Source organism: Bubalus kerabau, chromosome 13, assembly GCF_029407905.1.
Source record: "Bubalus kerabau isolate K-KA32 ecotype Philippines breed swamp buffalo chromosome 13, PCC_UOA_SB_1v2, whole genome shotgun sequence".
Classification (NCBI taxonomy): domain Eukaryota; kingdom Metazoa; phylum Chordata; class Mammalia; order Artiodactyla; family Bovidae; genus Bubalus; species Bubalus kerabau.
Window position 1 is genome coordinate 60559517 of NC_073636.1, and position 72089 is coordinate 60631605.

The 72089-nt window shown below is 43.9% G+C and overlaps 2 protein-coding genes across 2 annotated transcripts in view; one reads left to right on the plus strand and one right to left on the minus strand.

Annotated features, from left to right (window-relative positions):
- Positions 1-6423, plus strand: part of TMEM74B (transmembrane protein 74B) — a 9701-nt gene extending 3278 nt beyond the window's left edge. Inside the window, exons 2-3 of the mRNA XM_055544666.1 lie at positions 920-1662; positions 6165-6423. Of these exons, the coding sequence (XP_055400641.1) occupies positions 961-1662 (702 nt within the window). The 5' untranslated portion in view covers positions 920-960 and the 3' untranslated portion in view covers positions 6165-6423. The remainder of the gene's footprint in view (positions 1-919; positions 1663-6164) is intronic.
- A 6710-nt stretch (positions 6424-13133) lies between these two features.
- Positions 13134-53641, minus strand: PSMF1 (proteasome inhibitor subunit 1). The gene is made up of 7 exons (XM_055544667.1): positions 53342-53641; positions 48159-48311; positions 46570-46652; positions 43833-44015; positions 17427-17480; positions 16073-16231; positions 13134-15544 (listed from the first exon to the last, which is right to left on the minus strand). The coding sequence occupies exons 1-7, from the start codon at positions 53468-53470 to the stop codon at positions 15493-15495; spliced, it is 813 nt and encodes a 270-aa protein (XP_055400642.1). The 5' UTR covers positions 53471-53641; the 3' UTR covers positions 13134-15492.
- Positions 53642-72089: the final 18448 nt, after the last annotated feature.

The following is a 72089-nucleotide window of genomic DNA, read 5'->3' on the forward strand; positions in this document are numbered from 1 at the left end:
AGTCATGGCTCTCAAATATGCTCTTCCTTCCTCTTTGCCCTCTCAGCCTCTATGCTTCCCCTGACTATACTGGGTTCCTCTCTGGACCCCTGGCCTCCACTGTCCTCCTTCCCATCCTGACTGTCCTCCATGCAGCAGCCAGAGAGAGCTTTCCAAAACCCAGGGGGATATTAACCCTCCCAGCCCCAACACCTTGCCTTCCTGGCTCTTTGGCTTGGTTTTCAGAGAATTTAGAAAGCTAGTCCCAGCTGACCTCCAAGGCAACCCCTCTTCCTCTCCAAAATGCCCTTGTCCTGTCTTGCTGCTGGGGGATTTCCCACTTATCCTCTGAGATTTGGCTCAAATGCTACTAACTCCTAGAAGCTACCCTAACTTTCTCCTCTTTGTTCTTACAACCACCTTCCTCTCCCCTTCCCCTGCCCCCAGATACCCTCATTTCATCACAACAGTGTCCATTAATTGAATTGGTGGGCCTTACATACCTTATTTTATGAAACAAAATCCTCAAATCAACCCTATGAGGGAAGCATTATGCTTATTCCCACTTAGCAGATCATAAAATTGAGTCTGGAAAGATCACTGCACTTGCCCAAGCTCAAGTGGTGATGCTGGGATTAGAACCTGATATCTACCCTATTTAAATTCCCTCCATCATAATAATAGCTCATTGGCAGCACTTACTGAGAATTTACTATTCTGAGGACTTTATGTGGATGATCTCAATCCTCACATCAGCCCTTTTAAGTAGGAAGTAGTACTATTGCTGTCATTCAATAAATAGGGAAGCTGAGGCCCAGAGAGGACACAGGCATTGCCCAAAACCCACATGCCTAGTAGCAGGCCTTGTGTGATGTCTGGCGCCAGCAGGCTGTCAGTAGTAGAGGTTTGCTAAATTCCACTTTTCTGTTTTCTCTTCTAGCTACCAAGGGGCCAAGGGATGAGCTGGGGTCCGCCTTCCCAATGGCATCTCCCCCTGGTCTGGAACTGAAGACACTGAGCAATGGTCCCCAGGCCCCAAGGAGACCTGCATCTCTGGGTCCAGCAGCCCCACCCAGGGAGGGTGTGGAGAATGCCTGCTTCTCTTCAGAGGAGCATGAGACCCATTTCCAGGACCCTGGGGATACCAGACTAGGCCGCTCCCCCAGCCCTCCTGGGGGCCTTGGCCCCTCACGGCCCCGACCCCAGAGAGACGACGCATCCCTGCATTCAGAAGAGGGGCCAGGCCTGGAGCCCGTGAGCCGCCCTGTGGATTATGGCTTCGTCTCTGCTCTGGTTTTCCTGGTGAGCGGGATACTCCTGGTGGTGACTGCGTACGCCATCCCCCGCGAGGCTCGCGTCAACCCGGACACGGTGTCGGCACGGGAGATGGAACGGCTGGAGATGTACTATGCACGCCTGGGCTCGCACCTGGACAAATGCATCATCGCAGGCTTGGGGCTGCTCACGGTGGGCGGCATGCTCTTGTCCGTGCTGCTGATGGTCTCCCTGTGCAAGGGCGAACTGTACCGCCGGCCCACCTTCGTCCCAGGCAGGGGCTCCAGGAAGACCTACGGCTCTATCAACCTGCGCATGAGACAGCTCCATGGGGACGGGGGCCAGGCCCTGGTGGAGAACGAAGTTGTCCAGGTCTCAGAGACCAGCCATGCTCTCCAGGGGTCTTAAGTAAGAGCCCACTCTTTCTGGCTGCTTCAGCTTCGGAGTGACCAGGCCCCCAAGGCTGGGGTTTTGGACCGAGCTCCACCGAGGGCCCTGTGGAAGGAGTCGTGGGTGCAGGAAGGGGAGCTTGGGGCCTGGTCCAGGCTTCGCTTAGGAGAGCGGCCCCTCCATCTGTTTTGTAGCTTGAGGTTTTGCATAAGGTTTTGTTTGAAGGATGGCTTCTGCTGCTAAATATACAAAAGTCTGGAAACCGCTGCCCTTGGAGGATGAGGTTTCTTGGCATTTCTGTGGATTGAGAGCTGTTTGAAAGGCTGCCCATCCTGTTCCCCGTGCCTTGGGGAATTCCGGGATCTCTGCTGTCCTCATCAGCCACCTATGGGTGTTGGGTGACCTTGGAAGGACCCCTTGCAGCCCTGACCATTGAAGGTGGGAGGTGGCTTCATGATGAGGGGAGAAGTCATCCCTGGGATGACCTCTCCTCTCCAGGCCTCAGTCCCCCTGACTGTGGTGTGAGACGGGTGGCCCTTCCAGTTCTGCCCTAGGAATTCCCGTATGGAACAGGAGCCCGGTATCTGCATGTGGCCAGTCCTTCAGGGGAGGAGAGTGTCAGCAGGTGCTGACCATTCTCCATGCCATTTTCTGACCAGCGTTGCCAATACTTACACAGCCAGCATCTCCCACAGTCCTGCTAAAGGAGCCCTTAAGTCCTCAGGTTAGGCTGGGCTAAATACAGTTTGTGACAGCCTGGTTTTGGTCTTGGGATCGAATTACCTGCAGTGACTAGCAGAAGTTTTACAGTCATGTGCGCAGTTTTCACTAACTCCCTGGACAAGGGGCAGGGGGTCTTTCAAATAAGAAAGGGTGAGGGCTTTGCTATATTTCTGTGGACACAGTGTGGGCCTTCATGACCGCCCCTTCCCCAGTAGTATGTCTCTTAGGCATAACCTTATTCTGGGAACAGGAAAGAAACTTTTTTTTTTAATGTTGAATTTGTAACCTTCCTTTCCCAACCCCCCTAAGCAGTAAAGTGCAGCCCCAATTTATTTGGGGAAGAAATCAGGCACACATTCTGGTGGCCTGGAAATTCTGGCCACATTGATCACCGTTTGTTCTGTTTCTCTTAGTCAAGTGTTTTCTAGGCTCCATCCAGACTCTCTTTAAACTACTGACAAGGAAAGGAAGTGGGTCCTAGTGGGTAAGGAGATAAAGGTGTTTGAGGACTGGGGGAGGGCATTATCCATTCTGAAAGGCTCTAGAGGGCTTTGAGAATATATGCCTTCTAGGTCACTGGTTTGAAGACTCTAATGGGGTCATTTCAGTGAGCCCCCAAACCCCTGCAGGTTCTGTGTACTCCGTCTCAGTTGGCAATGTGGGCCACTGATCCTGATTCTTGGGGGTGGGAGAGTGGGGTGGGCATGAGGCTAGAGCAGCCCTGACTATCTGTAACCTGAGCCCTCAGTCCGGTGAGTTGAACATCTGGACGGTGTAACATTATCGCTTCTATGATGGATCAAATATCTGCTTCTGCTGGCAGGATTTTCCAGGAGCAGGGGGCTGAGGGAGGGCTAGAGAGGACAAAGGCTATGCATCTTGGCCTGTCAGATTCTGTTTCTGCTGTTGAAGAGGTGTAGTTTGAAAAGGACAAAGCCTCGAGATAGTGAAAGATTCACAAGTCAAAGCTCCAAGTGAGGAGTGGATGCACGAAGTGACAGGAGCCACTCTAGGTAGAAGAACTGAACATCCCAAATGATGGGCTCAGGCCTTTCAAATCTATAATGATAATAAAAAAATATCAATCCAAGCTAAATAGATTATTGTGACAGTGGGGGACTCTTTTGGAGACTAAACCTGTTGAGTGGATGCATCCAGGACCATCAATTCCTATCAGTTTAATGCCGTGAATTGTGTTTAGAGGGTGAATCTGTTAGAAGGTTAAATTCCAGGAACCTCAGGTTTTCTCTAAACCAGAGAAGCCTGCTTTGCATCCTAATGTACTCTTGAGAAAAATGTGTAAAATGGATGGAGGCAGTCATTTCTTTGTCGATGAGTTAAGAAAACTTAGGTGATGCCAAAAACATTTCCCCAAGATTGCAGCTGAGATGGCCCAGCCAGTAGATCAAAAACACGGTCAGGAGGGAGCAGGACGTAGGATGCTGAGAACTCTCTTTGGAGGTTTTTTTTGGGTGTAGCTGTGAAGTGGCCCCAGGGGACCCTATGGTGGCTGGAAGGTGCCCACCTGTAGGAACTGCATCTCCTACTTGAGAAGCTACTAGGGTCCCCAAACCTTGCTTTTCCTGGTATATGAGAACAGATACTGATTTTGGAGTCAGTAAAACCTGGGCATCAGGGTCTGCCATTTCCTGGCTGTGTGACCTTGAGCAAGGTATTGTTTCTAAGTATCCTGAGTATTGTCTTTGTGAAGTGGGAGGAATGAAAGTTCATCCTCAGCCTCCTTTCAGAGAGAGGGAGGCTGGGAAAAATCAGAGATAAGCTGCAGGCCTGAGTGTATGAGGTTGTCTCCATGATCACTCTCCTTCCTCACCCTGGTTGGAGATGACTGGATTAGGCCTAAAACTTCAGAGTCAACCCTTCTGACTTTCTTCTCTCACCTCCCACCCTACCGATCAGCAGATCTCATTGGTTCCATCTGTGGAATCTGACTCCTCAGTCACAACTGCCCAGTCCAGGTTGCTCATTTGAGTCCTAATTCCTCTCCTGCCCACCCTCCACCTCAGCTCTTGTTCCACTCTGCACCCAGGAGGATCCTTTTTGTTCAATCTCTCAGTTGTGTCTGACTTTTTGCGACCCCATGGACTGCAGTACTCCAGGCTTCCCTGTCCTTCCCCATCTCCTGGAGTTTGCTCAGACTCATGTCTGTTGAGTCGGTGATGCCATCCAACCATCTCATCCTCTGTCATCCCCTGTCCTCCTGCCTTCAATCTTTCCTAGCATCAGGGTCTTTTCCATTGACTTGGCTCTTTGCATCAGGTGGCCAGAGTATTGGAACTTCAGCTTCAGCGTCAGTCCTTCCAGTGAATATTCAGGGTTGATTTCCTTTAGGATTGACTGGTTTGATCTACTTTGAGGGTCCTATTCAAAGGTTAGTTAGGTCAGGTTGCTCCTGCTCCAAACTGTCATACGGCTCCTCTTACTCTCGGCAGAAGCTACCATTCTCACCAGTCAAGTGTGCATTGACAAGGCCTCTCACTTGTGCAAACTCCTTCCAAGGCCCTAAATCACACTTATTTATAATTCTCATTTTTCCAAAAAGGATGACTCCCTAAATTTCATAGGCTTCAGGTCTATCCCTCATGGTGGCCTATGAAAACGCTACACAGTCTGGCCCCTGTGCTGCTCTGACTTTCTGTCCCATCCTAGCCTCTGCTCACTCCATTGCAGCTAGGCTCACTCCCTGCAGGCACATGCCCACCTCAGGGCCTTTGCACTTGCTGCTCCTTCTGCCTGGAAGGCAACCCTTCCCTGTGGGCCTTTGAGTGAATCCTCCCACCTCTCTGGTGCTCCAGAGAGAGACTGGAAACATTCCCAACCAATCTCCACCTTCTCTGGGGACTGAGGGGATCAGGAAACACATAAGAGGGCTTTCTAAAGTTAAGACAGTGGTGCTGAGTTTAGAGAGTTTTGGAGGGGCAAGAGGAGGGAAAGCAAAGGAGGCATTATGAAGCCACAGGAGGCAGGTTCTGTCTAAAGGATCTGTCTTGGAGGAAAGGGGAGCATCACTAGCACTGACAGAGTCAAGGAGATGCCCTCAGGTTGGGTCTGTTGGTTTCTTCCAAAAGACTGGGCTCCTCCTGATATCCCTGAGGAGATGAGTTTCAGCTAAGGGAAGGAGAAGCATGTTGAGATCTTGCCTGGGTTGGAATGGTAGGGAGCTCCTTGTCAGTGGAGGTATGTTAGCATTTACTGGTCAGGTGTTGGGTGTCTTCAGGGAGAAACATAGTGGAATTTGGGTAGGATTTAGTCTCGAGGCTTCCAACCAACCCCCTCTCCTTGGAAGAGAACCTGTGCCCCAGTGGCCAGAGCCTGGCTAAAGACAGTAGCAATGTTGGTCTTGCTGTATCCTCTTTTCTTTGGTCCCAACACCCTCTCCCCCAGATCAACCCTCTTCCTGGGTTGGGTTGTCCTGGAGCAGATGGGCAGGCCCAAGAGATATGTATGGTACAGAGGGTAGCAGGATTACTGCCTTCCTTCTCCCAGGGGACCAAGCACTTCTGAGCTTTCTCCCTACTCCAGTCTTAGAGAGACTGGGGGGAGAAGCCCTTATGGAGGGAGTTCACTGAGGACCATCCATCACGTAAAGTATAAGGGCACTGGCTCTGGAGTCTGAGTGCCTGGATGCTTGTGTGCATGTGTGCTCAGTCGCTCAGCCTTGTCCAACTCTTGGTGACCCGATGATCTGTAGCCAGGCAAGAATACTGGAGTGGGTTTCCATTTCCTGCTCCAGGAGATCTTCCTGACCCAGGGCTCGAACCATGTCTCCTGCATTGCAGGTGGATTCTTTTACTGCTGAGCCACCGGGGAAGCCTGCCTGGATGCTGAGCCGATGCCTAATACCCCTGAGCCACAGTTTCCTCTTCTGTTAAATGGAAGCACCTTCCCCATAAGGCATGGTAAGCAGTAAATGAGATACCCATAAAGCACTGAGCATAGAGCCTGGCACTTTGTAATTCACTCAATAATGTTTGTTCATTTGCTTGTTCATTCACACCTAATCTGTATTCTTCCCTGGGGGAGGTCCTATGGGCACACGTGGGCCCTGCCCTTGAGCTGGTCACAGATTGTCTGGAGAAACAGGACAGTGCACAGGGAGCTGTGTATGTCTGGCCAGGGGTGGAGAGTGTTGGCACAGAGGAGGGATCTGATTAAGTTGAGATCAAGTCAACTTAATCTCCTGGGTCTGGGGAAGGTTAGTGAGTGGAAGGATCTTCTGGCAGGAAAGCTGGCCCCAGGGGAGCAGGGAGGACAGGGGAAGAAGGTGCCTGCCATGCCAACCTCTTCCTGGGTGGCAGACATCTGAGCCAATAATGACTTAGGGTAAAGGGTACTCAGGAAAGGCCATCTCTCTCCCTTTCCTGGTTCTTCATTTCATCCCATCTCTCCCTATCTTCCTCTTTTTTTTTTTTATTCTTCTGTGTTTACACCTCCTTTCACTACAGCCACTCCTGGGGGTTACACCCACAGGTGTGTTACTACTATTGCTGACTCACCTGCCAGCCATCTGACTCTCCTCTTGCGAGTGTCTTCCCTCCTCTATCAAAGATGAAAGCAGGGGCCCAAATGCCAATGCCCATAGAGTTTGGCAGGTGACAGTCACTAATGAAGCAGGTGGCAATCTACAGCAGTGGCAGGATTAAAGGAGTGTCTGTTTCAGCTGATTGGCTGTTGCCCTGTGGATGGGCTCAGGGTTGTCAGAGCTCCTGATTTTTCAAGAGCAGCTGGACATCTGGACATTTGCATGGGTAAAAAGGATTATCCCACTGCCTGAGAATTCTGACAGGCCAGAACTGAGGACAAAGGAGTGTCCAGTGAGATGCCACCTGCTGGAGTCAGTCATCCACCCCCTCCCTGGCCCAGGGCTTACCAAGTCACTCAGAGAGATGGGGGCACCCTCAAGAAGCAGTCTAGACTGTCTCCCAGTTGGAGGCTCACTGAAATACAGTGCCTGCAGACCACTTGAGTGTTTCTCATCTAAGATCCTTCATTCTTTCACAAAGGACTTACGTACCATTCTGTGCTAGGTTTTGAGGTACAGCACCAAACAGATGAAAGAAGTAAGGACAGTATTCTTGAGTGGTCTTGACAAGTATATTCTGGGGCTCAGAATTAGTGTGAACATGGAGATGAGGCCTGCTTCTGACCTGGAGAATTTCTGATGTGGGAGGCCCATGGGAACAGCCCACACTGGCTTGAAGGGTGGTGGGACTCAGGGAGGAAGAAGGGCAGTCCTGCAATCCCTCCCAGTGTTCTGAGGCTCTTGAAGGTAGGTGGAGAACCCTAGTGTTCCAGGGCTCCAAGAGTTGATGTAGGCAGGTGAGGGGAGGCTGGAGCTGTGGGATGGTGCAGGTGGCTATGCAGCCCAGTATATTACCTCAAGGAGCAGATGGGCTGAGAACCTCTTATGGACTGAGAGAGACCCTCACTACTGAGAGTCCTGGGTAAAGTTCTCAACAGCACCCCCCAGTTTTGCATGTTGTCTACAAAAGACTCCAGCATCAAAAAGCAAAACCCCAGTATGAATTAGAGTAAGAGTACTCCCCACCCCCGACCCCATCACCATGGCTAGTGAAGAGACTCTTCATTTTTCTCCCTCCTCCCACCCTACCACAGAGGAGCAGCGAGTGTTCAAAAGAGGTCAGAGGAGACACCTCTTGGAACTGGATATAAGTTTAAATTGGACTGGACTGAGTTTGAAAATCAAAATGACCATTCAGTTTTTGGTTGGATCCTAGATGCTAAGATGAGAAAGGGGGCTCTGACAGAGGTTAGTTGGATAAAACAAAACACTTCATGTTTCTACATTTCAGTGAACCCGTTATGTATTATACACTTTAGATGATCAAATTTTAAATGAAATATGGTGTTCCTTCTGTGCCAGGCACTCTTCTAAGTCTTTGCATCTGCTAGTTCATTTAAACCTCACAACCATCTTGGAGAGTGGGTGCTATCATTAATTCCCTTTTACAGATGAGTAAGCTGAGGCACAGGCAGGCAAAGTGACTTTCCCAAGGTCACACAACTAGTAAATAGCAGACTCAACTATAATAGTATGCAGGCTGGTCAGGGCATGTTTGCACATCTGGGCTGTAGGCTGCCACTGAGGCTTGTGGTTTAGATGCCAAGTGGGAAGCTCTTGGGGGGATAAGAGGGGACAGTTGGGGCAGCACTAAACTTGGACAGGCCCATGTCCTATTTAAATCATGGAATCTCATAGGTCAGCGGGATCTTTGAGGATCCTTGGAGGATCAAGTCCACCTTTATCCCCATTTTACTACTGGGGTAAACCAAGGGGAGAGGTGGGACTTGCCCAGGGGCCCCATGGCTCAGGCCCCCTCTCTTCTTAGGGTTCTCATGTGAATTTATATCAGACATCAAGAAGCCTAAAGGATGAAGCTGTGCTCCTGTGGTTCTAATCTGGAGGGTGGGCGGGCAGGGCTCCATCTTGTAGGCAGAATACCTAGGTTCATCCTTCCTGGGATGCCTGTCTATCCCAGAGGAGGGCCATCCTGGACTGGGGAGCAGTCGACATTGGCCTACCCTGGCCCAAAGGCTTCGTCTGGCAGCTGCGCCTAGGTGGGCGCTGACCAGGGTGCTGAACCTGCATGGCCCCTTCCTCTTACAGCCTGGCTGAGGGGAGAAAATGAAGAGGGAGGGACAATTTTGGGGGGTCATATTTTTGTCACTCAAAGAGACCAATATGACTGTTGGGGGTAATGTCTGATACACAAGTTTGGGGCTAGGATTTATTTGTAGTCTTTGTGGCAAAGTGGGGGTCACTCAACTGCTCTGGGTATGCTTTTTCATCTGTCCAATGGGGAAAATAGCTCCCAAACCACCAAAGTCAGAAGGCCAGGGTGAGCATCATTTGGGGTCATATGACAGAGCCCTGCATGGAGCCTAAGGCCATGTCTAGGCCAATGAAGCCTCTCAAGAGGTCACCCTGACAGGCTTTGGGGCCTGTTCCTTCCTCTGTGGGATAGGGATTGGGCTGGGTGCTTTCAGATGCTCCCAACCTGGGTGCTTGGGTGCTGTGGCTGTAGGTGGAAGTGCTCAGAGACATGAGATACACTTTGCAATAGGACTGACTTCGGAGTCTCGGGCCATCTTGGGAATTATGCAGCATTGTTCCTGTCTCGTATCAGTCCTGACTTGTTTTCCGGCTTCAGGAATAGATTTTGCCCATGCTCCTCCTCTGGGCAAGATGTGGGGTCTAGGTATAGCAGTTTTACTAAAAAGAGCACCAGTTTTAGAACCAGGCTGTCTTGGGTCCTCATCACAGCTCTGCCACCCCTGAAGGAACAAACCCAGCACCACTTCAACTAAGCTGCTACCAGTGTTTACCTTGGGAATAGCTAGGTGTACTACATGAGACTAGGAGGAGTTTGGCACACTGAGGGCATCAGATAGTTATTCTCGTCATTGAACAGCAGCCCAAGGTTTCCTTCCTCTTGTTCATGAAGTGAAAGTCATTCAGTCATGTCTGACTCTTTGCAACACCATGGACTGTATAGCCCACCAGGCTCCTCTGTCCTTGGAATTTTCCAGGCCAGAATACTGGAGTGGGTAGCCGCTCCCGTCTCCAGGGGATCTTCCCAACCCAGGAATCGAATCCAGGTCTCTTGCATTGCAGGCAGATTCTTTACTATCTGAGCCACCAGGGAAGCCCTCTTGTCCATGAACCCCCAGTCTTATCTACCCATATGGCTTCAGTAATGATAGCTGGTACCCACAGAGCTCCTGCTATCTGTTTGTAAGACACATTATTTGGTTGGGTCCTGTAACAATCCTGAAGGTAGATATGATGCTCATTTTGCAGATACAGTCACACACCAGCAAAGGGAGGGCTGGGAGTCATAACTACTCCTGCTTAATTCTAAGAACCCTGCTTGCCTTCTTAAGCAAATTACTGAAACTTTCCAAACCCTCTTTTTCTGGCCTGGAAAAAATGGGGATAGTATTTCCTTATATTAGATATGACATATGCTATTTTACAAGGGTACACCCGTATTTAAAAACATATGAAACAAACACATTTTGAGTGATATGGGAGAAAGGAAGGGAGAGGTTACAGGGGATAACACAGAAAAGAGTTAAAACGAGGAGGTTCTTGTATTAGTCATAGTATGTCATCAACCAAGACTGACGATTCTTTTCACCTGCTATCCAGGTAAAGGGAGAAGATATAAGGTTTGTACACCAGAGAGTTTCAGACTTTAAAGTGCACACAAACCACTTGGACAACTTGATAAAGTGCAGATTCTCATTTAATAGGCCTGGGTGGGGCCTGAGATTCCACATTTCTAACAAGTTTCTACGTGAATCTGCTGGTTTGAGTAGCAAGGATGTGTATAGCCTTCCCTTCCCTTCTCAGGAATTCTCAAACTGGTCTGTCAGATAAATCACCTGAGGAACTTACAAAAAATGGACTTAAGGGCCCTTCCCTAGTGATCTGGATCCAGGTCTGGGTTGGGGCCCAAGATGTACTGTGTCCTTCAAGCAAGCATTTCAGGAGAGACTGGGAGGCTTGGGCAAGCTGGAGAAGCCTGGCTCTGGTGCTCATCTCTATCAAGGCCCATTCTATAAGGATGTTAATACACAGGAGACTGGCTTGTCAGACCTCTGTCCCAAACGTGCCTTCCTGGGACAGGCAGAAAAAGGGAAAAAGGCCATTTCCCAGGCTCCTTTGCAGCTATGGTTTAAGAGTTGATGTAGGTTCCAACTATCAGATGCATGCAACCAAGCCTTGCACTTGGAACTGAGGTGAGAGGAAGTGGGGGAGGGGGTCAAGGTGGCAGCACAAGGGGCATTTACTTTCTGGCACAGATCCAGGCAGTTGCTGTGTGGCTCTGGAGTTTCCTGATCCCCAGATCAGACAATGATGATGTGATCTTGCTGCTGCCTGCATCCAAACCTTCTTGTTTCAAAAAGCTAAAGTAGTTTCTGTTTCCTACAGCCCACCCTGTCTCTCCTCTTTCAGAACCATGTCACACAACACTCACCTTATGTGGCTAGTATGGAACCTGGCCTTTCCCACGGTCATCCAACGTCCGAGGCTGGGCCTTCCACCTCGTACCTGCCACCTAGCCCTGCCACTAGTGGGGCAAACCTCATGTTCAAACCCATGTCATTGGTGCTGTCTGCACCCTCGTATCCTTGGTCACCTGGGTCTTGCCACTCCTCTATAGCCACCATCCTCACTGCCTGCCATTCCTACTTGTGACCTACCCTCTGGGTGAGGCTCAGGGCTTGGCACAGCTGGAGACTTAGGGTATCCCAAGGACAAACAGGGGCTGGGGGCTTGGATGCCTGCCTTTGAATCTCTCTTTTGGTGCAAAAAGTCAACAGTGGGCCTTAAGAATATAAGTTTTATATCAGACAAAGCTGAGGATATTTATGTGAGGGGTCTTTCATCTCCTTGGTGGCGGGACCTGTCTCATTGGAACTGCCCAAAGCAGACAAGAGCACAAGGTGACAGACAGGAACTGCTCCACAGACTCTAAGTTTTCTTCTGTGGAGAGGTAAGGATCAGTAATAGAATGCCATTAATGAGCAGAAAAGGAAGCTATGAAGGAATCTGGATTTCAAAGAATGAGGTTGTTACAGGGCTTGCTATCCGATTTCTAACTGCATGGCAACAGGTACTAGCCATCCATCACAGGAATAAAAAATCTGTTTTGAACATAATATCTGCTTGGAGTCAGGGTCTTGAGACCAGTGACTTCACCATGGAGGCAGACAGCTCACGATGAGCAGATAAATGCAATGCAATGAAAAACACAGCCAGCTCTAAGAATCAGGAAGGACACAAGGCAAGGAAGAAGAGTTGGGGATGAGGAGACTGCCAGAGATGGTACACGTAGTCTATGTCACTTCAAAAGACAAAGATTCAGAACTAGATGTTTATTTTACTTGTAAGCCAGTGGGTCAATACAAATATTTCAAAACAAGCAAAAGTGGTACCATGAATCTCACCAGACCTGGAAAGGTCATGGTAACTTCCCTACAGATGGGACCTTTCTCCTAAATCACATCCAGCCCTGAAACTTGCCCAAAATTCAAACTTTAACTCCTTTGCATCTCACCAGTCAGTAATCCCAAGGTGGCTATTACCAAAGCACAGTCTGTGATCTCTGTCTTGTTTGACCTCGGTCAGAATTCCATTTTTGTTTTTTTAAAATAGAGGACAAAACCACAAGGAGCTACCACTTCACACCCATTAGGATATCTATACACAAGACTAACAGGTGAGGAGATGGGAGGAACCAGGCCCCTCATACTCTGCTAATGGGAATGTCAATGGCACGGTCACTGTGGGAAACAGTCTGGCAGTTACTCAAAAATTAAACATAGAGTTACCATATGATCCCACAATTCCACTCCAAGAGAATGGAAAACATATGACCAAACAAAAACTTGTACATAAATGTTCATAGCAACCTTATTTTAGTTGGAACAACCTGTCCATCAACTGATAAATGGATAAAGAAAATGTGGAATATTATTCAGCTATTAAAAGAAATGAATTACTGATACACGCTACAGCATGGATGGACCCTGCAAACGTTAACTGAAAGAAACCAAACATGAAAGACCACATATTATGTTATTCCACGTGTAAGAACTGTCCAGAATAGGCATATCTTTAGAGACAGAAAACAGACGAGTGGTTACTTGGGGCTGGGAGAAGGGAATGGAGAGTGACTGTTACTGGGTATGAGGTTTCTTTTTTGGATGATGAAATGTGCAGAACTCAGATATGGTGATGGGTGCACAACACTGTGAATGTACTAAAAACACTGAATTGTACACTTTAAAAAACATGAACTTTATGCATATGTGAACTGTATCTCAATAAAACTGTTATTTTTAAAAAGGAGGAACAGGCTATTAAGTGCTGATATTTATTGTTAAGGCTCTAACACTTCTGGGTTCCACAAAACGTACACCTGAATCACGCCCTCTGGCTGCTTAATGATTACTCATGGCTGGAAGGAGGAAGTGGCCTAGATACACAACATGTACTGGCAGGCTGACTTGGAAGTTCCTGAAGGTCCCATTCACCTCCCCACACATAACAACTAAGCCACAGTCTGCGTTCCTCAGTCCTTGATGCAAGGAGACCCACTCAAAAAATGACTGATTCTGCAGATGAATCACTGAAGTTCCTGTTTTCAGAAAACAGTATTATGCTTATGACTATCCTTTCCACTTTCACTATTAGAAAATCTAAGTGGTGAATTTATTGTTTCAATCTTGTCCTTCCCCTGAATCAGGGTCCTAAAAGTTATTTACTTCCCCTGCTTGTCTGATGTTCCTTTAAATGCTTCTTTTTATAATAAAGGATGCTTTTATGAGCAAATTGCCTCAAGTTCTTTGTAGAAGGTATGATCTAGCTTCCGAACAAAACATCTCACCCATTTGCTGGCTCTTGGGGAAGATGTCCATTGATGACTGCATTTGCAGCTCTGCCTGACCTCTGGGTCTTTTTCCAGAGCAGAGCTGTTCTAAAAGCTTTACACTGGTCCTTCACTAAATCAGTGCTTGAAATGCGGCCTGCCAGAAATGCCCAGGAAGCCCTAGCCTCCCCACCTATAGCCAGGTGACATCTTGGATCGGCCCTGGGCATATATGCCTTGTCTAGTTTACTTGTAACCCACTCTTGGGCACAGCAGACAGGCACTTCCAGGCTATATAGCACATTAGCAGATGCCTTAGGAAGGCTCTGGTAGCCCTATGCCCACAGATAAATACTATCTCCTAATTTAGAGAAAGGAGTCCAAGGAGCTGAAAAAGGCACCACCCATGGCTGAAATGCTAGCGGTGGAGTGAAAGTGACTAGTGCCTTCATCTCTTGCCTCGGAGTCTGGTGCTCTAGGGTGTTTTCTCTACTCCAGCACAGGGGTTCATCACTGAACACGTCTGTCAGGCCTTGGGCTGAAAAGGATCTGGAGAACACCAAAGGTCAGGTGGGCCTGGACACAGGGACAGACTTCCAGAGGCTGGGGCTCCCTGGGGGTGGTATGCCTTCCTGGGTTGTTTCCTGTATCACCAACTCCTCCGTTCACCCGTGTCACACACTGGCTTCCAGAGGCCAGGCTCCCTGCTTGTCCCTATGTCCAGCACTGTGCTGCTATGCGCATGTCGGGGCCTCACGATGGATAGAGGCACAGAGTTGCAGACTCTGTAGGTAAGCACCACACAAAGCCTTGAACCTTCATTCTTTACCTTTTGCCCCAGTTACTAGGGATCATCATGCATAGAAGCCGACACCAGGATGTTTTAGAGCAAGAAAGGCACCTCAGATTTCGCAGGTGGGCACGGTGGCCCTGGGAGGGGAAGGGACTTGCATAGGGTCACTCAGTTAAGTTAGTGGCAAAAAAGAGATTAGCCTTCAGGTCTGCTCTGTTTATTCCTCTGTTCGAAGGCGGCCATTGCCCAGGCATAGACAGACCCAGAGGACAGGCTCAGACAAGCAGAACTGGAACGTCTTGCCCTTTGCAGAGAGATGCAGTCGTTCTGCAATGTGCCTGGCCTTGTGGAAGTCATCCCTGTGGCCTATGGGGGTTCCAGTCACTCATTTTCATCCATGCAGCCAGACCATCTTAGTGATATCAGGAGTGAGAGCAATTCATGAAAGGAAGATGCCTAAGAGTCCTTTAGCCCCTCAAAGATCCAAACTCTCAAGTCTCATACATGGAAGGAGCTGTGCAGTAAAGAAGAGTGGGAGACCGGCAACATGATTTTTGTATTGACATTTGGTTCTTAATAATAACATCCAAAATGGGTTCTGTTCTTATAGCGATGCAGCTGGAACTGCATCGGGTCAAGGGCATATGTTGCCGGAGTCTCCCCTGGGAAGTGCAGAGGAGCTGGTGGTGAGACACACACTGATTTCTCTTTGGGACCTATATGCAGCCAGGTGGAGAACTGCAGCAGGTGCCCTGGCTCTGGTAGGGGGTGGGGAGGCAATCCCAGCCGGCCTGCAAACACATGGACAGAGTCCTTTGCCCCCAGCCCACAAGAAAACGGGTGCTGAAGGGGCCCGCGGTGGCAGCTCCAGGACAGTGGGGGGAAGGCTGGGACGTTACATTCTTGAGGCCTTCACAGGTACATGTCATCGTAGCCCGGTGGGGGCAGATGGTCTGGGTTAGGTCTGGAATGGAAAGAGGGGCTGGTGAGTTGGGGTGATGAAGAGTCAGGGGCACACAGGTAGACAGGGTCCTGAATGGAGGGAGCCTGCCTCCAGAATGATGTGGTGGTTTGTGGAGTTAAAGACCATGTGCTCTAGAGTTGGTCTGAATTCTGATTTTCCCACATTGGACAAGTTCCTTCATCACTCAGGGCCTTGATTTCTGTCTCTGTGAAATATCTATCCACAAGTGCTGACATAAGAATCCACTGAGTTCCTGGCACATACAAGAAGTCCAGTAAATGTGAGTAGCAACCCCTCCTCTGAGTCCTCCTGGAGGGAAGCTGGGGAAGGGAGCCACTGAGGAATGGGAAGCTCATGGAAGGCTTCAGGGAGCAGCAGGCAGGGGCCTGGAGGAGGCTCCACTCTCTTGGCGGCAAGGCCCGGGACTACTGGCAATTCTGCGCTTGGTGTCAGATACCTTTATCCCTGCAATGCTGAGCTGAGCTGCTATCAGGTCCTACCTCTCAGCATCCCCGAGTGAATACCTACCCAGAGGGGCTGGTCCCAATGGGTCCAAAGGGGTCAAAGCGTGCTCCTGGGGGCACAGCGCCTGGAGGAAGCCGGTTTGGGAGTCCCGATGACGGGTCAATAAGTGCTCTTGGGAAGCCGGATCTCAGGGGATCCACAATCATGCCACCTCTCCGACACCTGAGACAAGAAGGAATAATGGGTAAGCAGGTGTGGCAAGCAGATGTTGGAGAAGAAGGTGATGAGAATGTAGGTAAAAATGAATTGGACACCAACTCTGGATGGCTCAAGCAGACATGCGTGGATAGTTGCCTGAGTGCCAGCAGGAAGTGGGCAAGAGCAAGCACATAAAAAAGCACACCTTTTCTGGCCATCATGGCCTGCACTTTCAGCTCTACAAGCTCCAGAACCCCACAACACTGAGATCCCTGCCATGTCCTGCAGCCAAGGAGGGGGGCGCGATTTGATCAAGAACATGTGCCAGAACTTGTCAAGGTGAATGCAGAACCAAAACAAGGCTCTTCCAGGCACAGCTTTAGGTCTAAGGGCTAATGAATTGAGACAATTTATAATACTAGCTTTTATTTGTTTGTTTTTGTGGTTTCCTTGAAGGGTCTCTGGGCATTCTATGACTTGATTGTCCAAGTCTGACTCTTGATAGTACCCATCCCTCATGGAGTTCTAAGGATCTGACCTAATGGCTCAAATGAGGATGAATAAGAAGGTGATGTTACCCCAAACTTTGAGGTCAAAGTTTGTTCGAGCTTAACTTCAGCTCAAGCAAAAGTATTAAGTTAAAAAATTAAGTTAAGCTTAATTGTTCAAGCTTAACTTCAGACTTACTTTCCCCACTGTCTAAAAATGAAACACTCAAGTTGGGGACATGCTTTGCAGCAGAGCTTAAAATCTAGAAGCACTGAGCCTTTGCATAGCTGAGGCTCTAACTCTGTTGGGGACTTCACAAGAACTACCCTAGAGTCTAACAGGGATGAGTGACCCTCCCTTATCAAGTGAGGTCATGACCTCTGAAGAGCCCTCAACTGACCTCAGGTCTGTAACCCACTTGTGTGTTTTTCAGTCTTCACCTGATAGACTCCCCCAGGGGTATTGTTCCACCAGGGCAAGCGGGGCCAGAAAACAACAGCGGAACTGCCCTCTGGGCTTGGTCAGTTGCTCCCCAACATTCAGAGCCCTCTTGCACTGTTCCAGGCACGGCAGAGCAGAACAGTGGCAGTGCTTCCTCAGCCACTCGGCAACAAATGCCTCCTTCACCCCAAAGGAAGACTGATGAAAAGTTCTAAAATTAGAAGATGAGCTGGGGCTGAAAGGCCACAAGACCAAGTTGTGTTGCTGCCAGCTCCCCAGCAGTACTCACCCAAAGGGGTCTAGGTCCTCTCCCCCGACAGCAAACGGGCCCAGGGGATCACACCTGAAACAAACAAGGGACAATTACTGAAAGTCCCAGAGCAGCTTGGCACCTGGGCTCCCAGAGGTCCAAAGCTGATGCCTGGGGGGACACACACATACTCCCAGGCATGGAGGTGGGGAAGTCCCTGCCTAAGACCAGAACACAAGGGGTATTTCAACATGGTCCTTGGCACAGACTAACACTGAAAACATTACATAGCACAGTAACGTGAAAAGAGCTGGACACAAGGCTAGAAACATGGAGGATTCCTAATAATGTAGAAAGATAAAAATATAAACAGTGGGAAACACATACATTTTATTTTATTCAAACCTTTCTCAGGTTCCTAAAGTCTGTACAAAAAATTAAGGACATTTAGACCAGAAAAATACTATTCTAAAATCCCAAACCAAAAGCTCAAATTTAAAAGCTTCCAAGGGTAGAGTGAGATGGGTGCTCATATATAGCTAGAACTCTGTTTCTCAACCTTTTTCTCATTATGGCCTCTGCATGAAATGTTAAAAGCAGATACTGTATATCAGTTTATGCACTGGAAACCACTGGATAGCCACAAAATTTCTAAGGTTTTTTCCACCCCCCAGGAAGAACCAATTTTTGCCCACACTGAGACTGCAGGAGCCAGAAGCATAAATTAGTGCATGCTTTGTGGAAACCAAGTTTATACTAATACATACATACACACACACACACACAATGTAACTGACTCTCAAAAGCCTTTTGTATCTTTACATTTCATGGTCTGATAATTTTATGTCTAGGTATCCATCATAAGGGCTTCCATGTGGCTCAATGGTCAAGAATCTGCTGCCAATGTACGAGGCTGGGGAAGATCCCCTGGAGAAGGAAATGGCAACCCACTCCAGTATTCTTGTCTGGGAAATCCAAGGACAGAGGAGCCTGGTGGGCTACAGGCCATGGGGTCACAAAAGAGTTACACATGACTTAGTGACTCAACAACAACAAATCCTCTTACAGAAATTCAAATATCATCATAAAGACTTTAACCAAGGGAAGTGGATTGGTCACAAATGGGGACCAGTTAGGTAGATCATGCAGCCATGGAAACAAATGTTCTTAGAATGTTTAAAAATGATGTGGAAAATGTTTATGTTCTAGTGTTAACGGTAGAGAAAAGGGGATTATTAATAGCCTAGGAAAAATGTGTGTGTGTATAAATAAAACTAGAAAGAAGTATAACTGAAAATAAAAACAATGACAGTTATACCTGGGTGACATTTCCTCTTTATACTTTCCTACTTTTTCTATAAAGGATCTGGCTATGGATATAATGAAACAAAAAAGATCTGGTATTTGAAAAAGTGTGCTTTGGAATCTACTTGGAGCCCTGGCAAGCAATACAAACCTGACAGTTCTGGGGCATGGCAGACCTCAGAAAAGCTTTGTAAATAGCAGTTAATCGAAGCTTATAGTAAGAAGCCATTAATTAAAGAACTGGGAAAAAATCCAAAAGTAGGTGCTTCTCCAGTCAGTTCTACCAATGAGCTGGAAAAGACATTGTGATTAGGTGGACATGGTTTCCAAGGGAAGCAATTTTTCCTGATCGAGGTTATTGTTTCCAAGCCATGGTTCATGGAGTGGCAGTCAAACTTGCTGGTGGCCTCCCAATAACCTGCCTCACTGGACAGACCAGGCGGTGCAGAGGGCAGGAAGCATTTTAAATGTCTCCACAAACTGCCCCCTTACAGAGCAGCAAACAGGACCAACTATAACAATGACTTGGAGAAATGAGCCTTGATGCCTCCTGAAACATGGAGCCATCTCTATTTTTCTCTCCGAGACCACAGAATGTGAGGAGAGAAGAAATAAAGAACAATAGAGGAAAGAAAAGGCAGTTGCCAGGCCCACCCCAACAATTTGGGTACTTCAAATAGTCATGGCATGTCCCTTAGGCTCATACTCAACATAGTCTAACTGCAACACACGCACCCTTCTGTGAGCTCCTCATATACACACCCAGAACCTATTATAAAATAGGTTCAGTCCTGAATGTGCTGAATGAGGCTCTCAGGATTTTTTATTTTTTTTTAAAAGGTAATTTTTGTACAGTGTCTAGAATCAAGTCCCTAAAACTTCATCTGGTAATCACCTGAAGGGGAATGTGAGCATGCTAAGTCACCTCAGTCACATTTGACTCTTTGCAACCTATGGGCTATAGCCTGCCAGGCTCCTCTGTCCATGGGATTCTCCAGGCAGGAATACTGGAGTGGGTTGCATGCCCTCTTCTATGGGGTCTTCCTGACTCAGGGACTAAACCCACATCTCTTACGTCTTTTGCACTGGCAGGCAGGTTCTTAAAGCTGAGCCACCTGGGAAACCCCTGAAGGAGAATGCTGGTACATTAAATGCTATAGGCACATCTGTCTGGCTGGGCCCACTGGACTGTCTAATGGGATTTGGGGGTGATCTTGACCATACATAATTTCCTCATTCTCTCCTTTGCTCTTAGATAAAAACAACTTGGCTCTCTTGGGCACACAAATCCTGCTGATGCCATTCTTCTGGCTGAGGTGGTCTGGTGATCAGAAAAAACCTCAGGATCCTAGTGGGGGGCTGCCTGGCTGGTTGGCAGGCATCTGTCACAAAATCTTTGAACCTCAGTCTTTAAAAATGTAAAGTCTAAGCAGTAACAGTAACAGGGTCTGCTGTGATGGTGAAACGTCGTATTGGACATGAACAGATTTGTTGACAGGAAAAGCCTGGAAGAATGGAATAACAGCAGCTGCCGATATTTACTGACAGCTTGCTTTGTGTCAGGCACCATGCTAAATTTAGTTTTTAAGATTTAATTTTGTGAATAGGTAATGCCTTCACCAGTTTCAAAATTCAAGACAATACACAGATTGAATTCAAAATTCAAAGGCCACACAGATCCATAATCTTGTGCTGAATGTGTTTTGGAATTCAGAATTTTTCATATTTTAGAAATAGGAGTATACCAAACATATTACTATGTAGCACCCTGTAAACAAAACCCTAAAATTTCTGCAAAATGAATGAAAATTCACATAAAATGAATATATAAGGAACTTCATGCCACTTCAGGTCACGTTTTGCTACCAAAAAAGGTTTGGTGTCAATCTTATGAAAAGAACAAAACAACACTTTTTTTCAGTGCTCTTTTGATTTCAGAGCTATAGATAAAAGACTCTGGACCTGTACAAGTTAAAAAAAAAAAAAACTCCCTCTTAGCCTTATCCTCCAGCCTACCAGGTCTTCCCATAGACAATTACTAACATCAGCTTCTTGTATGTCCTTCCAAAGATACTTTGCATATATGAGCAAATATGCATCTCCTCTACTTTTTAAACAGATGGATGTGCAGAGTTCTTTATATACATTATGTTATTTCATCTTTGTAACAGCCCTCTGAGGCCATATACTTATTTTACAAATGAGGAAACTGAGGCTCAAAGAAGCAAGTGTTCTTACACAAGCCACATAGGTATAAGCGGCCAAGAATGAATTTACACCAGGTTTGCCCAACTTCAAAAGCCATGTTCCTTTAATTGGTATGTTGAGACCATTTACATTTAATGTGATATGTTTAGATTTAGGTCTGCCATTTTACTATTGCTTTTCCAATTGCTCTCTTTTTTCTTTCTTCTGTTTTCTCTCTTCATAATTCAACAGAAGGGGTAGAGAGTGGAAACAGTGACAGATTTTATTTTCTTGGGCTCCAAAATCACTGTGGATGGTGACTGCAGTCATGAAATTAAAAGACACTTGCTCCTGGGAAGGAAAGCTATGAAAACCTAGACAGTGTATTAAAAAGCAGAGACAATACCTTACTTACAAAGATCCATAGAGTTAAAATTATGGTTTTTCCATTAGTCAATGAACAGATGTGAGAGTTGGACCATAAAGGCTAAGCACCAAAGAATTTATGCTTGTGAACTGTGGTGTCGGAGAAGACTCTTGAGAATCCCTTGGACTGCAAGGAGATCAAAACAGTCAATCCTAAAGGAAATCAACCCTGAATATTCACTGGAAAGACGGATACTCAAGTTGAAGCTCCAATACTTTGGCTATCTGATGGGAAGAGCCGACTCTTTGGAAGAAACTCTGATGCTGGGAAAGATTGAAGACGGGGATGACAGAGGATGAAACGGTTGGATGGTATCACTGACTCAATGCACAAGAGTTTGAGCAAACCCCAGGAGATAGTCAAGGACAGGAGATAGTCAAGGACATAGGAGGCTGGCGTGGTGCAGTCCATGGGGTTGCAAAGAGTTGGACACAACTTAGCAACTGAACAACAACAACAACAAATTAAACATATTCTAATTCTCTTGAACTAGAGAACAGCCTATTATAGTTATCTAAATATTTACCATTTTTATTGCTCTTCCTTTATTCCTGATGTTCCAAGTTTCTATTTGATTTCTTTTCCCTTCTGTCTGAAGAACTTTCATTAGCAATTTCTTCTGAGAAAATCTGTTGACTATGAATTCTCTTAGTATCCTTTATACTAAGAATATCTTAAAATCCTTCAGAAGTAAGATGATGTATTTGTTGGATATAGAATTCTGGTTCTGACAATTCTTTTTTTCTCCATATTTTAAGAATAATGATCAACTTATTTCTGGTTTTCTGATGAGAAATCCACAATCATTCAAATTCTTATTCCACTATAAGCAACACATGTTTCTCTCTAGTTGCTTTCATGACTTTTTTTCATTTTTAGCAATGTGATTATGTATGAGCATGGACTTCTTTGGGTTTATCCTGTTTAAGATTTGCTGAGCTTTTAAAATCTGTACGTTTATGTCTTTTGCCAAATCTGAAAAGTTTTTAGCCATTATTTTCTTCAAATAATTTTTCTGTACTACACTCTTTCTCTTCTCCTTCTAAGACTCTCGTGGTCCCAGTGTTAGATCTTTTATAATTGTCCCAGGTTCCTGAAACTGTTTATTTTAAAATATTTTTTCTCTCTGTTGTTTAGATAGGATAATTTCTATTGATCTATTTCAAGGACTTAATATTTCCTCTGTTTTCTCTATTCTGCTACAGATTCATTCAGTGAAGTTATTTTGATTATTGTATTTTTCATTTCTAAAATTCCCATTCAGTTATTCTTTGTATCTTGTTTCCAAGCTGAGATCTTCTATCATTCCATTTGTTTCAAGACTATTTGCCCTTACTTCTCTGAGCATTTTTCTAACAGCTGCTTTATCTGTCAGCTAATTATTCCAACATTTGTGTCACCTTGGAATACTTGATTCTTTGAAGTCCCCAAAATTTTTAATATTTTGTTATGAGGTTTCAGGAGAATCCTGATATTGTTGTCTTAGCAGGCAACCAACCCAGCTGGGTTTGGGATTCAAGCTCAGGTTTCAATGTCAGTTCTGTTTGCAAAGCCTTTGTAGTGCTATCTAGTTCTGTACCACGTATGTGCTATCCAGTGGTCAGTCTGAGACCTGGTAGTGGGCGATACTACAGTTCTGTTCCCAAAGTTTTTGGTGTGCTATTTAGAATCACATCCACTTATGTATGTTGTGCAGATAAGGCCCGGAGTCCACAAACTTTACAGAGTTGCTTTCTGCACTCTTCCCTTTCTATGATCTATCACCTTGGTGGAGAAGGAAATGGCAACCCACTCCAGTATTCTTGCTTGGAGATTTCCATGGTCAGAGGAGTCCATAGGGTCACAAAGAGTCGGACACGAATGAGCAACTAACTTATCTCCTTGGTACCTTCTGGGTCCTTGGGGCTTTTCCTTTTGGTCCTCTGGCTAGAAAGCTGGGGCACTGCTTACCTTGCTCTGCCATGTACCTCCCCTGACAGTGCCTATGTCCACATGCTGTATCAAGTGCAGGGAGAACACAGAGGATAAAAGCAGCAATGGTTCACTTCATACTCTTCAAACAAGTCTTATTGGAAAGGAAGGGTCTTTTCCCTCAGTTTTAAGTGTTTTTGGACTGTCACATGTTGGGAATTTTTGGAGAAAAGGAAGAAAATATATAGGAGATTTTCTTCCCACCCTCTCTAAGCACTAGACCCATTCTCAGTACTTTAGCCAGAATGGAGGACTCTCCTGGAGTGCTCTCTTTCCATACCAAGATCTAATTCTTCGTTTTGGGCTTCCTTGAGTTCATACCAGAGGCCAGTTTATTGGTATTTCAGCCTTTGCTCTTCTCTCCCAATGTACCTGCTATTTTTCAGCATCCTCAAATAACTGCTCCATGCATTCTGTATAGCTGCAATCAATGGGAAAGTCAGGATGGACTGTGCTTACTCCAGAACCAAAAGTTTCCAAACCCAGGCTTTCATGGTACACAATACCAATATATCTGCTTTAAACACAGCTGCTGGTCTGCACTCATTGGTGACCACCAGGCGTGAACACAAAGCTCTCCATCTGCACATCACACTTCTTTGGGAGTGCCGGCTGTGTTTTCACAATACTTTCGGCAATAGTTACCTGAAGCTTTCTCGACCCTGACCCCTGATTCAGTTTTCATGGCATTGTTTGAACCACCTAGGCCAGTTCTGTTCAAGTTGTTATGTGCACATGAATCGGGGGGTGCATCTTGCTAAAATGTAGGTTTTAATTCAGAAGATCAGGAATGGGATCTGAGATGCTTCATTTTGTAAAAGCTCCCATGTGATCTGACATTGCTGGTCTGGGGACCTCAAATAGCTAGGCTGCTTCCCAGTGAGGATACAAGTTCAGCTGGGGAATCACAGCGATCTAGGTTTATGTACTTTGTCCTGCTAAATGTGGAAACTCAGGACTGGGAGATGCTGATAACTGTAGACAAGAATGTGTGTACAAGTAGAGCACCAGCTATGTGTTCTGAGCAAGCAGAGCACCACACCTTTCCCTTTCCTAATCCTAAGGATATCCTATGAGTTCAAAGGTGAATGGGAGATTGTGAATGATTGGAAGATACTGCATTTAGGCTATGTGAACAAAGATTTTTTAAAAGAAAAATATGCATATTTCACACTAAAAAACTGTAAGGAAAATGTTACCCATCATCCGACTCCAACACAATGATTATTTTTGCCCTTTCTAGTCTTTTTATGAGCATATTTTTATATGCTTATGTGAAAATTATAAGTACAATTAGATGTTTTCCTCCATTTGTGTCCTGTATTTCTCATGCTGTTTGTCCTTGCTACTAAAATTTTTAATGACCAAATAATATTCACTGAAGTGAAGAAAATCTTTAAAATTCTTCTAACGTAGGTACTGGTATTGCTTCTGGTGTGTGTAATTATAAATAATGCTGTAATTAGTAACTTTCATGTTCATGTTTTTCTCCCATGTTAGAAAAAAGTTAACTGTTATCCTTCGCCCATCCGACCAGTTTATGATGGGAACAGACAATCCATTTCTCTGGACAAGAGACAGAAAGCAGTTGTACTCAGGAGCTTCCACTATAACTGATTTAGATGATTTAGAAGGTGAGATCTGGGTCCTTTAAGTAGAAGAGATTTAGACAATATTTTCAGGCTGAGCTGACACAGTAATGGCACAAGAGTCCTCAGAACTCTAGGTAAGGGGAAATGTATTTCGCATTTGGTAAAAATGGCCCCTTCTCTATCTTCCATAACTTCTTAATCCCCAGAATCTGTGAGTGTGATGAGAAATCACTCCTACATTTATGTTTTATGGCACAGAGGACCTCAGAAATGGGGGATTATCTGGGTGGGCTAATCTAATCACATGGACCTTTAAAAGCAGAGAACTTTCTCTGGCTGATGGCAGAAGAAAAGGTGGAAGGGAAGCCTTGAAGCATGGGAAGAACCTGACACACTGCTGTTGGCTTTAAATATGGAGACAGCCATGTGAGGAGAAATGCAAGAAGTTTAAGGAGATGAGAGAGAGGTCTCCAGTCAACAGCCAGCAAGGAATGGGGTAACAACAAAAACTGAATTTGGGTTCAGTTAAGCTTACAAATGTTTTAACAATGATGCCTTTCTAAATAATTTAGAAGAAAAAGGAGACTAACTCCAGCAATGAAAAGGACAGGCAAATGACATCAAAATAGAGGGAGAATGCTAATTAATACCACTGTTTAGGAAGGCAACTGGGCAATGTGTATCAAAATCTTTAAAAAGAGGCTTAGTCCTTCAGCTCAGTTGAATTGACTCAGTTGTGTCTGACCCTTTGCAACTCCATGGACTGCAGCATACCAGGCTTCCCTGGCCGTCACCATCTCCTGGAGTTTGCTCAAACTCATGGCCATCTAATTGGTGATGCCATCCAATCATCTCATCCTCTGTCATCCCCTTCTCCTCCTGCCTTCAATATTTCCCAGCATCAGGGTCTCTTCAAATGAGTCAGCTCTTTCCATCAGGTGGCCAAAGTATTGGAGTTTCAGCTTCAACATCAGTCCTTCCAATGAACACTCAGGACTGATTTCCTTTAAGATGGACTGGTTGGATCTCCTTACAGTCCAAGGGACTCTCAAGAGTCTTCTCCAACACCACAGTTCAAAAGAATCAATTCTTCGGTGCTCAGCTTTCTTTGTAGTCCAACTCTCACATCCATACGTGACTACTGGAAAAACCAAAGCTTTGACTAGACGGACCTTTGTTGGCAAAGTGATGTCTCTGCTTTTTAATATGCTGTCTAGGTTGGTCACAGTTTTTCTTCCAAGGAGCAAGTGTCTTTTAATTTCATAGCTGCAGTCACCATCGGCAGTGATTTTTGGAGCTCCAAAAAATAAAGTGTGTCCCTGTTTCCATTGTTTCCCCATCTATTTGCCATGAAGTGATGGGACCAGATGCCATGATCTTCATTTTTTGAATGTTGAGTTTTAAGCCAACTTTTTCACTCTCCTCTTTCACTTTCATCAAGAGGCTCTTTAGTTCTTCTTTGCTTTCTGCCATAAGGGTGGTGTCATCTGCATATCCGAGGTTATTGATATTTCTCCCAGCAATCTTGATTCCAGCTTGTGCTTCATCCAGCCCAGCATTTCGCATGATGTACTCTGCATATAAGTTAAATAAGCAGAGTGACAATATACAGCCTTGATGTACTCCTTTTCCTATTTGGAACCAGTCTGCTGTTCCATGTCCAGTTTTAACTGTTCCTTCTTGACCTGCATACAGACTTCTCAGGAGGCAGGTCAGGTGGTCCGGTATTCCCATCTCTAAGAATTTTCCATAGTTTGTTGTGATCCACACAATCAAAGGCTTTGGCATAGTCAATAAAGCAGAAGTAGATGTTTTTCTGGAATTCTGTTGTTTTTTTAATGATCCAACGAATGTTGGCAATTTGATCTTCAGTTCCTCTGGTTTTTCTAAATCCATCTTGAACCTCTGGAAGTTCAAGGTTCATGCACTGTTGAAGCCTGGCTTGGAGAATTTTGAGCATTACTTGGCTAGCATGTGAGATGAGTGCAATTGTGTGGTAGGTTGAACATTCTTTGACATTGCCTTTCTTTGGGATGAAAACTGACTTTTCCAGTCCTGTGGCCACTGCTGAGTTTTCCAAATTTGCTGGCATATTGAGCGCAGCACTTTCACAGCATCATCTTTCAGGATTTGAAATAGCTCAACTGGAATTCCATCACCTACACTAGCTTTGTTCATAGTGATGTTTCCTAAGGCCCACTTAACTTCACATTCCAGGATGTCTGGCTCTAGGTGAATGATCACACTATTGTGGTTATCTTGGTCATGAAGATCTTTTTTGTATAGTTCTTCTGTGTATTCTGAGACTTCCCTGGTGGCTCAGATGGTAAAGCATCTGCCTACAATGCAGGAGACTCGGGTTCGATCCCTGGGTTGGGAAGATCCCTTGGAGAAGGGAATGGCAGCCCACTCCAGTACTCTTGCCTGGAAAATCCCATGGACGGAGGAGCTGGAAGGCTACAGTCCATGGGGTTGCAAAGAGTTGGAAATGACTGAGTGACTTCACTATCACTTTCTGTGTATTCTTGCCACCTCTTCTTAATATCTTCTGCTTCTGTTAGATCCATACCATTTCTATCCTTTATTGTGCCCATCTTTGCATGAAACGTTCCCTTGGTATCTCTAATTTTCTTGAAGAGATCTCTAGTCTTTCCCATTCTATTGTTTTCCTCTATTTCTTTGCACTGATCACTGAGGAAGGCTTTCTTACCTCTCCTTGCTATTCTCTGGAACTGTGCATTCAGATGGGTATATTTTTTCTCCTTTGCCTTTAGCTTCTCTTCTTTTCTCAGCTATTTGTAAGGCCTCCTCAAATAACCATTTTGCCTTTCTGCATTTCTTCTTCTTGTGGATGGTATTGATCCCTGTCTCCTGTACAATGTCATGAATCTCCATCCATAGTTCTTCAGGCACTCTGTCTATCGGATCTAATCCCTTGAATCTATTTGTCACTTCTACTGTATAATCGTAAGGGATGTGATTTAGGTCATGCCTGAATGGTATAGTGGTCTTCCCTACTTTCTTCAATTTCAGTCTGAATTTGGCAACAAGGAGTTCATGATCTGAGCAATAGTCAGCCCTTGGTCTTATTTTTGTTGACTGTATAGATCTTCCCCATCTTTGGCTGCAAAGAATATAATCAATCTGATTTCAGTATTGACCATCTGGTGATGTCCATGTGTAGAGTCGTCTCTTCTGTTGTTGTTGGAAAGAGGGTGTTTGCTATGACCAGTGAGTTCTCTTGGCAAAACTCTATTAGCCTTTGCCCTGCTTCATTCTGTACTCCAAAGCCAAATTTGCCTGTTATTCCAGGCATCTCTTGACTTCCTACTTTTGCATTCCAGTCCCCTATGATGAAAAGGACTTTTTTTTTTTTTATATTAGTTCCAGAAGGTCTTGTAGTTCTTCATAGAACCATTCAACTTCAGCTTCTTCAGCATTACTGGTTGGGGCATAGACTTGGATTACTATGATATTGAATGGTTTGCCTTAGAAATGAACAAGAGATCATTCTGTCATTTCTGAGATTGCACTCAAGTACTGCATTTTGGACTCTTTTATTGATAATGAGGGCTACTCCATTTCTTCTAAGGGATTCTTGACCACACTATTGCATCTGAATTAAGTTCTCCCATTCCAGTCCATTTTAATTCACTGATTCCTAAAATGTCAATGTTCATTCTTGCCATCTCCTGTTTGACCACTTCTAATTTGCCTGGATTAATGGACCTAACATTCCAGGTTCCTATGCAATATTGCTCTTTACAGGTTAGTCCTTAATGTAGTTTATTCTACTGTTGGGAATGCATGCTAAGAAAATTCAGAGCTAAGCTCTAAGTTGCATGAAAAGCATGTTCCCTGAAGCTATGGTAGCCTGAAATTAGAAATGACTTAGGCTAAAAAAAACCTCCTTGCATCATCCTGGTTTTTCTTCCCGTCATTAAGCCAACCCATAAGCAAGTCCTGTAAAGTGTACTTCCAAATATATCCCAGATTATCCTTATATCTGCCACCATCTACCACCATTATTTCTTGCCAGAGTGCCTGTGTCAGCTCCTTACCTGATCTTATTGTTTCTACTCTTGTCCCTCTCTAATCCATTCTCTACAAAGGAGCCAGAGGAATTAAAAAAAAAAAAAAGGAAAGGATATCAAGTCTCTCTTTTGCTAAACACACCTAGTGGCTTCCCACTGCTCCTGACTTTGACCCCAAGGCTCTACACAAACTGTCCTGTGCTTACCCCTACAGAGTCATCTCCTATCACCATATCTCACCATGTTCCCACCATACCAGCTTTCTCTTTGTTCTTGGAATAATTCAAGCCAAGATAGTTTCTTCTGAAGCAATGGCTGATATAAGTGTCAAAAGGAGAAAATACTAAGGGCTGAATCCCACATCAACATTTATGAGCTGTTTCTTTGGGCAAGTTGATTAACCTGTGTCTCAGTTTTCTTTTCCAAAAAGTGGGATAACAAGAGCAGGTACCTCTCATTCTCTTGCTAATGAAGATTAAGAGAGACTATATTCTATACTTAGTGTAATAATAGCTTGGCACACAGTAAAGGCTCAATAAATATTAACTATGTAAGTTGACATTCTAAGTGGGATTCCCTGGGGGGCGGGAATGGTTAAAAAGGTCCCAAATGAATCACTTTCTATCCAAACCATTTTGATGGCTCCCATTACCCCACGATCAAAGCCAGCTTCTTAGCACATAAGATCCCTTGTGATGTGGTTCCCACATTCACCTTCACACGCCAGCACAAGTAATATATAACCCCTTGGTCCCTCCCCTGCCTACAGACACACACACACACACACACACACACACACACACACACACACACAAGATGACAAGATGACTTCACAGCCCCATTTGTATCCATTTTTCTCGTGGCCACAAATACCAACTACTCCCAATACTACAGAACTTTTATTAGTCCCTTAAAATTTAGTTCATCATGTATTATCTCAGTGAAGCCCTTCCTTCTATATCCTGTCCCAACTCAACTCTTCAGAATAATCACCCTTCTGTGAGCTTCAACAGACCTGAGACATACTTCAACTGTTTTAGAAACACTTACGGTCTGGAATAAAAAGGGTAATCAGCCCTAACCAACTGTGAACTCCTTGAAGGTTGAGTCCCTATCCAATATTCTATTATTATAACACAACTTCTGTTCATGAATGACTGTGGTCAAGTTCCTTATACATGAACATCAGTTTCACGTGAACCGTAATAGGGGGGTAGCCCTTACCAATCTCATGGGGTTGAGAGAATTAAATAAGAGAATATGGATGAAATGCCTAGCAATTTCTGCAATAGTTGGCACTCTACATAGCAGTTATAAAAATATTACTGAACCAGCTTTGCCATCCATGGGGGAAAAAATCAAAAGGATCAAGATTACTTTCATTACAATGAAAAGAATGAGGGCAACTATTATTGTATCACAAGTAATGAAAAATGAAAATTATTAAGGTGGCACAGGTAGGGGATAATTCTTTTCCAAATATGGTGCTAGATCAACTGGCTATCACTATGGTAAAACATGTATCTATCTCACAATACACATAAAATTAATTTCAAATGGATTATCTTAATATAAAAGGTAAAACAACAAAGCTTCTAGAGTATATGAGAAATTCTACATGACCATAGACGGGGCAAAATTTTCTCAAACAGGTCAAAAAAGCACCACATATAAAGGGAAGGTATTGATAAATCGAATTACATAAAATATTAAGAATGTTTTAATTAAAAAAAAACACCCTTAACAGAGTGAAAAGGCAAGCTACAGAGGGAAAACACTTGTAGTACATATGTCTGACAAAAGACTAAATCCAGACTATATAAGCAATGTCTACAAATCATAAGACAAGACAATCCAACAGGAAAACAAGCAAAAGATTTGAATAGATTCTTCACAAAAGAGTAAATTCAAATGGGCTTGTAAACATTAAAAAAAAAAAAAGATACTAAAACTATTTCATCTTAAAAACTATCTGCTTCCTTCACTGTGTTGCTATTTTTACTAATGGTACAAGAGCAATGATGGGGACTTCCCTGGTGGGCCAGTGCTTGAGAATCCACATGCCTGTGCAGGGGACAGGGGTTCGATCCCTGATCTAGGAAGATTCCACATGCCTCAGGGCAACTAAACCCGTATGATGCAACTCCTGAGCTGTATGCCACAACCACTGAAGCCTGCACACTCTAGAGCCCGTACTCTGCAACAAGAGACGCCAATGCAGTGAGAAGCCTGTGCATAGCAAGGAAGAGCAGACCTCGCCACAACTAGAGAAAGCCCACTTGCAGCAACTAAAACCCAGTGCAGCCAAAAATAAACAAAAAACACAAAAACAAAAGCATCAGTGAGTAACTAGCAGTCATGGTAATCTGACTCACCAGCCATTCCAACTACCACCCCCCATCCATTTTCCCATCAAAATGTCCTTAAAGAAGTGGTAAAAATTACCAAGTGTTCTAAAGTCTCAATCTTTGAGTACACTTCTTTTTAATATTCTGTGTGATGAAACAGGAAATATTCATAAAGCACTTTTGTTGCATGTAGAAATACAATGGCTGTCTCAAAGAGAAACTTGTGCAGCTAAGCTGCTAGCTAAAGTAGCCATTTTTTCATGGAAAACTATTTTTACATAAAATGACAAACCAAGGTTATTCAGATTGAGCTACACAGTAGACACTTTTCTGAAAACCATGGAACCTGTTACTTCAAGGAAAATGACTGACAGTATATGTTGCCAATGATAAAATTCAAGCTTTCCAGAAAATCTGCAATTTGTAAATTTGTATTCACCACTAGGAGAAGGAAATGGCAACCCACTCCAGTGTTCTTGCCTGGAGAATCCCATGGACAGCGGAGTCTGGCAGGCTACAGTCCGTGGGGTCGCAAGAGTTGGACATGACTTAGCGACTAAACCACCACCACCATTCATCACTAACTTGATGGGTTCCCCATACAGATGCTGATGAGATTAATAATATTCATGAATATGATTTTTTAGATATTGTGTAATAAAATGTGTCAATGTTTAGTGGATCAGCACATACCAGTGAACCAGCATTTTCCAAACAACCAATCCACGATCTTCCAACAGCATGCACTGGTAAAAGATCCACTAAAAGGGCATGATAGACCAGTGGATTTTAATGCAATAACATACAAAAAGTTCACTGATATGAATTCAAATTCTACGCTGGAACTAACCCTTTGTGAAAATTAATGAAGAGAAACCTAACTAAAATAGAATGAGCAGGCCAGAAGGGAGAGCTTTCAAGTAGGTATCACTGGACATCAACACAGACTCCAGCAAGAAGAGAGTATCTTCCATTTTCTGCAGGAAGTAACACTATCTTACTACTTTCAGTGGAGGAAGAAAGATTTCCTCTGTGCTGGTAATAGCTCAGCTAATGAGAGAGTGGCACAACTCAGCCAATGAAAAGCCATTATACTGTAAACTTCCAGTTTCTTCCAACAGACTTCTGATTATAACAGCCCAGTAGAAGTGACAAATAGATTTAAGGGACTAGATCTGATAGACAGAGTGCCTGATGAACTATGGATGGAGGTTCGTGACATTGTACAGGAGACAGGGATCAAGACCATCCCTAAGAAAAAGAAATGCAAAAAAGCAAAATGGCTGCTGAGGAGGCCTTACAAATAGCTGTGAAAAGAAGACAAGCCAAAAGCAAAGGAGAAAAAGAAAGATATACCCATGTGAGTGCAGAGTTCCAAAAAATAGCAAGGAGAGATAAGAAAGCCTTCCTCAGCAATCAATGCAAAGAAATGGAGGAAAAGAAAAGAATGGGAAAGACTAGAGATCTCTTCAAGAAAATCAGAGTTACCAAGGGAACATTTCATGCAAAGATGGGCTCGATAAAGGACAGAAATGGTATGGACCTAACAGAAGCAGAAGATATTAAGAAGAGGTGGCAAGAATACACAGAAGAACTGTACAAAAAAGATCTTCATCACCCAGATAATCACAATGGTGTGATCACTCACCTAGAGCCAGACATCCTGGATGTGAAGTCAAGAGGGCCTTAGGAAGCATCACTACGAACAAAGCTAGTGGAGGTGATGGAATTCCAGTGGACCTACTTCAAATCCTAAAAGATGATGCTGTGAAAGTGCTACACTCAATATGCCAGCAAATTTGGGAAACTCAGCAGTGGCCACAGGACTGGAAAAGGTCAATTTTCATTCCAATCCCAAAGAAAGGCAATACCAAAGAATGCTCAAACTACCACACAATTGCACTCATCACACACGCTAGTAAAGTAATGCTCAAAATTTTCTCCAAGTCAGGCTTCAACACTGTGTGAACCATGAACTTCCAGATGTTCAAGCTGGTTTTAGAAAAGGCAGAGGAACCAGAGATAAAACTGCCAACATCCGTTGGATCATAGAAAAAGCAACAGAATTCCAGAAAAACATCTACTTCTGCTTTATTGATTATGCCAAAGCCTTTGACTGTGCAGATTACAACAAACTGTGGAAAATTCTTAAAGAGATGGGAATACCAGACCACCTGACCTGCCTCTTGAGAAATCTGTATGCAGGTTAAGAACCAACAGTTAGAACTGGATATGGAACAACAGACTGGTTCCAAATAGGAAAAGGAGTACAACAAGGCTGTATATTGTCACTCTGCTTATTTAACTTATATGAAGAGTACATCATGAGAAATGCTGGGCTGGATAAAGCGCAAGTTGGAATCAAGATTGCCGGGAGAAATATCAATAACCTCAGATATGCAGATGACACCACCCTTATGGCAGAAAGCAAAGAAGAACTAAAGAGCCTCTTGATGAAAGTGAAAGAGGAGAGTGGAAAAAGTTGGCTTAAAACTCAACATTCGGAAAACTAAGTTCATGGCATCTGGTCCCATCACTTCATGGCAAGTAGATGGGGAAACAGTGTAAACAGTGGCAGACTTTAGTTTTTTGGGCTCCAAAATCACTGTGGATGGTGACTGCAGCCATGAAATTAAAAGATCATTGCTCCTTGGAAGAAAAGCTATAACCAACCTAGACAGCATATTAAAAAGCAGAGACATTACCTTGCCAACAAAGGTCCATCTAGTCAAGGCTATGGTTTTTCCAGTGGTCATGTATGGATGTGAGAGTTGGACTATAAAGAAAGCTGAGCACCGAAGAATTGATTCTTTTGAACTGTGGTGTTGGAAAAGACTCTTGAGAGTCCCTTGGACTGCAAGGAGATCCAACCAGTCCATCCTAAAGGAAATCAGTCATGAGTGTTCATTGGAAGGACTGATGTTGAAGCTGAAACTCCAACACTTTGGCCACCTGATGGGAAGAGCTGACTCACTGGAAAAGACCCTGATGCTGGAGAAGATTGAAGGTGGGAGGAGAAGGGGAGGACAGAGAATGAGATAGTTGGATGACATCACCGACTCAATGGACATGAGTTTGGGTAAACTCCAGGAGTTGGTGATGGACAGGGAGGCCTGGTGTGCTGCAGTCCATTGGATCTCAAAGAGTCAGACACAACTGAGTGACTGAACTGAACTGAACTACCAAATTCCCCTTATTCTCCATAAATGGGTCTGCCAGGTGGCTCATCGGTAAAGAATTAGCCTTCAAAGCAGGAGACCTGGGTTTGATCCCTGGGTCAGGAAGATCCCCTGAAGAAGGGAATGGCTACCCACTCCAGTATTCTTGCCTGGAGAATTCTAAGGACAGCAAAGCCTGGCAGGCTACGGTTCATGGGGTCACAAAAAGTCGGACACAACTGAGCAATTAACACTTTCATTTATTGTTTTAGGTTAATACCTTAAAGAAACTATCACTTATCAAGTTTTGGTGTAATACAAAGTAGAAAATGCACAATTATTTGAAAATTACTAAACTACTCCTCTCTTTTCCAATAACTTAACTATTTAAGGCTTAAACATAAACATTATCACCTACAGACTAAATGCAGAAGCATAAATGAGAATCTAGCTGACTTCTATGCCAGATATTAAGAAGATCTGCAACAATGAAAACAATGTCACTCTTCTCACTAAGTTTTTGATTTGGAAAGTATTTTCATAAAATTTGTTATTTAACACACAAGAGGTTTATTATTTTTAATGAATAAATGTATATTTAAATTTTAATTTATAATTAAGATAGTTTGGCTATAATTGATAATATAGTAAATACTGACAGATATAACTCAAACAAACAGATCTTTTGGGTTCCTAAGTAACTTGCGGGCATGCAAGGGAGTTCCTGAGACAAAAAAACTTGAGATCTACAAGCATAGGAAATGTAACTTCAGGAAATAAAATTTTATTATACAGATGTTCATAGTATACTACTTAAAATGAAAAACTGGACATTCTTGAAATACCCAATGGAGACTAGGCAAATTATAGCATGTATCAGCAGAATAAAATATCAGATACTAAAAAAGAACGTTTATTACTTTAGTAAATAAAACATAAAATTAAAAAAAAATGTGGAACACAAATTTGGGAATATTTTAAAAATATGTAAAGATACAGATTGACTGGGATTAAAAAATGAATTTTGAATGACATAAGAGCTTTATATGCAAGGGTTTAATTTTAGCAAAGCTGGTTAAACACAGGAAAAATTGATTTTTCAAAACAGAGAACAAGATTTGGGGCATACAGTTTCCTGACTGAGGACAGATGGAGCAAAGGGAAATGGGTTAGAATCATAATGACAACAAAAAAGTTAGGCTTAGATTAAAAAAAATTTCCCTCACAGATGGGCTGTTTTCAGTAATTCTTCCCGAGAGATCTCAGCAGAACAGACCTACTTTGCATCCTCAATTCTCCACTGTAATGGAATGTCCTTTCCCTCTATGCCAGCATCACACCAGCAAACCAGTATCCTCTGACAAGCTCTGGACACACGTGTCACCACACACTTACTGAAGCAAGACCTCTCAACTTCAGTTTGCATTTGGAGGTTTCCAGGTGTGGGACAGGCAACACGGTATGGACGTTCAGGGTGAGACACAGACCTGTATGCTATACAAAGGGGCCGAGGCTGCTGCTTCCTGCTCAGAACATAACCCAAGGCTGTTCAGTCCAACAGGCCCTCTGCTGACCCATTCTTTCCCTTCTTCCTGCCCTCAGGCCCTACCCTGAAATCTGGCATTGGTGGAAAAAACAAAAAGGTGACAGTGTGAGTGCCTGGTTGCCCAACAACATGGCAGTGATAGGGCTCTCACAGAGACGTCATCTTTGTAGCATCTGTGCTGCAGGGGAAGGTGGCTTGCAATGGGGCGTGGAGGGAGAAGGGGACTACAGAGGCAAGACCTGTCAATTCGCTAGTGGCTGACAAAAAGCCTCCTAAACATCCGCCTCCTCTTCCAGTTCAGTGTCCTAGTCCTGGAAGATTAGCTTGCTTGAGAAAGATCTCACTGGCCGGAGAGGTAGGGGATACATTTTCCTCCATAATCAGTGTGCACTCACTACACTCAACTTGTGCACAAATCGATTACGTGAACTAAAATTGAAGCATGCAATGGGGAAAGCATAAGCTTCTGAGTCCCACGTAGGGGCAAAGCCCAGACCTCACCACCTTGGTTAGAAAATTCTGGCAAGTTAAGCTGCCTGCCCTTATCCATTGTCTCCCTCTCTGGAAAAGCAGGGATGCCGCTGATCTCTACGTAGGACTGTCTGGAAGGTGAGCAACCATAAACGAAAACACTGGGGATGGCGGTCAACACATGGTGGACAGCCAAGAAATAGCAGTTTTTCCTACCCTAGATTAAGCGGTGGCCACCGTGAGGAACATGTCCTCACAACGGAAACAATGTCCATAGAGGTCCTGGGCTTAACTGCAGTTTCCCAGCACACCCTCTGGGTCAATACTCTCACACCTAAGTGGCTCCACAGCATCAAATCCTTTTCTCAGAGGAATAGGCTATGTTATTTTAAAAAAATAAAAGGTTTTACTAGGGGACCATCTAGTCATTACACCTTCAGTATTGTTCTCATCTCTGCTTGACCTGAATAAGATCCATGGAGTATTTCTTGAACATCTACTATATTCTGGTGGCTCAGACAGTAAAGCAACTGTCTACAATGCGGGAGACCTGGGTTCGATCCCTGGGTCGGGAAGATCCCCTAGAGAAGGAAATGGCAACCCACCCCAGCACTATTGCCTGGAAAATCCCATGGACAGAGGAGCCTGGTAGGCTACAGTCCATGGGGTCACACAAAGAGTTGGACACAACTGAGTGACTTCACTCACTCACTCACTCACTATATTCTGAGCAATGAGCTCAATATGACATCTATCATCATATTCCTGAGACAGGTACAATAATTTCCAAGTTGCCCATGAGAAAACCAAGGCTAACTGTTCTCACTGAGACAGGCAAAGCTACAAGGCCAGGGTTTGAAGCCAGCTGATCAACCTGCAAAGCCTGTACTCCTAACTGCCATATGATACTCTCTCCTTGACATGAGAGGTGGGTGAGGCAGCAGAAAGAAGGGAAAGAAGTCCCACCTGCTAAAAGTGGTACACAGGAGTGATAAGCCTTGGCCCTTTGCCTCATCCCTTCTAATCCACCAGGATCCTTAGCAAGGACACCACCGCCCTCTATCAGCATTCTTCAGTGATTTCCAACTGTCCATTGGGGAGATTCAGGTACATCAGGTACACCTGGCATCAGGGTCCTTGCAAAATCTAGTCTTATCCTTCAGAGCTGTTATATCCCAGGATTCTGACATGAACTTTCTCAAACCAAAATTTAGAGACAACCCCATGCTTTCAGATCTTGATGCCACTGGACTGCTGGTCTCACAGCCTGGAACAACCTCCCTAGAAAGGAATCTGAGGAAATAATCCAAACACATGAAAAGGAAAAAAGAAAAGGAGCCTGAGGAACACTTTTCCTCTTCCCCATGAACACATAGCTCAGGCAGCAACCCCCAAGAAGTCTTTCCTAGGCCACCGATGGAGGATCTCTGTGCTAATCCCTGATAACCTGGCAGTTATATAAACTCTTATTTACTCACCTGTCTCCCATACCAGAGGGACAGCACATGCCTCAAAAGTACAGGCCCAGGCCCAGGGATCTCTGAACCCAGAGGGAAGCATTTGCTGGATAGAGAACTCATAAAAAATGTGCAAGATATAGGTCCAGGTGATAGAGATACAAAGGGCTGAAAAAGGAGGGTAAAGGGGATATGCACTTGAAAAACACCAATAATCTTGGAATTAGAGAAAAATAACCACATGGTATGGACCTAACAGAAGCAGAAGATATTAAGAAGAGGTAGCAAGAATACACAGAAGAACTATACAAAAGAGATCTTCATGACCCAAATAATCACGAGGGTATGATCACTCACCTAGAGTTAGACATCCTGGAATGTGAAGTCAAGTGGGCCTTAGGAAGCACAACTACGAACAAAGCTAGTGGAGGTGATAGAATTCCAGTGGACCTACTTCAAATCCTAAAAGATGATGCTGTGAAAGTGCTACACTCAATATGCCAGCAAAGCTGGAAAACTCAGCAGTGGCCGCAAGACTGGAAAAGGTCAGTTTTCATTCCATTCCCAAAGAAAGGCAATGCTAAAGAATGCTCAAACTACTGCACAGTTGCACTCTTCTCACACGCTAGCACAGTAATGCTCAAAATTCTCCAAGCTAGGCTTCAATGGTATATGAACCAAGAACTTCCACGTGTTCAAGCTGGTTTTGGAAAAGGCAGAGGGACCAGAGATCAAATTGCCAATATCCACTGGATCATCAAAAAAGCAAGAGAATTCCAGAAAAACATCTATTTCTGCTTTATTGACTATGCGAAAGCCTTTGACTGTGTGGATCACAACAAACTGAAAAATTCTTCAAGAGATGAGGATACCAGACCACCTGACCTGCCTCTTGATAAATCTGTATGCAGGTCAAGAAGCAACGGTTAGAACTGGACATGGAAAAACAGATTGATTTCAAATTGGGAAAGGAGTACGTCAAGGCTGTATATTGTCACCCTGCTTATTTAACTTATATGCAGAGTACATCATGAGAAATGCTGGGCTGGATGAAGCACAAGCTGGAATCAAGATGGCTGGGAGAAACATCAATAACCTCAGATATGCAGATAACACCACCCTTACGGCAGAAAGTGAAGAACTAAAGAGCCTCCTGATGAAAGTGAAAGTGGAGAGTGAAAAGTTGGCTTAAAACTCAACATTCAGAAAACGAAGATCATGGCATCTGGTCCTATCACTTTGTGGCAAACAGATAGGGAAAGAGTGAAAACAGGGACAGACTTTAGTTTTCTGGGCTCCAAGATCACTGCAGATGGTGATCTCAGCCATGAAATTAAAAGACGCTTGCTCCTTGGAAGAAAAGTTATGACCAACCTAGACTGTTTATTAAAAAGCAGAGACATTACTTTGTCAACAAAGGTCCATCTAGTCAAAGTTATGATTTTTCCAGTACTCATGGATGGATGTGAGAGTTGGACTATAAAGAAAGCTGAGCACCGAAGAATTGATGCTTTTGAACTGTGGTGTTGGAGAAGACTCTTGAGAGTCCCTTGGATTGCAAGGAGATCCAACCAGTCCATCCTAAAGGAAATCAATCCTGAATGTTCATTGGAAGGACTGATGCTGAAGCTGAAATTCCAATACTTTGGCCACCTGATGCGAAGAGCTGACCCACTGGAAAAGACCCTGATGCTGGGAAAGATTGAAGGCGGGAGAAGAGGACAACAGAGCATGAGATGGTTGGAGGACATCACCAACTCAATGGAGAGGAGTTTGGGTAAACTCTGGGAGTTGGTGATGGACAGGGAGGCCTGGTGTGCTTCAGTCCATGGGGTCGCAAAGAGTCAGATATGACTGAGCGACTGAACTGAACTGAACTGCATGGTAGTATTCTCAAGGATGGGGTGAATGCCTGTGCTAGTGGACCAGGAGTTTTAGCCAACCGAAAAGAACATGAAGGGCAGGATAGGACAGGGCTGGCTCTGTCTGCAGCAGGCCTGTGCTTGGCTGGCACTATTCCTAGCCTCTATCCCCATCTTCTAGGCATAGAACAAGGCCTACATATTTCCAAATGCCTTTCGCAGCCCAAAGACTTAAAACGCAGAGATACCACTGCTGACGGAGGTCTTTACAGTCAAAGCTATGGTTTTTCCAGTAGTCATGTATGGACCTGATAGCTGGACCATAAAGAAAGCTGAGTACCAAAAAACTGATATTTTCAAATTGTAGTGCCGGAGAAGACTCTTGAGGGTCCCTTGATTGCAAGGACATCAAAACAGTCAATCTTAAAGGAAATCAACCCTGATTATGACTGTTGCTGAAGCTCCAATACTTTGACCACCTGATATGAAGAGTCAACTCACTAGAGAAGACCTTGATACTGGGAAAGACTGAAAGCAAAAAAAGGAGAAGGTGATGGCAGAGGATGCGATGGTTAGATAGCATCACCGACTCAATGGACATGAATTTGAGCAAACCTCAGGAGATAGTGGAGAACAGAGAAGCCTGGCATGGTGCAGTCCATGGGGTCACAAAGAGTTGCACACAACTCAGTGACTGAACAACAATGACATTGTTCTATTGACCTATGAGTCTGTCCATCTAATGTAGCTATATAATAAGCCTGAATACTGGGTATAATGATTTCTCCATCTTTATTTAATTTCAAAATTATTTTTAGCTACTCCAAACTCCTTTGCCTTTCCATATAAATTATGGAATAATCTTGCTCTATCTTCAGAAGTTTTTGTTGGGATTTTGATAGGAATTGCATTAAACTACTGTATCAATTTGTGGAGTATGTGACATCTTTGGTGCAGAGGGAAATAATCTGCCTGCCAATGCAGGAGACACAAGAGATGCAGGTTCAATTCCTGGGTCGAGAAGATCCTCTGGAGTAGGAAATGGCAGCCCACTCCAGTATTCTTGCCTGGAAAATTCCATAGATGGAAGAGCCGGGAGGGCTACAATCCATGGGGTGGCAAAGAGTTGGACACGACTGAGCCACTAACACACAGAGTGTATCAGTTTGTGGAGTATTTAACATTTTTACTATGTTGAGTCTTCCATTCATGAACATGTGATGTTTCTCCATTTATTTAGGTCTTCTTTGATTACAGTTTTCAGCATAAAAGTCTGAAATGTTTCGTCAGACTTACACCTAAGTATTTTTTCAGTAATTCTAAATGGTGGCCTGTGCTGTGCTTAGGTGTTCAGTTGTGTCCGACTCTGCGACCCCATGGACTGCAGCCCGCCAGGCTCCTCTGTACATGGGGATTCTCCAGGCAAGAGTACTGGAGTGGGTTGCCATGCCCTCCTCCAGCGAATCTTCTAAACCCAGGGATCAAACCCAGGTCTCCCACACTGTAGGCGGATTCTTTACCAGCTGAGCTAAAAGCTATTATATTGTATCTTAAACGTCTATTTCCATGTGTTTATTGCTAATACAGTGAAACACAGTTGACTTTTGGATGTTGAGCTGGTATCCTACAACCTTACTAGGCTCATAATATTCTTTTTCTGGTAGATTCCTTGAGATTTTCCATGTAGACCATTATGTCAAGTATGAATGTAAACTTTTATTTCTTCCTTTCTTATCTGTATGCCTTTTCTTTTTCTTGTCTTAATGTGGTGACAAAACTTTCGGTACTCTGCTGAGTGAGACTTGTGAGAATGGATATCCTTGCCTTGTTTCTTAGGGGGAAAGACTTCAGTAACTAATTTTAAATAAATTCCTTTTGCTAGTATAATGCTGGTCTCAAAAAATATTGTTTAGGTTATTATCAAACCACTCTCCAGTTGAAGGGAAAATACAAAATCTCAATCATGGGCGATTACTATCAGTGCTCTTATACTCTGATCTTAGGACCCTTATTTCAATTGTTATATATTCATGCTTCCAAATAAGACAAAGCTAGGACCTTTTAAAATTTTTTTGCAGCTTTACTGAGATATTTCATGTACCACAAAATTAAGCCAGTTAACATGGTGGTTTTTAGATGTTTATAGAAAGTGCAACTACTCTAATTTTTGAATATCTTCTGCACCCTAAAAAAACACCCTGTACTCATCAGCAGTCATTCCCCATTCATGCTCTTTAATCCTTCCATCTCACCTCCTGACAACCAAATAATCTACTTTCTGTTTCTGTGGATCTGCCTATTCTTGACATTTCACATAAATGGCTTTTTGCACTTAGCACAATGTTTTCAAGGTTCATACATGTGGTGATGTGTATCAGTAACAGTACTTCATTTTTTATTGCTCAAATATTTCCCTGTATGCATATATCACATTTATCCATTCATCAGCTGATGGACATTTAGGTTGTTTCCACTTTTAGGCTATTATGAGTAATGCCGCTGTGAACATTCTTGTACAAAAGTTGTACATGAAGATGTGCATAAACCAGTAGTTTATCACTGTAGTTTTGATTTCCGTTTTTTTCAAGTTTATGGGCCACCTGTACACCTTCCTTGGGGAAATGTCTATTCAAATCCTTTAACATTTTTGAAATTGGGTTGTCTTTTTATTACTGAAATGTAAAGTTCTCTACGTATCTGTATCTCTAGATACAAGTCTCTTGTCAGATATATGATTTGTAAATGATGTCAAATTCAAGATAACCCCACATACAAGTGCATATCTTTTCTGGTGTAGTTATGCTCAGGCATCTACACAATGAAACAAACATTATCTTATCATTATGTACTATTTATTTCTCATTTATATTATACTTTATACAACCCCTTTTGAAATGGTGCATTTGGTAAGTTAGATTATCTATAAACTCCATTTTCAGAGAGTAAAGGAGATTTCAAAAAATATGTTTTGATATGGGAAGTAAATCTGAGAGAGCTGAGAATTACTATCCACTTAGTAAGATCTAAAAGTCTTCCCCAATTTGACTGCTGTCTAGGGCTTATCCTTAAACCTTGTCAACATATTCTGGTTACATCACAGCAGAACACTGGGCTAGAGTGAGGACACCTGAACCCCCAGCTTCGGCTCTGTCTCTTTATTACTGGCTGGTGACCTTAGGCAAGTCATCTTAAATAATCAAACAAGCTGTTCCCAACCTTTCAAGACTTTTTATCAATTTCCACTTTGCCTACAGAAACCAGTATTTCCAAAAATTGTCAAAGAGACTTGCCAATTACTACTTATTATAGTAATAAATTTCCCATTAAATTAATCAAAGGTATACAACTGCAACACAGAGTATTTACAATGGCAGTTAACACTTATTGAGTGCTTATTATGGCTGCACAGTGAGCCCTCCCTCTTAACCCTGCCAAGCCCACCATTACTACCGCACCGTGGACTCCAAATTGGGAAGTGCCATCTCAGCTACAGACTACGGCGTCCCTGCTCCTTGTCTTCTCTCAGAGCAGAAGTCTCCAGTCCTACATACTGCCATCCCAATCTGCAAAGATCTTAGACATGACTTGCTCAGACCTCATGCTGTTTTGGAAAAGTTTTCACGTTGTCAAAGAGATCGGGGGCTACAATGAAGTGAAATGCAAAGAAAGGGAACACTGAGACGACACCCCCTCCAGGAACCTCCAGTATTTCTGCATCTTTGCATTTTCCCTCAAAGCCTGATTCAGAGTCCTGTACAAACAGCTCTGGAATGAATAACTGAACCAGCTGGGCAGCAACTCTGGAGTACTACACACACGCCTCAGAGGCACTGACCCTTGGGCGAGTCAGAGGCTCTGTGTAGCCCTAAAAAAGATGCAGGCAGCCTTAAGATGCTGGGGTGACTAGCAGCAGTACAAGAACTCACTGCTTCACTCAGATCTCCACTTCCTATCTCCAAATACCAAGACTTTTGACAATCCTGTTGAAGAGATGTGGGGGGTCCAGAGAGGAGTCAAGCAGCAGGATGGTCATGGATAGAATCCTTCTAGAGAAGCTGGGGCTGCCCTCTGTGGGCTGTGTACTCACCAGGTAGGCTGTCGGCTGGTATGTGGGTGTTGTGGGTGAATCCGGAGTGGGTCCACCTCTCTGGCAGTGGCAGGGGGAAACTCCCGGTGGGGACTTAGATTGGCTTTTTCCCACTGCTCATGAATAGGTGTAATAATCCCAGACACAATACGAGACCGAAGTTCCTCGCTGTTCTTGTAGACCCTGAAGAAAGGAGACGAGGCGTCAGCTGCTTTCAGCTGGTTGGTAACCCTGCGCACAGTATTCTGGTGGTGGTGGTGGTGGTGGTGGCGACGGTGGCGGCAAGAGCAGCGACGGCCCTGATAGCGTTTGGACTGTGTGCAACGGTGGGAACGGGCCGCCCGGCGTTGTCTCCGCAATTTGGGCCTAAGCTTCTCAGGCATCTGAGTTGCCCCTTCTCGTTTACCACCCCATTAGAAAGAGGTGAGGGTGTAGGGGAACAGGGCCTTGACTCCTCTGGGCCCACCCCACCCCACCCTGCCCTCAGCCTCATTGTGTGTTCATCACATGTCATGGAAAGAGTCATGGAAGGCAAGGGCCCCATGGGAAGGATAACCAGGTTCCTGGTCCAAGTAGGCAGGGCTCCGGGGCTTAATGTCCAATTCTGTCACTAACTCAGGGGCCTTGGAAGGCTGCTCTAGGCCTCTTTTTCTCTGTCTGTGAGAGAAAAGCAATGTGAGCTATCGCTGAAGTGTTAAGGCAGACTGAGGTAGCAGGGAGTGAGCAGGACTCTATGGAATTCCTAAAAATCTGTCATTTTAAAATGAGTCATATCCTGAGTCAAAAAAACAAATCTTATGAACCAGGGACACAGAAAATAGACTGGTGGTTGCCAATGGGAGGAAGTGGAAGAGGACTGAACTGGGAGTTTGGGATTAGCAGATGCAAACTGGTATATACAGAATGAATAAACAAGAAGTTCCTACTGTGTAGTACAGGGACCTACATTCACTACCTTGTGATAAACCACAAAGGAAAAGAATATGATATATAGAATGTCTACATTGTATAACTGAGTCACTCTGCTATATAGCAGTAATCAACACAATACTGTAAATCAACTATACTTCAATAAAAAATAAATTAAAAAAAAAAAAAGCAAACCTCATAAATGTAAATCAAAACCTGAAGGAAAACAGATGTCTTTACTGGAGAGAAAGGTGGCAAATACTGTCATAATCAAGCAACCAAACTGAACAAAATCTACAAGACAGATGTCATGAGCCTGACATGAAACACTTAGAAGAACATAACCTCACTTACATAGAGTTCTTGTTGAAAATGTCCAACCTGAATCAAATGATAAGTTAACAATCTGAATGTTCTATATAACAACTGACCTCAAGTCTTCAAAAATAGCAATGCTAAGAAAAATAAAAGTCTAGGAAACTTCTAGATTAAAGGTAATTGAAAAGACATGAAAATAAACGCAATGTGTGATATTTGGCTGGGTTAAAAAAACAAAAACCTCAAATTGAAAACTAAAAGACTACCCAGAAAGGACACTACTTGGATGACTGCAGAAACCTGAACATTGACTGTGTACTAAATGACATTCATGTATCAAAACTAAGTTTCCTGAGTGTGATAACTGCCTTAAGGTTATACAGGAGGACGTCTACATAAGAAGGAGGAGATACATGCTGAAATATTTAGGGCTTAAGGTTCATAAAGTCTGGAAATAATTCTCAGATGGCTCAAGAACAAAAAAGCATACAGAAAAAGTAAGTAAATGCAGCAAAACGTTAAAAACTGGTGAACCTAGGTGGTGGGTATATGAGTGTTCACTGTATTATTTTTGGAAACCCTCTTTTCTGAGGGGTTGCAAATTTCAAAATAAAAAGTCAAGATAATGAGAAGACAAGTTAGACTCCAAGAAAATATTTGCAAAATACATATATGATTAATGACTGTTATCCAAAATATACAAAGAACTCCTAAAACTCAACCTTAAGAAAGCAACTTGATTAAAAAATGGATCAAAGACCTGAACAGATACCTCACCAAAGAAAATGCAAAGACAACAGAAAAGCATATGAAAAGATATTCAACATCATATGTCATCAGGGAACTGCAAATGAAAACAAAAATGAGATACCACTACACAGCTGTTAGAACAGCCGAAATCTCAAACACTGACAAGGACGCAGACCAACAGGAACTCTCGTTTACTGCTGGTGGGAAAGCAGAATAGTATAGCTACTGAGGAAGACAGTGCAGCAGTTTCTTACAAAAGTAAACATACCCCAACACCACCAAGAATGGAATCTGGGTGATATGTGTCAGCACAGGTTCATCAACTATAACAAACGCCCCACTCTGTTGCAGGATGGTGAGAGTGCGGGGCAAGAGGGAGGTCCCAGGGAATTTGCTACACTTACTGCTCAACTTTGCTGTGAACCTAAACCTGCTGTAAAAAATAAAGTCCATTAAAACAAAAAACTGGGGAATGGAGTGTACCAGAGTAGGTACACTTTATCCTAAGAGGTCACTGGCCTGGCCCCATCTCTACCCTGCAGATTTGTGGTCTCTAAGTTGCATCATTTTATTTCACGGGGCATTTCCCACACGAATCTTCTCTTAAAATAAATTAAAAACAGAAAGAACAGAGTGCCCAGGAGAGAAGGATCCTTCTGTTAACCTTCCTCCATTCTCTAACACCTCAAGTCCATTCCTTATGTCTGGCCATTGATTCTCTCTTCTTTTTTCCCAGGCAAAAGCCATCGCTTAGAAATACCTGTGGAAGTCAACCAGATGTTCTGAATCGATATAATCATTCAAGTTCAGGGTCAAATCTGACACTTGCTGTGAGCCATGTTCCTAGAAAAATGAAAACAAAAAATGAGAGACTGGGGTATTTCTGGTCTAATGAGTGAGTAAGTGGGCAACTAGAGGGGAGAAGAACAATTTTATATCCAACCTAAAGAAATACACATGGGCACCAAGAGACATATACAAGGACTATTTGTAACAGATGAAATACACATTGAGCATTTGGGGCCAACTCTTGATTTAGGAATAATGCCTTTCTGAGGCAGAGCCCAGAAAAACCTACTTCCCAAGCTCTTTTGCAGCTTGAAATCAAACATGTGAATGGGGTGCCAAATAGATGCACAACTTCAACTTGGCGGTGAGCAACATGGAGAAACAGGCTGGGTAAGAAGCAGACATCTTGCCGTTATGGGCAGCAGCAGAAGCACAGGGGCTACAACATCAGTGGCTCATGAGAAGGGGGCCCCTGGGTTGGCAGCCAGCCAGCACCTAATGCCCTGGGCTGACGGCAGCAGCACTGGTTTCCACAGCATGGTTTGGAGCAATGCCCTGGAAGCTCAGCCTTCACACTGCTTCTCCAGCCCTTCTGACAACTCAGTTATCCCAGTTCTTTTAATAAACCCAACTATTCAAATGAACCTAAAGGGATTTCGTTGTTTCAAACTAAGAATCTTGAGTGATATACGATATAAGTGATCATCAAAAGGAAGAGGGGTAAATAAATTATTGTACTATGGAATACTACATAGTGGTTAAAATGAATAAGGCATAGTCATTTGCATTGCCGTGTAAAGACCTCCAAAACATATCAAGGTAAAAATGCAAAGTGCAAAACACTACAGACTGCATGATATCTTTATATGAATCCAGACAACCAGGCCAAACCTAGAGAGTCACTGCCCTCAGGGTGCTTAGAGGGCATGTTCTGCTATAGTGGCAGAATACAAAATATTACACCAAAGCATAAATGTAATTAACTAATTGCAAACTGTGTCAAGTACCAGGCAGGAAAATAAAATGATGAAGCAGAGGCATAATTTAGATCTTTCTGACAGACTAGAGGAAGCAGTCAGGACTGACTGAACTTTCTGAGTAAGTGAAAAGAAAACAAAAGGGAGTCAGTCAGGCTAAAGGACTGTACCTGTGTGAGGCAGCAAAGGTGGAGAGGAAGAGCTTTCCAGGAGGGAAAACGAGAAGGATAAAGGCTTCAAGGCAGCAAAAAGCTGTGAGCCAAGCAAGTCTAAGGAACTAAAAGCAGTCCCCTAGGGCTACAAAAAGCTTTTTTTGTTTTCTTCCAAGTTGTCCCTGAATGAATCTACTTTACTTTACTTCACTACTCCTTTGTGATGGCAAGCACTTCCTTTTACAATAATAAGGAGTAGACATCTTTGAACACAAAGCATTTCTACATTTAGGGTCCTGGCCTCAGAATAAAGTTCCAGAAGTAGGATCACTAGCTAAAGGCTTCACGTACACTGAGGGCTCTTAAATGGGTTTCAAAAAGGCGATCCCAAGGTCCATTCCCAACATCAGATTCTTTGTGACTACACTCACCAGCACATTGATGATCATGCTGTTCTCCACGGTGACAGCCTTCACGAGGAGCTTTCTGGACCCATCCTTGGACTCATACCGGAGGACATACAGGTTTTTATTACTGTTCCATTCCACTGGCAGCAGTTCTGATTTCTTATCATTGGGACCTGGCTGAGAAGACACCAGAGAGGAGAAAGATCATGACTTCAGATCTGAAAAAAGGAAATTACAGATAATCTAATCCTGTTTCCTCACTTTACAGATGAGGACATGGAGGTCGGGAGAAGTAAAACGTCCAAGGTCCAACAGCAAGTGAGAGATCTGTGGTCTCTGGACTCCAGCTCCAGTGTTTCTCCCTCACTCCTGACTGCCTTTGTGACACAGCACTGGAACCTGTTAAGAAGCTACAGTCTTGGTTAAATAATCTCTCCATCTCCCTGCCAAGAATAAGGCCAGTCATCTCAAGGAATACTGTGAAATTCTAAGGACAGTGTTTCTCAAAGTTTGGCATTTCAGCCAACTGCAAAGGCATCATGAAAGTAGTGACTAAAAATAGATTGTAATGACACCTCTCCAGACTACTGTAGTGGTTTAACAAAAATTATGAATAACTTTCATACAAACACAAAATACAGCATATGTACAAGATTAAAAAAAAAAGAATTATAAAATGGACAACTAGGTGTCTACAACCAGCTTAAGACAAAGAACATGGCTTGAGTAGTGTACCCCTAATGAATCTCCCTCCTCTTCCCTTGTGGGTAGTCACTAGTCTGTATTTTTAAAAATTTCCTTACTTTTCCTTATAGTTATGTTACTATACACAAATCCTAAAAATAAGTTGTTTCAAATGTTTTTGAATTTTATATAAATGGCATCACTTTTGTCATTTTCATTCAATATTGTTTTGAGAGTTATCTGTAACTATAGTTGATGCACAGTGCGTTCCATTGCTACATAGTTCACAGCCACATAATGCACCGTTGTATGAATATGCTGCAAGTTACACTCCCTTGATGGATATGTGGGGTGTTTCCAACTTATCTGTTATGCTATTATAAATAACGCTGCTATGAACATTCTTGTACACAGGGTAGCTCACACATTTCCTAGTAACATAGAAATGAACTTCTATAAAATATATCTAGGGGAAGAACTTTTAATTTATAAGATAACATCAAATTGTTTCCCAAAGTATGGATTTACACTCTCATGAGCAATGTATCCAAGTTCTTGTTTCAAGTGGTGAGCAACATTGCTACTGTCCAACTTAAAATATTTTTGCCAACCAAATGGATGTAAAAATGCATCACTGGGAGTTGTGATGTTCTCCTTTCTTAAAAGAAAAACAAACCCGAGGACTTTCCTTTTATACACTAATGTTTGTGACATAGTTCTCAAACTATTTCTATAGAAAAACCCAAAACCTGATTTCCAGACAGGAAAAGATTTCTTAAACAAGGTCCACAAAAGAAAAAAATGCTATCTTTGACACTGCTCATAATTTAAAGCTTCCGATCAATAACCGCTACTACTAACAAAGTGAACAGGCAGCCACAGGCTAGGATGAGCTATGTGCCATGGCTGCAAATGAAAAAGAATTAATACCTAGAACAAAAAGGGAATGCCTGAAAAATGAACAATAAAAATTGGTAATCCACTTGAAAAACTGGCAAAAGGTAAGAGCAACTAACTCTGTATAAAGGGTTGTTCAACTTTACTAGCATTCAGAGATACCAGGATCCATCCATCTGACTGCTATCATCCGTTTTTCTATTTTTTGCCAGGTGTTTGTGTGGGTGTAAGGAGAATGGCAACCTCTAAGTACTGCTGGAGGCTGTTCACATTCATACAACCCCCTTTGGAGAGCAATTTGGTAATATTTAGTGCCATCAGATAAGCCAATACCCCAAGACCTTAAACCTCCACTCCTACAAGAAATTCTGTACACAGAAGCACAGGGAATACGACAAGGGCTTGTTGAGGGCACCAAAGGGGAGGCAAATTGCACAATATGCCCACAGTACAGCAGTGAGAAGAAACAACTAGATCTAATTGCAGTATTATAGGTAAAAATAAACAACATGACAAAGAAACTTTTTTAAAAAATGAGATTTACAGTTGGGTACCATTTATGTAAAAAGAATAATTAAAACACATGAAAAAAACCCTCTATATTATTTTCATGGATGCATATGTCTATAGCTAAACACAGAGCAAGTGGACTGGGAAGATCTGTATTCACGAGACTATAGAGGGAAGGAGTGGGACCAAAGATGAAGAACAATAACAACACACAAAGGTCTAGGCACACAAACCTCACAGATACCAAGGACAACGGGAAGCCAAGAATAGAGACTGTGGGCCTCTCCTCTTTGGTCACCTCTAGGCCTTGTAAATCAAACGAGCAAAGTGGTGCCAAATAAAATTCAAGATGTTGCAACTGGCCTGGTTTCAAACCTGGCTAAATGACAAGGAAACTCACAGGCCTGAAGCAGGGAAATGAAAGTGACAGAAAACAAAAGTGAAACTTATCAGCCAACTCTGCTTAAGAAATTATCCCCTCACCCCTAGCTGGGTAAATTTCCTGTAACACGCGTAGTGTCCTGGATTTATGGTTTACTTTGGAAGCCAAGAATTTGATAATATGACTTGTCTTTGTTGTATCAAGGGCCTCTGAATTTATATTTATACTCTCCATGTACAGCATTCAACCCACCAGAATTTCTTCTTGGAATATATATAACTGGGCCTGCTCACTACCCCATAACATCTGGCTTCCAGAGCAAGAGACACTACTGGGGTCTGGCGGGGCTGATACCTCTCACTGTAGCAGAACCAGTGCTCCCCAGCTCAGCGCCTGCCCTGATACGGGAAAACAGGTGGGACTGAAAGAGACTGGCCTTGGTGATATCAAGTCAAACATGGCATTCAACTGCCTTTTGGACTAGGACATCAATATCAGACCTCCCAAAGAGCTACAACTGGAAAGTAGCCAAAGAACATGGTTGTGTAGTTTAACTGGCTTGGATGAAAAAAATCTAAGAGCTAAGAGGGGGCTGTGGCAACCCACTCCAGTATTCTTGCCTGGGGTATCCCATGGACAGAGGGGCCCAGCAGGCTACAGTCCACGGGGTAGCAGAGTCAGACATGACTTTACAACTAAACAACAACAAGAGGGAGCTGAGAATTGCCCAAGGTCATGGTAAGTCAGGTGCAGAGCTGGGTTTGGCATTCAGAGCTCCTGGTTGCCTGTGTTATGGCTAAAGATGCCCACCCCGCAAAGTAAAGATAGCTGTCCCCTTAGGCAAAATCCTGGGGCTGGAAGTACTCTTTAATGGCCGTGAGTGCATCCCAGTATCCCTGGGCTAAAATGTATCTCAAAAAGATCATTTCAGGCAATTTTCTCTTTTGTCATAATCCTTAGATTCCTACAACAGAACACAAAATCCTCGAATTCAAGCCTGTGGCCATCTCTATTCCCTGGCCACCTAAACGACCTGACAGAGCTATAAAGTTCTTACGAGGTGTGGTGCTGACTTCAAGAGAGAAATCCAAACTCAATACTGAATTTTTGATTGAAAATGCATTGTTCTTCTAATCAAGTTTTATGTACACAGTTTTCCTGAGCCAGAGAATATAGAACCAAAGAGAAAAGGAGACAATTTAGCTTTCTATTTAACTGTCAACATAGTAAATGATCAAGTACACAATTTCAGGACCTTCCTCTCTCTCTTATCACCCCTAGAAGGGTGGGAAGCAGGAGGCGGCTGCTTCAGACAAACATTCGCTGAACTTTGCAAACACTGCTGGTCTCAGCTGATTCTGCTGGCCCCACGCTGGAAAACTAAAACCTCTCTTGAATAAACTAATAGGAAAGATACTCCTCCAAAAGGCTTCTACTCTGAATGTAAGTAACCGCAGAAGTGAGAGGAGGACAAGCACAACCTGAGCCCCAGAAGCATTTAAGGGCAGAGAGAAGCAAAAATACACCAGGCTCTAGTGCGCAACACAAACACCCATCCCCCAGGGGCACATGCTTCACCTAGCACTGGAGTGGACAGATGGACAGTGGGCAATGCTTTCCAAATCCCCATCTGCACTCTCCTGGGGCCTCCCCCAAGAGGTCTGGAGCCAGCAACTTTTTCTGTTTTGCATGAACTCAACATGTGGCACGGTAAACAGAGTGCACCTCTGAGATTCAGTCAGGGATCTTTTTTTAGACCAAATCACATTCTTTCTTAAAACTTGGAAGCCTGGAGTACAGGACAGGGGAAAGCTGGCGGTTAGGAGCAGGCAATGATCCACACAGACTGAGGTCTCTAAGCTGTCAAAGAGTCTCCAACAGAGTTGCTGGCAGGATTTGCGCAGAAAGAGGTCCAGGTCAGTGCTCACAGGAAGCTGATGTGTACAATGACCCTGCGGGGGAGAGCCACAGGGAAGGGGCAAGGAAGATGGGAGAATGCTACAACAAAGAATCAAGTGAGGCAGGCTGGCACCGGCAGTCCTGGGGCTCTGTGGGGACTGGCAACAAGGCCCCCAGCTGTAAGAGGCAGAGTCTAAGAATGGGAGAGCAGGAGGGGCTGCTACTGTAGGGACCGCTATGGTGAAGGACAGTTTACTTGGCGTTCACACCCAGGACGCATGTGTGTACATGTTGGGGAGGTGGTTGTTGGCCCGGAGCCTGAGGTCAAGATGACAACGGTGAGTGGGCAGCACGGGGCCCTGCAGTATAGAGTGAAGGGTGTCGAGCCCTCTGCTCTTGACTGGAGCTGAGTCCAAGCGCCCCTATACTGGTGTCCCTCTATACGGTGCTTGGATCCAGGTGAACGCTCCAGTACAGTAGGAGGGTGGTACTGAATACAGCCCTCACCCCGGGTAGGTGAGGAGTGCTCAAGGGAGCTTATTACTCCCGTCTCGGTGCCAGAGGGCAAAATCCCAGCCTGGGAGAACGCCAGCCGGTGCTGGAGCGAGTTTCTGACCATGGGTTTTCAAATCACGTTGTGCCAGCTAGAATGCAACAGTAGAGCACCTCCCTGAGCCGCAGAGTACAGGTACCAAAACTGTCATGAGCCTCAGGGCCCGGACCTGGGAAGGGGGAAGGTCGGGCACTCTGGACCAGGCCTCTGGGATCTGGATTCGGGCAGAAGACGCCTCCCGCCTCCACAATGGTCCCACGCCACCCTGGCTCCGTGGCGTACCTGGTCGCCGGCACCCAAGCCGTAGTAGCCGTGCGTGACCACCTCCCAGTGCAGGAAGCAGACAAGCGCGTCCTGCGCGCAGGTGATGGCCGGCGCTGCCGACGCGAACAGTACCTCCAAGCCAGCCATGGGCGACCCTGGCTTCTGCGGGCGGAGGAAGGGAGGAAGAAAGTGCGGTGAGCCGACAGGGCCCTCACAACACTGCTGATTCCTCTCCGCTACTCCGCTGGTTGTGGTCTAATGTCAACCTGCGCGACCAAAATGGAGACGCCCAGAGGCGGGGGGTGTGGCCACCGGAAGTAACTTCAACTCCCGCGCTGCCGCGCGAGAGCGCCCGGCTGGAAACAGAAGGAAGACTCTTAAAGGTTCCGCCAGGCAGAACATGGGCAGGGCAGGACCCCTGGGAGCGAGGTCCTTCAAAGTTGGGATCTTCATCTTCTCTGTAGGTGGTAGGTGTGCTACACGTAGGTTGTGGCATCGTTGAAGAGAGGCTACCTTTGTTTTGAGTCACAGACTTCTGCAAAATAGAGTGGGCATATGCTGGTAGGAGAAGAGATTACGAAATAAGATTAAAACATATTCGTAGTAATAGTCGGCACTTAATGCAGTGCTTCGGAGAAGGCAATGGCACCCTACTCCAGTATTCCTGCCTGGAAAATCCCATGGACGGAGGAGCCTGGTAGGCTGCAGTCCATGGGGTCGCTACGAGTCGGATACGACTGAGCGATTTCACTTTCACGCATTGGAGAAGGAAATGGCAACCCACTCCAGTGTTCTTGCCTGGAGAATCCCAGGGACGGAGGAGCCTGGTGGGCTGCCGTCTATGGGGTCACACAGAGTCGAACACGACTGAAGTGACTTAGCAGCAGCAGCAGCAATGCAGTGCTTGTCCATGGAACGTTATTGTAAATGTTTTACTTGTATTAATTTATTTAACCCTCAAGACTGAACCCTATAAAGTTGGTATTTGATAGCTCTATTTTGCAGATGGGTAAACAGACACACGGGGCTTCCCAGGTGGCTCAGTGGTAAAGAATCTGCCTATCAAGCAGGAGAGGCGGGTTCTATCCCTCGGTCCGGAATATTCCCTGGAGAAGGAAATGGTAACCCACTCCAGTATTCTTGCCTGGGAAATCCCATGGACACAGGTGTCTCGTAGGCTACAGTCCATGGGATTGCAAAAGAGTATGATTTAGTGACTACACAATGGCAACAAACACACACAGAGGAGTGTATTTGACCAAGATGAGTGAACAGTAGAGATGGTACTGCAATCTAGCAGTCTGGCTCGTTGGATAACATTTATTAAATGTTTATTGTGTGCTGGATCCTGGGTGAAAAATTTCGTATCATTCTATCAAATATTTTATGAAATATGTTCCATTATCATTCCCATTTTGCAAATTTAGCTCAGATGGAAAAGAATCTGCCTGCAATGCGGGAGGCCAGGGTTCTATCCCTGGGTTGGGAAGGTCCCCTGGAGAAGGGAATGGCAACCCACTCCAGTGTTCCTGCCTGAAAAATCTCATGGACAGAGGAGCCTGGTGAGCTACAGTCCACGGGGGTCTCTGAGAGTTGAACACAACTGAGAGACTAACACTTTCATTTTTCACTTGGAGAATGGAAGCTGCTTCCCCCAAGAAGACACAACTGCTGAATGCAGAGCTGATCTACTTCCAAATGTCAGTCATTTATTTGACTGTCTTCTTCCTGATTTGTACCACTTACTGTTTTTACTCAAATAAATTTAGTTTTCCAGTCCCAGTCAGCACCCTCCTGCAAGCCACCATCATCCCCCACTTGAATGCCTGCACCAACCACTAAATTGCCTTACTCCATCTCTGACCCCTGAAAGTCTGTTCCACACTCTGCAACTAGAGATCCTGTTAGAATACACACCAGATCACATCTCTCCTCTGCTTGAAACCTCCCGGGATTCCCATCACAGTCAAAAGAAAAGTAAGTCCTTCCCCTGGGTCTGCAGGAACTACCATCTGATCTGCGTTTCCCACCCTCACCTCTCTCTTAGACATTAACTCCTTCAACTCCCCTCTCATCCTCTGCACTCCTGACTGTAGTAACCTTGACTTCCTTCTCCTCTCACACCCACATCTGATCCAACTTTACCCTCAGAATGTGTTCTAAATCTAATCCCTTCCTCCCACCTCCACTGCCTCCCCCTGGACTGCTCTTTCCACAAAGACCTGCATAGTTTACGCCTTCATTTTAGGTGACTCCTTCCCTCACCTCCTCTCAGCCTCAGCAGAGGGCTTCCCTGACATCCCAGCTAAATAACACCCTATCTTAACCCCTTTATTGTTCGGTCACTCAGTCATATCTGACTCTTCGCGACCCCGTGGACTGCAGCACACCAGGCTTCCCTGTCCATCACCATCTCTTGGAGCTTGCTGAAACTCATGTCCATTAAGTTGGTGATGCCATCCAACCATCTGGCCCTCTGTTGTCCCCTTCTCTTCCTGCCTTCTATCTTTTCCAGCATCAAAGTCTTTTCCAACGAGTCAGCTCTTCGCATCAGGTGGCCAAAATACTGGAGCTTCAGCATCAGTTCTTCCAGTGAATATTCAGGGTTGATTTCCTTTAGAATTGACTAGTTTGATCTCCTTGCAGTCCAAGGGACACTTAAGTCTTCTTCAATACCACAGTTGGAAAGCATCGATTGTTCGGCACTCAGCCATGTTTATGGTCCAACTCTCACATCCATTCATGACTACTGGAAAAACCATAGCTTTGACTATACAGACCTTTGTCCGTAAAGTAATGTCTCTGCTTTTTAATATGCTTTTCAATATGTCTAGCTTTGTCATAGCTTTATTTAATCCCTTACCTTGCTGTCTTTCCTGCAAAGCATTAATCATAACCTGACACTATGCTAAATATTTATTTGCTTAATAATTTGATGACTGGCTTACCACTAAACTGTGACAAGGGAGAAGGGACCATGTCTGTCTAGTGCACAGGTATACTTAATGCTTCCCTGGTTCAATATATACTTATTGTAATGAATGAATGAATGGTAAATGAATGAAATATTGGCCTGGGCTTAGCCCAGTGGGGCCAATTTCACCCTTTTGAAATCCACTACCCATTTTGTTAGCTGGCCCAGTACTTCTCCAAATTTTGTGTTCTTGGGGTTCCCCTGGGATGCCCAGGTTCTTGAATCCCATTTGCAGAGATTCTGGTTGAGCATATCTGAGGCAGAGTGCAGGTAGGTCAAACACATGTTCAGATCAGATCAGTTGCTCAGTCATGTCCGACTCTTTGCAACCCCATGAATCACAGCACGCCAGGCCTCCCTGTCCATCACCAACTCCCGGAGTTCACTGAGACTCACATCCATCAAGTCAGTGATGCCATCCAGCCATCTCATCCTCTGTCGTCCCCTTCTCCTCTTGCCCCCAATCCCTCCCAGCATCAGAGTCTTTTCCAATGAGTCAAATCTTCGCATGAGGTGGCCAAAGTACTGGAGTTTCAGCTTCAGCATCATTCCTTCCAAAGAAATCCCAGGGCTGATCTCCTTCAGAATGGACTGGTTGGATCTCCTTGCAGTCCAAGGGACTCTCAAGAGTCTTCTCCAACACCACAGTTCAAAAGCATCAATTCTTCGGCACTCAGCCTTCTTCACAGTCCAACTCTCACATCCATACATGACCACAGGAAAAACCATAGCCTTGACTAGACAAAGCTTTGTTGGCAAAGTAATGTCTCTGCTTTTGAATATGCCATCTAGGTTGGTCATAACTTTCCTTCCAAGGAGTAAGCGTCTTTTATTTACTTATTTTGTGTGTGTGTGTTTGGTCTTCATACATGTTTTTTATTTTTATTTTATTTATTTTTTAAATTTTATTTTATTTTTAAACTTTACAATATTGTATTGGTTTTGCCAAATATCGAAATGAATCTGCCACAGGTATACATGTGTTCCCCATCCTGAACCCTCCTCCCTCCTCCCTCCCCATACCATCCCTCTGGGTCATCCCAGTGCACCAGCCCCAAGCATCCAGTATCGTGCATCGAACCTGGACTGGCGACTCATTTCATATATGATATTATACTTATTTCAATGCCATTCTCCCAAATCATCCCACCCTCTCTCCCTCTCCCGCAGAGTCCAAAAGACTGTTCTATACCTCAGTGTCTCTTTTGCTGTCTCGTATACAGGGTTATTGTTACCATCTTTCTAAATTCCATATATATGCGTTAGTATACTGTATTGGTGTTTTTCTTTCTGGCTTACTTCATTCTGTATAATAGGCTCCAGTTTCATCCACCTCATTAGAACTGATTCAAATGTATTCTTTTTAATGGCTGAGTAATACTCCATTGTGTATATGTACCACAGCTTTCTTATCCATTCATCTGTTGATGGACATCTAGGTTGCTTCCATGTCCTGGCTATTATAAACAGTGCTGCAATGAACATTGGGGTACACGTGTCTTTCCCTTCTGGTTTCCTCAGTGTGTATGCCCAGCAGTGGGATTGCTGGATCATAAGGCAGTTCTATTTCCAGTTTTTTAAGGGATCTCCACACTGTTCTCCATAGTGGATGTACTAGTTTGCATTCCCACCAACAGTGTAAGAGGGTTCCCTTTTCTCCACATCCTTTCCAGCATTTATTACTTGTAGACTTTTGGATCGCAGCCATTCTGACTGGTGTGAAATGGTACCTCATAGTGGTTTTGATTTGCATTTCTCTGATAATGAGTGATGTTGAGCATCTTTTCATGTGTTTGTTAGCCATCTGTATGTCTTCTTTGGAGAAATGTCTATTTAGTTCTTTGGCCCATTTTTTGATTGGGTCATTTATTTTTCTGGAATTGAGCTGTAGGAGTTGCTTGTATATTTTTGAGATTAGTTGTTTGTCAGTTGCTTCATTTGCTATTATTTTCTCCCATTCTGAAGGTTGTCTTTTCACCTTGCTTATAGTTTCCTTCGTTGTGCAGAAGCTTTTAAGTTTAATTAGGTACCATTTGTTTATTTTTTTCCAATATTCTGGGAGGTGGGTCATAGAGGATCCTGCTGTGATGTATGTCAGAGAGTGTTTTGCCTATGTTCTCCTCTAGGAGTTTTATAGTTTCTGGTCTTACGTTTAGATCTTTAATCCATTTTGAGTTTATTTTTGTGTATGGTGTTAGAAAGTGTTCTAGTTTCATTCTTTTACAAGTGGTTGGCCAGTTTTCCCAGCACCACTTGTTAAAGAGATTGTCTTTAATCCATTGTATATTCTTGCCTCCTTTGTCAAAGATAAGTTGTCCATATGTGCGTGGATTTATCTCTGGGCTTTCTATTTTGTTCCATTGATCTATATTTCTGTCTTTGTGCCAGTACCATACTGTCTTGATAACTGTGGCTTTGTAGTAGAGCCTGAAGTCAGGTAGGTTGATTCCTCCAGTTCCATTCTTCTTTCTCAAGATAGCTTTGGTTATTCGAGGTTTTTTGTATTTCCATACAAATTGTGAAATTATTTGTTCTAGCTCTCTGAAGAATACCATTGGTAGCTTGATAGGGATTGCATTGAATCTATAAATTGCTTTGGGCAGTATACTCATTTTCACTATATTGATTCTTCCAATCCATGAACATGGTATATTTCTCCATCTATTAGTGTCCTCTTTGATTTCTTTCACCAGAGTTTTATAGTTTTCTATATATAGGTCTTTAGTTTCTTTAGGTAGATATATTCCTAAGTATTTTATTCTTTCCGTTGCAATGGTGAATAGAATTGTTTCCTTAATTTCTCTTTCTGTTTTCTCATTATTAGTGTATAGGAATGCAAAGGATTTCTGTGTGTTGATTTTAATTTCATGGCTGCAGTCACCATCTGCAGTGATTTTGGAGCCCAGAAAAATAAAGTCTGACACTGTTTCCACTGTTTCCCCATCTATTTCCCATGAAGTGATGGGACCAGATGCCATGATCTTTGTTTTCTGAATGTTGAGCTTTAAGCCAACTTTTTCACTCTCTTCTTGCATTTTCATCAAGAGGCTTTTGAGTTCCTCTTCACTTTCTGCCATAAGGGTGGTGTCATCTGCATATCTGAGGTTATTGATATTTCTCCCGGCAATCTTGATTCCAGCTTGTGTTTCTTCCAGTCCAGCGTTTCTCATGATGTACTCTGCATATAAGTTAAATAAACAGGGTGACAATATACAGCCTTGACGTACTCCTTTTCCTATTTGGAACCAGTCTGTTGTTCCATGTCCAGTTCTAACTGTTGCTTCCTGACCTGCATACAAATTTCTCAAGAGGCAGGTTGGGTGGTGCTAAACCTGATGACCACGGAACTCCTGACGTGTATTGATGGTGCTGCCAGTGACATAAAGCTACTTGCGCTTTGCACTGAGAAATGTTGCACTTGCAAGCTTCCTACTTTTGCTTACTGTATCCCTTCTGCAGTGTCCTTCCCCGTTATTGAAAATTCTCACCTATTCATTCATTCACTAATTTACAAAACCTTAGTAGGCTGGATCACCATGAATAGTGATGCAAGCTGTGCACTGCACAAAAGTAGCAGCCCCGTTCCTAAGTGTCTACTATGAGTCAGGCCCAGATAACCAAGCCTTAGTTCCTGCCTTTATGGAGCTCACTGTCTAGTGGTTAAAAAAATGACAGAGATAACCCAGTGTGAAAACTGCCATGGCAGAGGGGCACTTGGAGGACTGTACCAGGCAGCTGGTACTGTGTGATTGGCGGGTCACTGTTGCATGAGTAAGACCTTCCTCCATCTCCTCTGCTCACAGTCAATTACTCTCTGTTAGTGCAGGTAGCCTCAGTGGGGTGCCAAAGGGTGGGCATGGAGAGATCTATCATGTTCAGTGGGGAAGAGAATTTTATCACTCAAGTTGGTTAGAATGACTGGTTCATGGTGATAAGAAAAGTAGACTGGTTGTTGGTCCATTATATTACTACTTGTAAGTGTTTTAAAGGCAAAGTCCCCACCACCTCCACCATTGCCTGAACCTGGGTAGATGGCTCTCCTTGGTTTGGCCGTTGCTTTGCATACAATTGGTTACAGCTCACAGAACTTTGTTTCCTTGTGATACATCATCCCTGTTAGCTTGGGTTCCCACAGAAGCCAGCCTGAGATGAGGATTTGAGTGGTTTACTGGGGAGCTGATTCCAGGAAATAGCAGTAAGGGAGTAGAGAAGTGAGACAGGGAATGGAAGGGAGCCAATGTATGTTATGTGCTCATGCCAGGATGCTACCTGTGGGCACCTGAAGCTCAGTCCTGCCAGGCAACTCTGGGAAGCAGTGTAGGACATGTCTCAGAGTTGTTTTAGTTGAAGGTGAGGCAACCAGGGTGTTTTGTTCACTCACTCCGATCTGCCACAGTTCAGGGTCTGTGGGCCAGCAGCCAGCATGGAGGAGGCACTAGCATCTGGGTATTGAAAGAATGAAGTGAGTTCTATCTCTTGCACTAGGCTGGGAATCCCTTGAGACCAGGATTGTCTTCCATTCACACTGGATCCTGGGGTCCTCCAGGGTCCTCCATGAATGGGAGCAAATGGGGGAATCCTCTGGGGCTGAAGGTTGTCTGTGCCATGCCCTCAGTCCATCTAGCATTCTGTGGACTTACCGCCATCAACAAGAGTCTCAGTTGTCTCTGTGAGGCTGGTAGAAGGTGCCTCCCTGCCTGGGCCCCCGCGGCCTGGGCTGTTCAAAGTCCATGCCAGAGATCAGGGCCCAGGATGATGGAAGAACATGGCAAGTTGTTGCACCCACCAGTTCTTGGTTGCCAAGTGACAGCAATATGCATATTCCAAGTTCCTTGGAAACGATCTCCCTAGAAACTGAAAAAGTGAGCTGAGAAGCAGGATCCAGATGAACAGTTAGGTGGAATCATTCACCACTGGAATCCTGCCCCTTTAGCCTAACATCAGGCCAACCACTACACCTCCTCCAGGAAGCCCTCCATGATAGATACTATTCAGTAGTATCTGAACTTCCCATTTGCCTTGTCAATGGGGTGCCCAGCATATTTGACACCCAGAGGGGATAATTTTTTAAAAAATATATATATATATATATTATATAATTTTAATATAACTCAGTTTTTTGAAAGATTTTTATTGTGGTAAAATATATATAACAAAATTTAGTTATCTTAATGATTTAGAAGTATATGGTTCAGGGGTATTATATACATACATACGGTTGTGCAATCACCAACATTCATCTTCAGAACTCATTTCATTTTGCACAACTTAAAACTTTGTACCCATTAAACATGAACTCCCCATCATCCTCTCTTCCCAGTCCCTGGCAATCACCATTCTACTTTCTGTCTCTAGGGATTTGACTACTCTAGATACCTCATTTAAGTGGAATCATATAGTATTGTCTTTTTATAACTGGCTTATTTCACAGCTAAATGTCTTCAAGATTGATCCGTATTGTAGCATGTGTCAGAATTTCCTTCCTTTTAAAGGCTGAATAAAATTCCATATATATATATATATGTGTGTGTGTGTGTGTGTGTGTGTGTGTGTGTGTATCTATTAATATGTCACATGTATGGGATTCCCAGGTTACTTAGTGGTAAAGAATCTGCCTGCCAAGTAGGAGATGCGAATTCAATCCCTGGGTTGGGAAAATCCCCTGGAGAAATAAATGGCAACCTGCTCTAGTATTCTTGCCTGGAAAATCCCATGGACAGAGGAGCCTGGCAGCTTACAGTCTGTGGGGTTGCAAAGAGTTGGACACAACTTAGCAACTAAACAACAACAAATGACAGATATATATCTATATATCTGTTCACATATCTATCTATCTATACAATGGAATGTCTATATCTATTACATTGTGCTTATCCACTCCTCTGTTGGTGGACACTGGGGTTGCTTCCACCTTTTGGCTATTATGAACCATGCTTCTATGAACATGTGTGTACAAATATTTCTTCAAGACCTTGATTTCAGTTGTTTTGAATATATACACAGAAGTAGAATTCTTGAACCAACGGTAATTTTATTTCTAATTTTATGAGGAATCACCATACTGTTTTCCACTGGGGCTGTAACATTTTACATTCCCACCAACAGTACACAATGGTTCAAATTTCTCCACATTTTCACCAACAATTGTTATTTTCTGTTTTGTTTTTGATAGTGGCCATGCTAATGGGTATGAACTGATATCTGTTTGTGGTTTTGATTTGCATTTCCCGAACGATTAGCGATGTTGAGCATCAATTCATGTGCTTATAGGCTATTTGTATATCTGCTTTGAAGAACTGTCTGTGCAAGTCTTTTGCCCATTTTTGAATTAGGTTGTTTTGGGATAGACTTTATTGTTTAGAGCAGTTTCAGATTCACATCAGAAATTGAAAGGAAGTTATAGAAATTTCCTATATACTCTCTCCCTCAACACATGCACAGCCCTTCCCTTTATCAATATCCCCCAAAGAATGGTACATTTTTTACAGTTGGTGAACTCACATTGACACATCATAATCACCACAGTTCTTGGTTTACATCAGGGTTCATTCTTGGTGTTGTGCATTCGGTAAGTTTGAACAAATGTATAATGACATGTTTCTGCCATCATGGATTCGTACAGAGTAATTTCACTGCCTTAAAAATTGTTTTCCCTCCACCTATTTATCCCTTCCTCCCTCTTAATCCTTGGTAACCACCATTCTTTTTACTTCTTCATAGTTTGCCTTTTCCAAAATGTTACACATACAGCATGTAGTCTTTTCAGACTGGTTTCTTTCACTTAGTAATACACATTTACAGTTCTTCCATGTATTTTCATGGCTTGATAGCTTGGTGTGTGTGTGTTGTTTATTTTTTTTTGGTTTGTTTTTTTGTTTGTCTGTTTTTGTTCTTAGCATTGCGTTACATCCCACTCCTAGAGGGGTATATGGCAACCCACTCCAGTATTCTTGCTGGGAAAATCCTATGGACAGAGGAGCCTGGTGGACAAAGTCTGTAGGGTTGCAAAGAGTCAGACGTGAATGAGCAACTGAGCACACACATACAACATTCCACTATCCGGATGCGCCCGTTTACCCATTCACTTACTGAAGGACATCTTGTTGTTTCCGACTTTAAGCAAATGTAAGTAAAGCTGCTATCAACATACATGTGCAGGCATTTGTGTGACCACAAGTTTTCAACTTCTTTGGGTAAATACCATGGACCATAATTCCTGGATTGCATGATAAGAGAGTGTTCAGTTTTGTAAGAAGCTGCCAAACTGTCTTCCAAAATAGCTGTACCATTTTGCATCCACACCAGCAATGAGTTTGTGTTGCTTCATCTCACCAGCATTTACATTGTCAGTGTTTGGAATTTTGGCCATTCTAATAGGTGTGTGGTGATAGCTCATTGTTTTCATTTGCATTTCCCTGATCACGTATGATGTGTAGTGTCTTTCCATATGCCTACTTGCCATTTGTGTATCTTCTATGATGAGGAGTCTGTTCAGGTCTTTGGCCCAATTTTTAATTACATTGGTTGTTTTCTTATTGTTGAATAACTCATTGTTGTTAAGAATTCTGTTTATTTTGGATTAAAGTTCTTTATCAGATATGACTTTTGCAAACTTTTTCCCAGTTTATGGCTTGTCATTTTATTCTCTTGACTGTGTGTTTAGCAGAGCAGACTTCTAAAATTTTAATGAAGTTCAGCTTATTGGTTCTTTCTTTCATGAAAATGCCTTTGGTGTTGTATCTAAAAAGTCATCACCAGACTCTAGATTATCTACATAACGTCTCCTACATTGTCTTCTAGAAGTTTTATAGTTTTGCATTTTATGTTTAGGTCTGTGATTCCTTTTGAGTTAATTTTTGTGAAGGATGTAAGGCCTGTGTCCAGATAATTTTGTTGGTTTGCATGTGTGTATCTAACTGTTCCAGCACTGTTTGTTAAAAAGACTATCATTCTTCCATTATATCACCTTTACTCCTTTGTGAAAGATCAGTTGACTATATCTATTTGGGTTCATTTCTAGGCTCTCTGCTATGTTCCATTGATCTCTGTCAGTTCTTTCACCAGTACCACATTGTCCTGATTCCTGTAGCTTTATGATTAAGTCTTGAAGTCAAATTGATCTCCTTCAATATAGTGTTCACTATTCTGGGTTTTTTTGGCTCTCTACATAAACTTTGGAATAAGTTGATATCCACAAAATAACTTGTTGTGGTTTTGATTGGGACTGCATTGAATCCATAGATCAAGTTTGAAAGACCTGACATCTTAATACTATTGAGTCTTCCTAATCTGTGAATATGGAATATCTTGCTATTTAGTTCTTTGATTTCTTTCATCAGAGTTGTTTGTAGTTTCCCTCATATAGATCTTGAATTGAGATTTTGTGTCTGTGGGGTGTGTGTGTGTGTGTGTGTGTCTGGTAGAGTTTTAAAAGTTCTTAATGTATTCTGGGTATTAATCCCTTAGCAGATATATAATTTGCAAATATCTCTCCCTTAGCAGATATATAATTTGCAAATATTTTTCTCTCATTCTGTGGGTTGCTTTTTACTCTGTTGATCGAGTTTTAGGGTATACAAAAGTTTTAAATTTTCATGAAGCCAAATTCGTTTATTTATTTTTTGTCCTTGCCTGTGCTTTTGGTTGGAGAAGGCAATGGCACCCCACTCCAGTACTCTTGCCTGGAAAATCCCATGGATGGAGGAGCCTGGTAGGCTGCAGTCGATGGGGTCGCTAAGAGTCGGACACGACTGAGCGACTTCCCTTTCACTTTTCACTTTCATGCATTGGAGGAGGAAATGGCAACCCACTCCAGTGTTCTTGCCTGGAGAATCCCAGGGACAGGGGAGCCTGCTGGGCTGCCGTCTATGGGGTTGCACAGAGTCGGACACAACTGAAGCGACTTAGCAGTGCTTTTGGTATCAGATCCAGGAAATCACTGCCAAATTTAATATCATGTAGCTTTTACCCTGTTTTATTGTAAGAGTTTTATAGTTTTAGATCTCACATTTAGGGCTTTGGTCCATTTTGAGTTAAGTTTGGTGTTTGGTGTGAGATAGGGATTCATCTTCATTCTTCTGCATATGGATGTCCAATTTTCCTAGTACCATCATTTGTTGTAAAGAGTGTCCTTTCCCTGTGAATGGCCTTGGCACCCTTGTCAAAAATCATTTAACTATATATGCAAGGGTTAATTTCTGGGCTCTTCTTTCTGTTCCATTGGTCTATGTGTCTGTCCTTTATACCAGTACTACACTCTTTTGATTACTGTAGTAGCTTTATAGTAATTTTTGAAATCAGAAGTGTGAGTTCTGCAGTGACGCATTAAAGTAATAATCACTTGAGATAACCAGTTAAAATTACTTTCATGATTCATTCTATTTTTCATGAAAGTATAACTTGTATCTAACAGGTCTTCTCTGGTAGCTCAGTGGTAAAGAATCTACCTGCAATGCAAGAGATGTGGGTTTGATCCTTGGGTTGGGAAGATCCCCTGGAGAAGGAAATGGCCTCCCACTCCAGTATTCTTGCCTGGAAAATGCCATGGACAGAAGAACCTGGTGGCTACAATCAATGGAGTTGCAAAAGAGTGGGACACAACTTAGCAACTAAACAATGACAACAACAAAACTTACCATAGTACAAATCCTTCTTTTTAGTGTATAGTTCTATGTTTTGACAAAGTATACAATCCTGTAACCACCACATGGCCTAGATATTTCTAGAAAGCAGAGATTAAAAAAAAAATCTTTATGGAAGTATAATTTGCATACAATAAAATTACCAATTCAATTGTACACTTCAATAGGTTTTGAAAAATGTATAAACCAGTATAACCACCATGATAGTCAAGATATCGTGCATTCATGTTACTCCAAAAAGTTTGCTCATGCCCCTCTGCAATTGATCTCTCCAACCTCTTGCTCATTTGACTACTGATCTGTTTTCTATCTCTACAGATTAATTTGGCCCCTCTTAAAATTTCATGAAAAAGAATGTCAGTTAGGGGTTCTGGGAAGCAGATCTCAGGATGGAGTTAGCAGTGCTAGAGATTTATTGCAGAGAAGGCTTATGAAAGAGAAAGGGGAGCAAAAGCAGGAGTAGCTGAGAAGGATTTTCATTCCATGATGCAGGTCTGACACCTGTGAAAGAAGAGGGGGAAGAAATGAAAATTGTGCAGGAGGAGCCTCAGGTTTTGGTGCAGTTCTGAGTAAATCTCAGCCGGCTCAGAACAAAGATTTCCGTAGAGTCCCACATCGGGCAGAAACAGTCAAGCACCCATTTGCACTCCCTCAGCGACCTGTCACCACGAGAACTGCCTTGAAGAGTGTGGCCTCAGCATTATCCCAAAGGTGCTACAGCTATGGGCTGTTGGAGAGCTTCACTCTTCACAGGTGATTGGCAGTTTCTTTCTTGAAGAGAGACTGGCACCTTTCCATGGCTGACGCATAAAACATACACTCTTTTTTGCCTGGTTTTTATCTGTCATTGTACCGTCTGAGGTTCATCTGTGTTGCTGTGTATGTCAGTTCCTTCCTTTTTATTTCTGAATAATATTCTGTTCTATGGCTGTACCACAGTTTATCTTACTGATGGACATTTGGGTTCGGGGTAATTGTGAATAATGCTGCTATTAATGTTCATGTACTTGGGGAAACTCCAGGAGATAGTAAGGGACAGGGAGGCCTGGTGCCCTGCAGTCCATGGGGTCAGAAAGAGTCAGACACAACTTAGTGACTGAACAGCAACAACAACACAGGTCTTGGTGTGGACATATGTTTTCATTAGTCTTGGGTGCATTGCTAGAGTGGGATTGCTGGGTTATATGGTAGTAGTGTATGTTATAAGAAACTGCCAAATGGATTTCCAAGGTAGCTGTGCTATATTTGACTCCAAGGACCATGAATGAGAGCCCTAGTTACTCCACATCCAGCTGGAATGGATTTGATATGAAAAATTGGGGGCTTACAAAGCCGTTGGATGCATTGAAATATAAAGATCAGGCTGGAGGTAGCTTTCAAAGAGTCTGGAAGTGGCAGAAACAGTGATCGCAGCTGCCTCCTGTCCTGAGGCTGTGTTCAGAGAAAAGCCTGCAGAGGTATCTGCAAAATTGAATCCTAAAACTCCTGATTCTGCTGCTGCTGTTGGAGAAGCAGTAATGTGCCTTTGCTGCCTCTCATTGTCTGAAGCTAACCTGGAACTCTGATGGCAAGTCATCACAGAATTTTTGTGTATGCATGTGTGTGTGTGAGTGTGTGTAGAACAGGAATGGTACTGAGGCTTTAACAGATAAATTGGCCAATGAGTATTATTTCATTCTCATAGCTCTTTAAGGTAGACACTATTATGATCTTCATTTTTAAAAAGAAAAGTAAGGCTAAGCAGGGCTTCCCTGGTGGTTCAGTGGGTAAAGAATCCACCTGCAATGCAGTAGATGCAGGAGGCGTACACATTCGATCCCCAGTTTAGGAAGATCCCCTGGAGGAGGACATGGCAACCCACTCCAGTTTTCTTGCCTGGAGAATCCCATGGACAGAGGAGCCTTGCGGGCTATAGTCCATAGAGTCACAAACAGACACAACTGAAGCAATTGAATACACACGTACAAGGCATAGCAAGTTTGTACAGTGGCTTCTAAGTGTGGACACAGTCAGGATTTGCACCAAAAGTTATGTCCGCATGCTACGCCAGCACACATCTGTGCCTGCAGATAGCATCACAAGGGCTTGCAAGCAAGTTTGTGTTCCCAGGTCTACACAGTAAAGTGTGAGAAAACTGTGACTAAGTTTTTCAGGCCTCAGCTGGAGGCAGGAAAGGCTGAGAACAGGGGAAAGGGGTTCAAACCGGGAGCAGAGAAATGGCCTAGGCCCTCCTACCAAGGAACACATGGAGGGTCCATGCACAGACAAGGGAAGCCACAAGGGGGCGCCTGGGCCTACCCAAATGTCCACCGGAGACAGCCATGCAGAGTAAGGTATACGTCTTCATTCTGATTCTTTCTACTTGGAGGTTCAGAGGAGTCCTAGATCTGAGACACCAAAGCAGGCTTTGTCTACAGTTTAGTCAGAGTTTTCTTGCATGGAAATACCTGCTTTTAGCTGTGGGCATTGCTGACCTCAGGGAGACATAGTCCTCAGGGATCCAAGTCCCGGGGGCACAGAGTCTGCTCTGCTGTTTCTGAAGCCATTCCCCACTTCTCTTAGCAGACATCTTCGCATTCATTTTTTCATAGATTTGGTCCTGATCCTTCCCCCTACCCACTACCCAACCATGTCCAGCTCCATCCCCAAAGTCTCATCAGGTACTTGCCCCACCTTGGTCAGGCAGGTGGGGATGGGTAACCAGCCTCACCCTGAAAAGCCAAAGCTTTTCTTGATATTTCTGTAGCTAGAACATCAGCTTTTGGAGCACAGGGATTTGTGTCTGTTTGATTCACTGCTGTATCTCTACCTCCTAGAACGGTACCTTGCGTACATAGTAGATGCCTTACTTGTTGAATTGAATGAATTAATGAATGCATAGAGTAGGGGAAAGTGTCCAGGTCTTGGAGTCAGGCAACTTGGTTTATATCCTAACCTCACTGCTCACTCTGTGCAATTTTGGGCAAATGACTTCTCAAACTGTCAGATCATGGCTACAGTGGTCTCTCCCCAAGGGTTGTTGGGAGGATTCCTGGAGATGATGTCACCAAAGTGCCTCCCACCATGCCTGGCATGTGGCAGGGGCTCCTAAGTGATGGCTCATTATTTGAGATAATGAGGCCTTGGGAAATAGCACTGTTTATTGAGGATTTACCATGTGTCTGGCACTTGGCTTACATTATCTAATTATCTTAACTACTTCATGAGAGGTTAACTAGCTCAGAGAGAGGTTAAATAACTTGCCCAGGGTCACACACTGGTTGAGAAGGAAACCTTGGGCTTGAGTCTAGGTCTTGGAGACCTAGCATAAAGCCTGCAGCATGCAAAGTTGGACTTCCTGGGTTCCAGTCCAGACTCACGCACTTGCAAACTGTTTGACCATGGGTGGTCTTCTCAGTGGGGAGATGTAGGAAGGGACAGAATGGGCCACCACATAGGCCTTGACTGTTCTTCAGGGTCTGGAGGGGCCAAAGGCACAGCCAGCTGTAGTGCTGCAGCCTCGTTCCCTTGAGACTGAGTGACCTGCTGCAGGCTCTGGGAGCTGCCCTGTTTCCACAGCACTGCCTGGCCCGTCACGTGCACCAGAACATTTCCAAATATATCTTCTAGACTCTACCTGGAGCTGGATTCACAGTCTAGTCAAGGAGGCAGGACACACAAACAGCTCTAGAAGGAGAAATTGTTGGCCTTAGCCATGTGAAGTGAAAAGCGAAAGTGTTAGTCGCTCAGTCATGTCCAACTCTTTGTGACCCCATGGACTGTAGCCCGCCAGGCTCCTCTGTCTGTAGGATTCTCCAGGCAAGAATACTGGAGTGGGTTGCCATTCCCTTCTCCAGGGGATCTTTCCGACCCAGGGATCAAACCTGGGTCTCCTGAGTTACAGGTAAATTCTCTACCGTCTCAGCCACCAGGGAAGCCCTTGGCCGTGTAACCTTGGCTAACTTGCTTTGCCTGTCTGAGCACTAATTTCCTCATTCATAAACTGCAAAGTGACAAGTAGCATCCTGTATGACGATTATCTAGAAAATACACTTGAAAGGGCTGAGTCTAGAGCACTGGAGATGAGCAAGGGAGAACAGGAGAGTTGATTTCCAGGACTATTCCGTAAGGATCAGGCATTGACTTCTTAGGCCTTGTTAAAAGCTAACCTTCAGAAAAAGGTACAATCATGACTCTCATACAAATCTAAAAATGACATGTTAAAAGTTTTATTTTACTCATTAAACGATAAGAGAACTAGATGGATGTTATAACTGGCACAAAGGATAAGTCAAAAAGCACAAATTTATATGAGGCAAAGGAATTGAATTATAAATGGAGGCAAAGTTAGTTTTTCCACAAAGGGGAGGTAAGTCAGTTCTACCAGACAAGGCAGAGTTTGCCTATTAATTAGTTACCTCACTTTGCAAAGGTGCAAATGACTCAATGACAGAATCAGACAGCAACGGTGTGCTGTGGTTTCCTCTATAACCCATCTTGGCAGGAACAGTCCAGGCTTCTCATCCTGGGAAGTGCATCACATCTCAGCTTTCTGGGGTTTCAGTTACCTCATCTGTAAAATGGTTTACTAACTGTATTACACGTCAGGGTTATTGTGAAGGTGAAATGAGCTGGTGGAGTGGAGCACTTAGAATGGAGCCTCACGTACAGCAAGCCTTCACCTCTTATTAGGGCTCCAGCTCCTTGGGAAGAACAGCTACAACAAACCTAAAGAGCATATTAAAAAGCAGAGACATCACTTTGCAACAAAGGTCCATATAGGCCAAGCTATGGTTTTTCTAGTAGTCATGTATGGATGTGAGAGTTGGACTATAAAAAAGCCTGAGTGCCAAAGAATTGATGCTTTTGAACTGTGGTGTTGGAGAAGACTCTGGAGAGTCCCTTGGACAGCAAGGAGATCAAACCAGTCAATCGTAACAGAAATCAACCCTGAATATTCATTGGAAGGACTAGTGCTGAAGCTGAAGCTCCAATACTTTGTCCACCTGGTGTGAAGAACCAACTTATTGGAAAAGACTGATGCTGGGAAAGATTGAAGGCAGGAGGAGAATGGGGCAACAGAGGATGAGATGGTAGGATGGCATTACTGACTCAATGGGCATGAGTTTGAGCAAACTCTGGGAGATAGTAAAGGACAGGGAAGCCTGGCGTGCTGCAGTTCATGGGGCTGCAAAGAGTCAGACACAACTTAGCAACTGAACAACAAGGGCTCCAGAGCTGTTCTTGGGGGAAGTTACCACCTGCCGAGGGACTGTTTGGGTCAAACCCCTGCTATTGTACTCCTCATTTCATCCTACTTACAACCCAATACAAGAGAAACCATTCTAACCTTTGATTAAGGAACCACAAAGGTGTTGGTACTTGCCCCAAATCACCCTGAAATTAAGCGAAGCCTGGGTTAAAACCCAGTTACTCTGGTCTTGCAAGCCCTGGGTTTTGTTAAATGTCTATGTGACCCTGGGTGGGTCTCCTCCCCTTGCTGGCCTCAGTCTGCCCATCTCTCTAGGATAGTTGCATCAGCTGACCTCTGAATGACATCTCACATTCCCTCCACTGTCTGGAGCACTCCACAGCTGCTGAGCTGGCCAGGCCAGAGCAAGTCTGGGAATGGCCTGGTGGGCAGGTGGCATGGGTGTGGCAGGTCAGAGAGACTGGCTATCAGGGACATGGCAGGGAAGAGGTCCAGCCTCCAGCCACAAACCTCAGCCTGTCCGGAAGCACCACAGTTTCCACCTTGCTCACAAGGAAAGGGCTGGCCCAGCGTAACAAGGCAAAAAGAAAATATATTTCCCAATGGCTGGGTTAAACCCCAGGATGGCAAGGATGGGAAAGATGGGGCATAGGCCATTTTCTTCTGAATGAGGGTGTTCCCTCTGCCTTATCCATGGCCCCGCGGCCATCCTGCACACAGCATCTTTGTGTATGCAAAGATCTTAGAGCATCTTTGTGTCAACTGCAGCCACAAGGCAGGTTGTCCTGCTTTGGGTCATGGCTCCAGTTCATTGGACTCTATACCAAGTGCTTCGGTGGGGCTAGGGAGGGGCCCTTACCTTTGAAGAGTTCAGCTGTTAAGTCTTCATCAAAGGCTGTAATGCTTCAATTCAGTTCAGTTCAGTCGCTCAGTCATGTCTGACTCTTTGCGACCCCATGA

Excerpts from the sequence above, each read along its gene's own strand:
- PSMF1 (XM_055544667.1), bottom strand. The coding sequence starts at position 53,470 with ATGGCTGGCTTGGAGGTACTGTTCGCGTCGGCAGCGCCGGCCATCACC. Across the intron at positions 46,653-48,158 it reads GCATGATCATCAATGTGCTG|GAACATGGCTCACAGCAAGT; the intron begins GTGAGTGTAGTC and ends TCATTTTTCTAG. Across the intron at positions 17,481-43,832 it reads ACCAGCCGACAGCCTACCTG|GTGTGATCCCCTGGGCCCGT; the intron begins GTGAGTACACAG and ends TGTTTGTTTCAG.